The 71,404-nt window shown below is 37.5% G+C and overlaps 4 protein-coding genes across 6 annotated transcripts; 3 read left to right on the top strand and 1 right to left on the bottom strand.

Annotated features, from left to right (window-relative positions):
• Nucleotides 1-20,190: 20,190 nt before the first annotated feature.
• On the top strand, nt 20,191-28,217 carry smad3b (SMAD family member 3b). 2 transcript variants are annotated; one of them, XM_088006246.1, is made up of 9 exons: nt 20,191-20,772; nt 22,289-22,482; nt 22,573-22,707; nt 22,871-22,963; nt 23,054-23,104; nt 24,154-24,366; nt 24,488-24,625; nt 24,961-25,105; nt 25,899-28,217. In XM_088006246.1, exons 1-9 carry the CDS (start codon nt 20,570-20,572, stop codon nt 26,020-26,022), a joined length of 1,296 nt encoding a protein of 431 aa, XP_087862372.1. In that variant the 5' UTR covers nt 20,191-20,569; the 3' UTR covers nt 26,023-28,217. The 2 variants fall into 2 exon arrangements, with proteins under 2 accessions (XP_087862372.1, XP_014865669.2); XM_015010183.2 differs by having other exon boundaries at nt 20,201-20,772; nt 22,889-22,963.
• Nucleotides 28,218-29,180: 963 nt separating this feature from the next.
• Nucleotides 29,181-32,825, bottom strand: aagab (alpha and gamma adaptin binding protein). Its single transcript, XM_015010191.2, has 10 exons — nt 32,631-32,825; nt 31,321-31,511; nt 31,137-31,233; nt 30,950-31,039; nt 30,779-30,862; nt 30,598-30,677; nt 30,423-30,519; nt 30,225-30,329; nt 30,031-30,080; nt 29,181-29,819 (listed from the first exon to the last, which is right to left on the bottom strand). Exons 1-10 carry the CDS (start codon nt 32,722-32,724, stop codon nt 29,742-29,744), a joined length of 966 nt encoding a protein of 321 aa, XP_014865677.1. The 5' UTR covers nt 32,725-32,825; the 3' UTR covers nt 29,181-29,741.
• A 416-nt stretch (nt 32,826-33,241) lies between these two features.
• iqch (IQ motif containing H) lies at nt 33,242-58,975 on the top strand. Its single transcript, XM_088006245.1, has 20 exons — nt 33,242-33,331; nt 33,425-33,547; nt 33,643-33,740; nt 33,850-33,925; nt 38,158-38,245; nt 38,453-38,539; nt 39,318-39,484; nt 39,982-40,527; nt 41,829-41,895; nt 42,784-42,867; nt 42,943-43,112; nt 45,022-45,294; nt 45,379-45,567; nt 51,286-51,406; nt 51,663-51,949; nt 54,714-54,866; nt 56,196-56,318; nt 56,737-56,798; nt 57,734-57,842; nt 58,071-58,975. The coding sequence occupies exons 1-20, from the start codon at nt 33,281-33,283 to the stop codon at nt 58,137-58,139; spliced, it is 2,943 nt and encodes a 980-aa protein (XP_087862371.1). The 5' UTR covers nt 33,242-33,280; the 3' UTR covers nt 58,140-58,975.
• Nucleotides 58,976-59,681: 706 nt separating this feature from the next.
• cunh15orf61 (chromosome unknown C15orf61 homolog) lies at nt 59,682-61,716 on the top strand. 2 transcript variants are annotated; one of them, XM_015010190.2, is made up of 3 exons: nt 59,682-59,799; nt 60,693-61,040; nt 61,453-61,716. In XM_015010190.2, exons 2-3 carry the CDS (start codon nt 60,698-60,700, stop codon nt 61,578-61,580), a joined length of 471 nt encoding a protein of 156 aa, XP_014865676.2. In that variant the 5' UTR covers nt 59,682-59,799; nt 60,693-60,697; the 3' UTR covers nt 61,581-61,716. The 2 variants fall into 2 exon arrangements, with proteins under 2 accessions (XP_014865676.2, XP_014865674.2); XM_015010188.2 differs by having other exon boundaries at nt 59,682-59,938.
• The last annotated feature ends 9,688 nt before the right edge of the window (nt 61,717-71,404 follow it).

Raw genomic sequence — 71,404 nt, 5'->3', positions numbered from 1 at the left:
AAATGATATGTTATGACACAGTTTCAGGTTTTATTCTACCAAGGCATGATCGAACCAGGCAGCTGTTTTTGAAGAAAAAAGCTTCTATATTAACAATAAATGGTTACTTTTTAGAGTTATTTTCCTTGTCCTTTCCATCTACGTATATATGCACAACAATAAATTTACCTAAGTATCTGTGTGTGTACATAGTGCTGGTGGGTGAGAGCTGGAGCAGGATTCTTTTAATGGTGCAGGGATGAGGTGGTTCCTTAAAAGAGGCTGAGAACCACTGCCCTGAAAGGCTTGCGGCAAACTTTAATTAAGACTTTTCATATGTTTCTTTCAACAAATGGCTTTCTTTTTGCCCCTCTTCAATAAAAACTACATTTGCGATGTGAATAAAGTTGTCCGGGTGATAAATTCTCCAACCTGAGCTGTGGATCTCTGCGTCTTTTCCAGAGTTACCATGAATCCCCAGTCTGCTTTTTTTTTTATCAACACTCTCGTTTTCTAGGTGGATCATGTCTCGGTAGGTTTGCGTTTTTGTCGTAGTTTTTCAATATTTTTTTCATTCCACATCACAATCTTGTGTGACTTGCTATTAGTAACTTACATAAAATTCCAATGAAATACATTGAAGGTTATGGACGATGAGATCCTTTTGCATAGAAATGTAGGTGGGTTCAGTGGGTTCAAATTTCTGTCAGGCCGGATCAGTCCAGTCGCAGTAGACGAGGTAGAAATTGGTTAGTAAGTGTTGTTGCATTTTTGGAAAATTTCCTGAGCCACAGGATGGTACTTTGCGAGGTCTCTTGACAACATAATGCCTTAGGGGGGGCTTCCCAACCAACCGAGAGCAGCCAGTGCTAATACCATGTTTAATTCCTCGAGGGCTTGGCAACATGGTCTCCGTCTGAAATTCCTGGGCCTTTGTTTGTATCCCATTTCAGCCGCCCTCCAGCCCCGACTGCTTTGCTCGTCCTGTGCCATCCCATATGAGGCTGTTTAACATCTTAATCTGCTGCTGTCTTTCATCTGGCTCCTGTTAAAGCCTTAACAGAAAGATTGTGAACGCAAACCTCTGTCAGCACCTTGCTGTAAGAGAACAGGGGAGATGTGGAGAGACGGGGGAGAGCAGACCAGGAAGAGAAAGAAGGTGTGTGGAAAAAGCAGTGTCAGTTTTGGTTGAAATGTTTAGACATCTGGGAAGTTGCTTTATAGTACATTATTTATATTTCTTTCATAGAAAAAAAAACTATTCAATATCCATTGACAATGTTATGGGCTTGTAATGAGGTTCTAAGTTGATTCTAAGTTTCTAAATCAGACTTTATTTTGAAATTATAACAGCTGGGTCTCCGTCAATCAATATGTAGAAGCATTGGTGGTTTATTAATATTTGACATTCTTGGATATGACACTGAAGTCAGATCCATACTCTCAAGAACTCTCAACAACAAAGAAAATTGGTTCTTTTACTTGCAGACAAAACCAAAGTACTTTCTGACCAGCACATATTTTACTTTACAGGAACTCAAGTGCAGAAATCTTGGGAAGTCCCTTACAGGCCCTTTCATCTTTGGGATTTCCATATTATGCCTGTCACACAACACATAAGAAAAAAGTTCTGTGCAGGTGAAATCAAGAACAAGCTGCAAAAACTCCCAACCCAGGGCCACAAAAGCAGAATGTAATTTTCTTGTTGCAGCCCTATAGGTGAGATAACACATTTTTCTGTTTATTCAGAGAATATAGGGGCTTCTTATCCTCCCAATTATCTTAATATCTGGTTGTTCCTTTGTAAAGAAAGTTGTTAATTTTTTTTTTTTTTTTTATGTCAATGAAAAATTACTTCTAAATGTGGATAATTTGCCAAATCAAAAAACTCTGGAAAAGAAAAACGAAGCATGGCAATCTGTTTGAAACAGGCTCGGTTTGAAATTGTGTTACTCAATAACCACTTTGAGTTTGCTGCAGAAAAATATATTCCTTGACAAAAAAAGGGCTGAGTTATTTCACTTATCTGCAAAAACAGCATGACGCATAAATTAAGTGGGGAAAGACACAGTGACGGAGCTGAAGCATGTCTGCCTGCGGCGTTTGTACCCGGTAATGCACTGCCTGGTCTGTTACCAGTCAAATACCAGTTTGGTTCATTTCACTGTTCTGCAAGGTTAAGACTGATCTGCATCTATCTTTCTTCTAACAGGTCACATTTAGGACCAGCCACCAACAGAAAAAGCAGTTTATCCATGTAGGAATTTTAGATTTTTTATTTTTTTTTTCCATCTGGTTTTTGACTCAAGTTCAGAAGGATCTAGTTTCGTCCATGCATGAGAAGCAGCTTCTGTTCGGCAGATCGTCTCTCCCAGGATTCACGCTCCACGGTTGCTGGTACAGCTAAGACAGAAACGGCTGGGACGCAAGGAAGTTGGGAGTGGAAAAGAACGATCCACCCTTCTCTAACTCCACCCAAAGCTGTCAAAAGAATACTTTCAATGAAGATTAAATAAGTAAAATAAGCCAAATTTATATGTTGTACCAAGGATGTCACAGTATATATATATATATATATATATATATATATATATATATATATATATATATATAGAAATGCTAACAAACAAAAAACATTGAGAAAGTGACATCCCTGGTACTGTCGTTTAATTTTAACTAAAGTGTTTTTATGGGAGAGTGGGGAAATATTTGTGAATGTTTTCTGTTTGTAAGGTTTCCTAAAACTATAATTATTCCTGTTAAATAAAATAATAGCTACTTCTTATACATAAGTTTGTAATAATTGCATTTATTTATTGAGACATAAAATTTCGATGCCATTTAAAAGAGCGTTTTTTGAGTCTAAGCAGAGAATTCAAGTGACTAATGTATTAATGTATGTTCCCTTAGGGTTCCATTAATAAATGTTCTCCTTGGTAAATGACTCTGATATAAAATTTGTGCCCAATCTAACACATCTTCTACGTTTTCTAAACTGCCTTGCATCCAGCGGTAGTTTTATAAGTCTTCCCTCTTCGGCGTCAGCTCTCCAGCCAGGTGCAATTATGTTGTTATCTGGGCTGCTCTTGGCAGCTGGTTGCATGATGTTATGGTTCTCAGAGATTCCTCCGCAGATTTATGTGAACGCCCATCCCTTCGCCTGTGGCTGCAGGTTCGAGTGGCGGCAGCCAGTCAGAGCCTCCAGGCCTAATGATGTTCTTACAGCCATTAACATGGCGAGCAACTGCTAATAGGAATGAGCCCCTAGCAACAAGAGCTGGGTCAGCCTTGGTACAGAGGGACTTTATGCTTCCAACAAGCAGGGATTGTTGTGAGGCAGAGGAGGATGCTTAGCATGAAACAACAGTCAAATCAATTCACAGAGCCATCTTCTCTCTCCACGAGAAGCTCTGTAATTGCTGAAGTTTTTTTTTTTTTTCCCTTTTTCTTCTTTTGCATGCACGAACAAAATGAAGCAATCTATGGGAATTAATATAAACGCTGTAATAACTGCCCCGAGGGCAGCTAAGAATTGTGATAATCGCAGGCGCCGTGCAAGCAAAGGGGAAAAAAGAAAATCCTCATTACACTTGCTTATGCATTCTTTCTGAATGGCCGACATGCTGCAGCATGTCGCTTATGCCTTCAAAGTGTACACATTCATCTGCGTCGCTGCCTGTCATTTCTGAATGGGCTTTGAATCAAAGGAACAGGATTCTGTTTGGCCTATGTGTGAGAAAAGGATGCAGTGATTTTCTTTTTTTTTCTTTTAATATAGCTTGGTAGCATATGAGCTCAAAAAGAGTTAAACATGCATGGATTAATTGCTTTTTGTTAAGACTTAAAGATTTCAGCTTCCGAGCTTCAGAGCCAAGCCTCCGCCCTCTGCTGCAGGTTTAAACTGAGGGCAAGGTAAATTTGGTCTCCAGTGTTGGTTTATTTTTGCTGGCATGTGCACGTTTTGGGCACAAACAGGCATTTGCTAGTATTTGGCTGGCAGGGCCTCAGTGGCTGAGGTGCAGTATCAGGGGATTTCTCCTCTCTGGCAGTGGCTCAGGTCCAGTCGGAGCGCCTCGTTCGGATCTACAGAGAGGCTCTGTGTAAGTGTCGGTGCGATTGCTGTGCAGGAACACAAAAGCCAGGAGGTGGTTGCAGCAGGACACGCTGCTGGAGGCTGATCAGACTTACTGTACAACACAAGAAATCAAAGAGCTGTTTTATTTTGTTTCTGCCGGACAAATATTTGTGGGTCCGTTATGAGGTTACACCTACAGACAGGGGATTATGGAGACAGTGGGAGTTTGTTTTCATCCTTTTCATCTTTCCCTCCCTACTCTGACTTTCCCCCAACACCGACTCCCCGTCCCCCCAGCCCCAACTCCCTCCTTCAGCAGAGTTTTTAATATCAAAGTGCGCAGTCTGACAGGGGTAAGTCTCAAACAAGGGCCCTTTTGTTGGGGCTCCCTCCAACCAGCCAGGAACGACAAGAACTTGTCAACCCTTATTCAGTTAGAAAGGAAGATTAAGAGAGGTGAAAAGGGCTGGGGCTGAACCGGCTCTTCTGCAGCACACAAAAGGGATTATTTAGGTGTCTAGCAGTGCGTATGAAACTGAAGAACTTAATTGCAGCTTATTAAGGAGCAGTCATACTGTAGATATGAAATACACGTTTCATTTTTTTCAGATTCTCCTTATATTTATTATGATTACATATAATAGGGACTCTGTGTCTGTCTGTGGGAGAAATGGCAATGATTGTCATGACCTTTGCCAAAAAAAAAAAAAAAAAAAAAAAAAAAAACAGAAACGCAACAAAAATCAAGAAAACTCTGAGATGGTTCACAGGTTGCCTGCAGACAAAGTGTTGTGCGTTTTACACAGAATGCTGTACTTTAATGTCTTTTGTGTCTGTGTGTGTGAGCAAACATATTCATTTCCACAGGACTGAGTCATCTCCATGAATCTGATGTAATTTCTGTCTATGTTATCTCTTTATCATTTATTTAGAATGTAAGAGGAAATTTGGCAGGGCTTTAAATATTAGCCATTAAAATTGAATCTATCATGTTAATGTGCAATAATGGTTGTTTTCTAACACAAATATCTACTTTGCTGTACCTTTTCTTTATCTAAACAAATGTGTGAAAAATCCCATGATGTGAAGAATTTTACATCCTAATTCGAAAAGGAACATTTTGTGTGTGTAAAACCTGAACATTTTCTCCCCGAAGCACCGTAGAGTTATTTCCTTTTGGTTTTAAGAGCCATGAGATTTTTTTTTTTTTTTCAGTTTCTTCATCACAGCCAAATAGCATGTAGTTGTTGAGTTCAGGAAAGATCAAATTTGCTGACTCATTGCCTATTTCCACAGGGTGAAGTTGTGTGCAAAACATTCCAACATTACCTATTAGTAAAACCTGCCATGTAAGACACTCCTTTGAGAGTCTTTGCTAGGTTTCTGACTGGCATTTGGTACTCAGACATCTCACCAACATACAAAAATCACTAACTTCAGTTTTGTAGACATTATACACGCAAAAAAAAAACAAAAAAAGAAAAACAACAAAAAAAAACAACAACTTTTAAAACAGTTTTAAACCAACAAACAAACACCTATCAGTCATTCTTTCTCTCAATCCTTGTATAGGTTTTCTGTTTTAATGCTCCCCAGCACCCAGTAGATGTTATTTTGTCTGTTAGTCTGGAACAGCAAGAAGACGCATTTGTACAAGTCAATACGTTTTTCAATCTGCCGTTCTGGGCTGGTGAATTCCAGATCTTTTTCTCACGATGTGATCTGACCAGAACAGCATGCCTGCATACTGATAAAAGTGCACATGATTTCATCTTTATTTACTGGTAAAAAATTATCGCGCAGGACATCAGAAAGCCTCATGCAGATCTGTGTCAGCTGTCCAGAAGTGGGGCCGCATGTGTAGTGTGCTCTGAATGGCCTCTTTTCTCAGTCCCCACAGTCTCTCTGAAAGGGCACAGAGCTTATTAAGATGGTTTTGGTTAAGAAAAAAAAAAAAAGAGGGAAAAAATTGACTCAGGCTTAAACAAGACTAGAAGATTGACTGGATGCTGAAATGAACAGCTCATCTGATGTTTCCAGTGAAAACCTAAAAGACACTGGCAGACATGTGAGAACAATAGTAGGTTGTTAAAATGGATATGTCAGATTTAATATGCAGAATCCAGTCAGTTTGTACCACATAATGTGTTGCTGCAGATTAAAGCTCATATAGGCACTATTTAAAATGCAGCTGGTTGCAACATGAGACTGTTTTTTTATCTTTGGAGACAATAGAAATGTGTCTAAGAAAAATGTGCTTCATCTAAAATAAGAATGATTTTAGCTGTTCTGCAAAACAACAGCGTTCCAGACCTTTTTTCTAACCTTCCTGCCATAAATGGTCATTCATTATTAATAGTGGGAGCATTGGTGACATCACCCTATGTGCGCAAATGATCAGTTGCTAAAAACATTTCACAATTTTAAAACAAAAACAAAATGATTACTGCCTGTAGCATGTTACAAAAAATTAGCTTGATTAGCAATAATCAGTAATCACTGGGAGCACTTCTAGAAGAACATAGGCGCTTAACTTTGAGATTTTCAAAAGTTGCCAACATTTCAAAAATGTTAAATGACAAAGAGCCTGGAATCTCAGAATGATAAATTAGAGCATTCAGCCTTCCTATTTTCTGCTTTAAGTCTTGCTTCGTCTTGCTGTCCTGCATCCTATGCTACATTTTACTTTCAAAAAGTTTAACATAATTTTTTTGTCTCATCCAGCTTCAGTTTTCTCCTACTGATACAGTTACTCCCAGATATTTCTTTCACATTAAAATACATCTTATCTGTTTATTTTTTTTAACAGAAGGCTGTTCTCGACACAATGTTGCAGTCTAAGTAAATAGAAAAGGCAGATGTTTTTTTCTTGATTAACAGCTGCTACACCAAAAAGTGTTGCTGTTACCACATGCTGAGACGTGTGAGTCACAGTGATCGGAAAAAAAGTGTTTTTAGAATCTGCATTCGAGAATAGAGCTAATATAAGTGTTATTTTCTGACTTGTGCTACGAGCTTTTGCAGCATTCATTGTGAATTAAGGGTAATGAAGACATCTTTTAACCTTATGAACGTTTGGAACTAACATGATATCATCTACCAAAGAATGTGTTGCCACTTTGATGAAACAAACATGCCCTTAGCACTTGTGCTTTATACAGCGCTTCCATTCTTCTGGCTCTGATCACGACTTTGACATGGCAGTCCACAAAGATCTTCAAGTTGATTTGAGTTCTCATGGTGTTTTTTTTTTTTCCCATGGCTGTAGAAGCAACAACAAAGTCCAACCTTAGAGAGATCCCATGGTTTTTGACTACTCTCTATTGTATTTGTGCATTTTTAAAGCAACTTTCGTTGACCTGGGGAATGTGAGCGCTGGAAAAACCACTTCTAATAAATCAGGCACAAGTCAGAAAATGTGACAAACATGCTAAACGTAAACTCTTTTTCCCCCCATCCTACGAGATGAAGAATTAACACATGAGTCATTTTCAGGGTGCTGGTATGAAGATTTACGTTTACAGTGAGCTGTAATGTACACACGGGGGAGAGGAGAACGGAGGGCTCATGGCTGGTGGCCAGCTCAGGCCCCAGATGTGCAATGATGTTTGGGCCTTGTTCTGAGCAGCTACCGGACACACAGTCAGGGATCTGGACGACAGATGGATGGTCTCTATTCAGTTTTCGAATACTAATGAAAATTAAAAAAAAAAAAAAAAAAAAAACATGAAAATGCACACATAGAGATATGATAGAAAAATACATATCCAAAAGTGTACAATTTGAAACCTATCAAATCAAATTAAACTCAAAACATTAACCAGTTGATTCCAGTAATAAGAGTTTATTCTTCCTTGTTAATTTGAGTCTTCTTTTTTTAGTTAGAAGATTACAAATCATGATCTTGGAGTCCAGTAATATTATCACTGCAAATTTTGCTCCAAACTTATTGAATTTTAGTGGAGAAAGCATCAAAGAGTTGCATTTAGTCCAAACCTGCCAGCAGTTTATACCCATGTCATGTAAAAACTCATCATGCAAATTGAAAGCAAATATTTAATATGTTGTATTTGTTGAAAAGTAATCTTGCTATTTTCATGACTTGGTTTGAAGGTTGCATATATATAAGTCTGCCAAGTGGAATCAGAATGATATTCTTACTCAGAAAAAGGAATAAATTCTGACTTAAATAGAGAAGAAAACATCTATGAGTTGAGTTAAGTCCAATCTCAACTAAACCAATCTTTAGATCTTTTTTGTAAATTTTGTAAATAATTAATTAACAGAGTGCGTCTGTAAATCAATGTTACAGGCAGGCCTTGCAACTTTAAGCTGAACAAATTAAACACGGCGTTTGTGTGTTGAAAGTACAGCATAAAACAAGGTTTGTAAGATTTACTTTGAAGAATACTTGAACGTCGCCATTTTGGCGAACTTTTTTGACTATGCTGCCTAGAACGATGTTAATGGAGCACAGCATAAGAATACACCTCATTAGTGTATTTAGTCAAAACAGCAGACTAAAATCAGGAGTGAATTTGATTAAAGATTTTTGTGAGGACTCAGACCTGTTAGAAGTACCATCTTCCTCATGGTAACACTTCCTAGTTTGCCTCAACAATTTTTCAAGTGGACTTTTTAAATGTTCTCCTCTAACATGCTCACTGGTTCTGATTCTTAATTTATTGACCACATTTTTTAGTCCTATATTTTATTGTAAGTTGGTTTTGATATATACAGCATTTTCATAACAACTTAGGGTAACTTGTTTTCTTGATTGTGTCTGGAAAATACATAACACACTCTTTAAAATGCTGTTATGCTGTTGTCCAAAGTGTAAATTGGCTATAAAAAGGGTTCCATTACAATCTTCAATTCAAATTCCATAGCTTTCCAAACTAATATGCCCAGGCCAACCAAAATGTTCACTGTGTTCGCTATTTATGGAGGATAATTCTGCAGGCATTAAAATGTTTCAAGAAAATCAATCAAGCAACTTTTTCACAGCTTCTTTCTTCATCAGTCCGCGCTCATCTCGTGTTTATTATGAGAAATGGCCCCTGTCTAAAACCTGCTTGTGTCACCTTTACACGGCAACCAGGCCTCTCAGTTTCAATTATCTTCCTGCACAGAGTGTTCAGTTTTCTTTTTTCCACATTATACCTCACAAATCTGTGCTCTGGGAAGGCTGTGTCCTCTTCCTGCCTTGTTTTCCCCTTTTTCCATGCAGTCATCGATATCACTGCCTGTTCCCACACAGACTTGAAAACACAAAGTTGAAGCGGCAGAGGCAACGTTACTCGACCTTCCCACTCATTTCTGTGTTTCTCGCTTTTTTGGAAAACAAGGACAAGGAGAAACGCTGGTATCTGAGGGGGAAAATGTTACTTATTCCGTTCATTGGCTTTCAAGAAAAGCAATGTGGGGAGTTCTCTGAAAGGTTTTGCTCTACGGACGCTGAGGATACTCGGCTCAGGGAGGAGTGGAAGCGCTCTGTCATGGTTGAAGCTGGACGTCTGGAGATGATTAGAGACAATTTGTTTCTGTCAGGGCACGAAACCTCAGCCTTCCGTGTTGTGTGTGATAGATAGGATAGGAGGAAAGACGGCACACTTATCAATGAAATCCTTTCACATGGTGGTCCTCTGCGATTACTTGTTTTGGAAAGTATTTCCAAGACCAGATCTTGTGAACATTTTCCATGTATATCTTGAGTCCTGGTATCCAAACTTTACCCTCTGGTTGTTTTTGTCTCCTATCTCTCTCTCTCTCTCTCTCTCTCTCTCTCTCTCTCTCTCTCCCTCGCCATACAAAATAAACACTCCAGCCGATGACCTGGCTGATGCTTGTTCTTTGCCTAAAGAGTAGAGATAAAGACAGAGAGGAAAGCGGTGAGTGGTGCAGCAGATCGCCCTCCTACCCCTTCCACCTCCCCCTCCCTTCTGTCCTCCCCAAGGGGATCGGATGTTCTCAGCCGTTATAAGCAAGCAAAGCTGGCGGCCGGCAGACCGTCTGGCTCCAGTGCAGCCCAGGCACACAGACAATGCCAGACCTTCTGTCATGAGGTTTGCTTTCACTGAGGTCAGCTAAACAAGCCTGTAGGCCCTAAACAGAGCCATGTGCACACGCTCTGCTCCGTCCTCTGAACACACTGAGTTTAACTTGCTTCCCCCCCCCCTCTACCTTGGACGACGACAGTGTCAGACCGCTGTTTGTGTTGTCTGCGGCTGTGTTTGCAGTGTCAATCTGTCCTGTTGTGTGCGACCTCCTTCTTTGAACGGCTGAGAGAAAGAGCACTGGAACAGCTCAGCAAATTTTGCATTGGCCGCTTTTATTACAGGATGTTAACATGATAAATTGTCACAGACTTAAGACGGCCATACAAAGGTTTGTAGCCCTTGAAGAATATATTTTAGTGAAGAGATGTGAACTGCAAGGATAAAAATCATCAATCCATGTTCTTTTTTTTGTGCAATAAAAATACAACAAGTGTTTCATGTAGGCTAGTTGCCCCTTTTTACTCATGTACTCCAATAATAACAATGCATATAATGATAATCAAGTGTATCTTGTAGGTAGAGTCCAAAAGTGTGTAATTTAATCTCAGTATCGGCACAGCTGCTTTGAGAAGATCTCAGAGGTTTGTTAGAGGGTTCTTAGTGAAGAAACAGAAACAAGGAACACAATTCAAAGAGAAAATTGTGGATACGCTTAAAGTAGGATTATTGTAGCTCTAGAGGAGCTGCAGAAATTCACTGCTCCGTTTAAATGAGAACTACCACTTATGCACTCCTGAGAGCTGTCGTTTAGAGGAGAGTGGGAATATTGGTGAATTGCTTCAAGAAAGTGAAACGTTTACACCTCAGAGGTTTGGCACAAGGCACAGGACGCATGCGGAGGAAGGTGGTCTGTAAAGATGCCTTTATCCAAAACAATATCTGTGGGAGAAAAAAAAGAACACAGTGTTACCAATGTGATGAAAGGAGTTGGCAACATCATGCTGTGGGGATGTTTTTCTTCAGTGAAGAAATAATATGAAATAAGGCTGCAAGAGATTTAAGAGTTGTTCTGGAGATCTCCTTCCGGTAAAACAACAACCCGAACCGGAGCTGCGTTGGAGCGGTTCGTCTCAAAGGATGTTCATGTGTGAGGAAAATACAGACTTGTTGAGGCAAATTGAAAATTGATTGTCAGACACTCTCCATCCAAACTAACTAAACTTGAGCTCAAAGAGGAATGGGCAATAATTTTAATGTCCAGATGTGCAAAGATTGTAGACATATTTAAAAAGAAAAACATGTATTTTTACATTACAAAATACATTGGATATATTTAAATTCAATGTAAAATAACTTGCATCTGGCAAAGCTGACTATGTAGACTTGTATTTGCAAAACTAAGTTGTAAATCATCCCTAAGCACAATTGCATCTCCATATGTCTAAAACTCAATCACAAAGACAAACAACTTTCTTTTAGCTGCAAAATTGTTGAGTTCATATTTAGGGAAAGTTTTAATAGCTGATTAAAAGCTATGAAAGTTGTTCACTTTAATATAATATAATGGCATTCAATTAATTTAATGTTTCTTCCTAATCCTGCAAGGATTAAGTAAAAACCTAATCCTGATAGGATATCCTGACATTGGGATTAAATAAAAACAGGAAATCCTGATAGGTCTTCCCTACTGTTACTACTTCCCTACTGAATTAAACATTTTAAGAATGTACGTCCACAGTTTCTTCCCACTTCCATATCCTAGTGAACATAAAGAGGAATTGACGCATCTCATTAAAAATTAAAGATATTTCACCCTTACAGGCTCACTGTGAGTTTGATTTGCTAAGGAACTGAATATTTTATATCTCTCTCTAAAATAAACTACAGACAAATCCAAGAGACAGATTTTGTTTCTTTGCACAGCATGTAGTCTGAAGGGCTTTTGCATACTTGATGAACTGTCTTTTCAGAAAGCAGAGTTTGTACATCATGCTTTTTAAACAAAGCTGTGAACGTTTTATTTTTCGCAGAAAGAAAAGCACATTTGTTGCAACTGTGTTTTATGACAGGCACACACTCCTTTGCGAAAGAACAAATGGAGGTGAGAGGAGGTTCTGTCTGCAGAGTTGGAAGATGCACCAGTCCGCCTGCACTTAAGAGAGTAACATTTTGTGAGTGAGTTATTCCAGCTGGGGCTTCTTTGTAGCCTGCTGTTTTAGATTTCACAGTCCATCTCTGGTCCTCACTCCCAGCAAGCATCTCAGGACAGAACGATGGCCCCCACCACTGCTACCAGCTAGTACAATGCGGAGATATCCTATAGAGTTGTATCAAAGAGCGCCAACATTTATTCATATGATCCTGTTTTCCACAGGTTTAAAAGACACAAGCAGAAATCTAACGTTTTGGCAAGGTGCAAACATGACTCCACAACTGTACAGGTAAAACCAAAGGGATGAAATGTGGCACAATCCCAGCTCATCCGAAATAGTCTTTTTGTCCTCATCAGAAAGCAGGTAGCACCAAATCCCTGTTGACTGCACATGAATAAAAGCAATAGAAATCAGACTTTTAGGTACCTCTAACATATAAGTTACATTTTTGTGAAGTGCTGAGTCTTTTCTCTTTCTTATACCACCTTGGGCAGCTGTCCATGCAGATTAAATAAAAAAAATGCCACTGGCCACAAAGGAGATTCACAGATCTACTTTGTGGTGAAAAGGAGATCTATCTAAAACATCACATTAGGAAGTCCCCTTTCTAATTTAAGATTACTTTTACTAAGAGTCCTCTGTAAATTGTAAAGTGCACTGTTAGTTTTTAAGTTGTCATCCAGCACCGTGGAAGTACAAAGGAGAAAGCAAGAACAGATATTTTGCCTTTAGTAGGGAGTAAACAACCAGACCATTATTACAAGCTCAACTTATGTTTGTGAGCATAAAGTTTATCAGGGGATAAAAATGTTTTCTTTCACTGAGGTTTTTACTTTTTATTTCTTCTATTAGTGCAAAGTATCCACAGATGTCTGCCAATCGCATTAAGTTAATAACTTCTGTTTCAAAATAGCCTCCTGCATCTTTAGTCTTAATAAATAGCTGCAGTGGCATGATGTACAGTGTCTTCTGAATAATGTTGTGATGGCTACATTACTACAGTGCAGTTCAAAGCTTGCGACTAAAATTAAAAAAAATTCTGCGTACAAAAACGGAGATATACATAACCACTGCATTAATTAGTAAAATAATATTGCTGGCGGCACAGTTGTTTGGAGGAACGTGCTCAACCATTGCCTCTGCACTTCAGAGTGGTACTTCAGGTCAGAACCAGACCCAGAAATAATGGTGTCTATCTGAATGTCGCCAGAATTGCAGTTTTTGTCAAAAGCAATCATTTGGAAAAGTGGCGATTTCAGGCAGACAAGGATCACCACAGAGTGCCTTTAAATCCCACTGGGTGCTGCGTTGTCGGGTCTCCAAGCTGCTGCTCCCAAACAACATTTTCTCACCATATAAATCCTCACTTTATGAAGCTGGAGACTTGCTGGTTTTGCTTGGGGAGGACATTGTGTTATTCATTGATGCGCAAGTTTGGTGTTCCAGCAAAACATTTTCTCAAGTCACTGGTGTTCTCAGCTGCCTTGTGCTGGCTTTTTTTTCCACATATCTCTTGATTTTGGTCATGGAAAAAAAATTAACTACTTTTCTGAATGTGAACATCTAAATATGAAGGTTTATGCCCTTTGATTGTAGATGCTTAAAATACATTCCTAACAGAATTTAGTGATTGTTGCCAGTTCTATTGAAACTAAATAAATGACTGACTCAAATCAAATGTTTCCCTTCCTCCACTTTGGCCTGCTACAACTCTTTCAGTCCATCTTTCCCCTTTGCAGCTCCTTCTTCCCCTTTTCACCCACCCCCTGTTTTTTTTTTTTTTTTTTTTTTTTATCTCTAAATCAGCTGCCCTTAGATTAGTGGGGCTTGTGGAGGTCTATCAGAAACACGTGTGGAGGTTTGGAGGCGGCCGATGGGAAGGCCTTAGCGGGCAGCTCACCCTCGTTTCTCCCAAAGAGCTGGAGCCAGTGGGGGAGAAAAACTCTCAGTGAGTTCAAAGAGGGAAACTTATTGGCTTTTTACAGGATATTATTTTCCACTGAATGGATGTGAAAAAAAAAAAGAGAGAAAAATCTCACTCTTAAGCGGCTATGTCTGTAAAACGCAGCAGCCAAGTGGAAAACTGGATCACTGAACCACTTCTTGACTTTTAGCTTGTGAATACTCTGCCTTGAGTCCTGGTCTGACTCATCCTGTATTTGTTTTGCAGCAAATTATAAAATTAAGGGCATGATTTGGAGGGATTAACAACAGTAACTGATCCCTCTTAAACGCAGCAACTAGTATAAACGTTTTTAAATGCACCAAAAATGTGATATTTTGGGATGCCTGCTCATATTCCTACAGTTACTGTACAGAAAAGTAAATGTGCTTGAAAGTGAGCTATGTATGTTTGTAAACGAGCAAAAGCAGCTCTGAAAACCTTTTAAACATATGTTACACTGCCACCTTGTGGACTCTACTTGCAATGCCCCTGATTAAAACCAGCCTTGCGCTAGCCCTTTCTTTTCTTTTTTTCAAAATGTGCCAGTATGTAAAAAAAAATAAAAATGTGAGAAATGTCAAATAATACATTTTTCAGATTAAATTTGAGAGTTCCCATATAGTTTTCTGAAAGTACCTGCAAAGTTACAGAGAGTAGTTGGTAGGTTCTGGTAAAGTAGCCAGCAAAGAGATAATCAGTAAGTTTCAAGAAAGTTTCCTGAAAGTACCTTCTTGGTTAAAGAGAATACCTGGTAAGTGGGAGTGTAACCTCCAAGTTATATGAAAGTAACTAGTAGGTGCCGATAATATTTTCTTAAAGTATCTGATACTTCCTTAACTGTTTCTGGTTAGTTCAGGAAAGTGCTTTGCATATTCTGAGGAAGCACCGTGTGGGTTGCAATAAAGTTTCACGGAAAGTACCTGGTAAGGTCCAGAAAATAAAATAAATTACCCATCCTCTGTTTTATTTATTTATTTTTGTTCCTGGAGATGTTATTAGAAATTTAACACTGTAAAAATGTGTTTATAATGAGATATTTTCCAACAAGGATTGTGAGCTTTTTGTGTGCTTTAAACGGAGAACAGGAATCACCTTAAAATGGAATATGTTCCATTGAAAATGATAGAAAACTTACTTTCTAAAACATTTTATGTCAAGTCCTAGAACAACATTGTCTCTTTGAATTACGAACCTGTATGTGCACAGATTATCTGTACACTATTTTATTATTTTTGACATTTCTTTTAGTGACATTGTCTGCAGAAGGAAACAGTCATGAAGATCTATAACATCCTTCCTTAAACAACACACTCCAGTGTCTAATGCTATCATGTTTAGCAAAACTCCACCACTTCTTCTCAGCTAAACATCAACAGCGAACAAGCAAACTGGTTTCTTTTTTTTCCTGTAGTATAAAGCATCTTGCAGAGACATTGTGTCGAAGCAGGTAAAAATAATCTTTCACTCTTAACTACTGAGCTCAGAGCAAGCACAAGAAGAGGCCAAAAGGAGAATGGAAAAATCCACGGCATTTAGGTAAAGCCGTGTCATAAAGGCAGCACTAATGAGCCGGAGAGGGGGAGGGAGGAAATGGTTTACATATGGATTTGAAAGAACACAGACATCACAGCTATGTTTCGTTCTTAATGAATCAAAGTGATCCTGGTGTTTGTTTCTCCTTCCTGCCTCTGCCACACCACTCCTATTTTGACACCCACTTTGTTGTTTGTTCAAAATCAACCTCAGCACTGTTAAACGTTTAGCTTCTCATGAAAGTAGAGGTTTTTTTAATTTGGCTAAAATGGCAATAAACATTTTTAAGAGCATCCAGAAGGATTGTGTTACTGTATTTCTTCTTGTTCTTTATGTTTTCTGCATTATTCTATAATCCCAGCTTTCCATGTGTAGAACATTTGATTTTCTACACATGGAAATGGATGGACATTTCGGATGGAGACAACTTGATATGTCTCCATTAAGAATCTAGTCTTAAGATACAGTAAGGCAGAAAGTGCAAAATTGCTTGCATACAAATAATAAGGGCACTTTACTGGGAAACACCAAAAGCAGTGATGAGTCCAATAAGAGCTCCTTACTGCCTACAGCTCTCTGAAATAAGCAAGTTTTAATGTTCAAGAGTAATGCTTAATTATCCATACATGGCCATTTACAACTGAATTGCCAAAGGGCTCCAGCTACACAACACTCCCATGTCTATTAGAAGATATTATTGCATTCAGTCAGAATTATTCACTGCATTACCCACGATTCATAGCATGTATTAACACAAGCAATTTCATGCATATGACTACAGTGGGTCTTAGCAGGGGGGCCTCTAATTGCTTTGAAACTAATTTCACAATCATTAGTTTTGGCAGTGACGTGACTGACAGTGTTTTTACTAAATTTTGGAAACCGGACTTGTTTCACATGTTGTGCACTGAAATCTACAAAGATAAACGACTGATTTACTACATGGGTAGCTCTTTGCTCAGGACATCATGTCCACTGACAGTTTATATTTTCAAAGAAATTTCTTTTGCACCTTAACAAAATGCTCAAAGAACAAATGACAGCAATACTTTTATTTCTTGTGCAAATTTTTGGACCAAGCCCTAGGAACAAATGATGGGTCTTTTGTAAATACATTCTAACAGCTTAAGGTGCAGGCCAAACTGAAAGCCATTTAGCCTCAAGGTGAAGTTAATGATCCATGGCCAAGTGCTGCATGCTTTCCATATGTAAGACGAGGAGATATTTTGCAAAGCCACTGAATCAACCTAATGCTGTTATGGGCCATTGTTCACAATAAACATGTAAATTGTGTTTAGGGAATAGCACACAAGTCAGTGGGTTAATGGCACTGATTCAAGAATAAATTATAATCACAGAGTGATGGCTGTTTGCTAAATAAGAAAAACAACTGAAAGCATGCGGATAAAGCATAAGGAGATTAAAAAAAAATTAAAAGAGCAAAATGCTCTTTTAAAAATGTCATTAAATCAGTGCTGATCCTATTTGATTTGAGTGCCTAAACAATATGTGGCATAGAGACAAAAGTAAAAAAATATATATTTTCTTTATTTATTTTTAGCTCATTATTTTTATTTAATGCACACAAAAGAAGAATTAGTAATAGAAAACTGTTACTAATTTAACATTAGCAAAATTCTGAATACATGTTCAGAACCAATAAGTTTCCCTGAACCAACAAAACTCAGCTGAGGTGAAAGAGCCATAAGAACTGTTGTAGCGAAAGAATATAGCCGCTAGGTGGCGGTATGTCATCACCTCAACGTTCATTTTACTTTTAGTTTGGAGCTAAACTAAAAGTTTGAAGAGAAATGTCCAGAATATTTTATGGAGAATGGTAATGTTGATTTTAATTAAAAGGAAAACTCTCGACACACCCAGGAACATTTTCACATTTTGACATGTTACAACCAAATTGTGAAAAAAAATTCAAGGGGCATCAATACATTAAAATTAGACAAAAAATAATCTACAGATCTAAAATCTACAGAATGACAATAACTGTAGGGATGCAGGTGGGAAGGTTCAAAATTACATCTTCCCATAGTTCTGAATCCAAAGGAAGAGAAATGGCCAGAAGTGAGGGACCGGGGCTGTGGGTTGGGTCAGAATGGAGACAGGTCCTCGTACTGCCCCAGATTTGGAGCTGTCACTGAGGGACTGATGGCTGCAAGCAACAGATAACAGCTTGTAGCGAGAGGAGAGATTAAGGAAACACGGCAGAGATTGTAGGGGGAGCCGGACGCCACCCCCACATGCACATGGGTCTGTGCGGTAAAAAGCCACGCTTCTAACATGCTGCAATAAGCTGTTCTGTAATTATACATCTGTGAGCAGTAAATATGAACTTACTTAAATATTATGCTGTAAGGTATCATCCATCCAGCAGATTCTATTTTGAAGCAAAACTGTAATTGTAGTTGAATCATCTACGCTGCAAAAAGCTGAGACTTTTGATGTTTTTAATTTTATTTTTATTACTATTTAAAATTCACATTTCTCTAAATAGCTGCACAAAAATTCATTTTATACAAACTGCTATTGACATAACAGAGTCCCAGGAGATTTGGCTCCTCCAAAGTGTTGTCCTTGTTTCCCACGCTCCTCGGTGAGCCGTCCTTCCCTGTGCCATTGTTATCAATCAGATCATTTGCAGTTATTACTTATTCGGCCAGCCGCCGTGCCTTTTGTCCAAAATCATTCCACCCTCTGTCTCTAAGACCTTCTCCCGCCCCGCAGTGGCCCATCTGCCCCCTTGTCTGACACATGCAGCGCAGCTCCCCGTTCCTTTCACACACAAAAGCTCCCCGTACCAGCTGTCCCAGCTCTCGTCCCATGGCAGCAAAAGGTGCTGGCCTCAGTGTTTGCTGTTCTTCAGCATCACTAGGATCATTGTTTTTAACTTTGATTTTAGCTGAACAGAAAAAAAGAAGTATGGATGGACATTTCTATTTTTTAGATATGGATAATTTGGTGTTTAGTTCTTTGCAAACAACTGGCCCTTTTGGTTGGACACAAGATATGTAATATAAGTCTTTTCCAACAAACAAAGTAATAATTGGATTAAGAAAATGGGCACAATTCCATTTATTTTATCACCCTAACTGTGTTTATTAGCATAGACTCAATTTAATATGGTGTGCCTTTAAATACGAAAAGATACTTCCGGACTGCTCAACAGGGAGTTGTGAAGGTATCCTTTAACATTACTTTTCCTTCGACGTCGCCAAGACGGCTCTAATATTTATTTAAGAAGGAAGTAATCTGCCATGCCAAATATGCGCTTAAAATAGATAGCAGTCATTGACAGTGGTTATAAATAGAGAAAAAGGAAGAGAGGTTGATCCTCTGAGGCAGGTTTTTAATTGCAATGGCGCACTGCTGTTTACTAAAGTGTGTAGTCAAGAGCTCGCCTATCAATAACACCATAAAAATCTCAAATACCCCTGAATTTAGTCATCTTCCCCATCCAGTTTTGGAAAGAAGCCTCTGACGGGAAATTAAATCACTTTTATGAGAGGATCAAAGGGATCACTCTAAAGGATTTTCTATTTGCAGACACACTGGAAGCGAGGGCTGGATCACTTTACATCGATGACAGATCTTTTTTTCCATTTCCTTGAGCTTGGTGTTGAATTATCCAAACATGTTTAACTTAGATGCCTTCATGTGTTAAAAATAATTACCATAAATTAATTGGAGAATGTAGGAGAAGATGTTTTTTTAAACAGCGTTCTAATCTTAGCATTGCAAAAGGATTCACATCCCTATTTGTTGCTTTCCCCATTCACACCTCAACCTGTAGTGTATTTTATTGAGGTTTTAATTGTACACTCATGCAGAGGCCAGCACTTTTTCCTCTGCTGCAAGTCTTTTAGGGTATTTCTACCAATTTTGGCCACGTAGAGTGCAAGCTTTTTGTATATTGTTTTCCAAATAGCGTAAGATCATTCAGACTGAATGAAGAGCATCAATGAACATTCATTTTTAAATCTTGCCATATTTCCTCAACTAGATTTAGGTCTGGGCTTTGACTGGGCCAATCTAACACATTTGATCCGTTGTAGATCTGTCCAAATGTTTACTGCTGTAGACCTGCTATAAGAGGCTTTTGAAGCCACTAATGCGTTTTCTTCCTCCATTTTTTCAACTGTTGCATAGCTTTGCTATCTCTGCTATCCCCACAGAATGATGATGTTTCATAAGGAGGGTGGTGTTTGAGGGATGTTTCACCTGTAGATTTGTGCAGCTCCTTACAGGCTACAATTGGTCCTCTGATTAATGATCTTGTCTGGGTTGAGGGTTGAGGTAACGCAGCTCAGGGTGTTTGTTTTATAAACTTCACCTAACTTCATCCCTGACCTGTCTCTTGGTATCTGAGGCTTTCACAGAACAGCCGTATTTATACACAAATTAAATAACATCAAGTGAGATTCATATGCCTTCTGAAAACAACGGATTTTATTTACGGGCAGCATATTGATGTGGGGTGTGTGTTGGGGAGATCGGAGTTTAAAGTTTGCTCTTTGAGCTCTCTTTTTTTTATCAGATGTTTATTTTCATTGCATTGCACACTATGGCAATGTATGAGGATGCAGGTGGAGGGCAGACCAGCTGACTGGTGGGTAGGCGGAGGCAGGCAAACAATCGGGCTGGACTGGGGACTGCTGGTGTTTTACTCCGACAGACAGGCAACCTGAACGGACTGGACCTTGATGCGAGCCGCTGTTACCGAGCTCCAGGGAGCAACCAGCCTCTGGGAGTTTAGTCCAACCAGCTACACCCAACCTTGATTACAGCAACAGCGAACTGTTCTTTGTGCAGCCCTGGAGGTTATCAAATTAAATCAGAGCCCCGTAACCACTTTAATTAAGTGACATTTAATATGTCCATATTGCCGTTCACTCCTCCGATCGTGAAGAGGCTACTGGGCTGGAAGAAAGGAGAACAAAACGGACAGGAGGAGAAATGGTGCGAAAAGGCTGTCAAAAGTCTCGTAAAGAAGCTGAAGAGGACGGGACAGCTGGAGGAATTGGAAAAGGCCATCACAACACAGAACATCAACACAAAATGCTTAACTATACCCAGGTAAAATCACAGGGCGCAAACTGGTCCAAGTGGCTCAAACTAGCAACTATTACTGATGACAGCTAATGTTAGCCCACGGCTGTAGAGCTAGCCTGCTAGTTAGCGTGAGCTAGCACTAGCAGTTAATATTAAATCAGGTTTTATTTGATAGCGGTGCTTTAGCTGCTATTTTCTTTGTCCTATCAACTGCAAAGGGTATATAATGTTTAAAATGATTCCCCAGGTTGTTGTTACTATCTTTAGTTAACAAAATATCAATTATATTTACAGATAATTAGCCAACACAACAGCTCAGCTTCGTTCAACAAACATATAAAATTAAAACAATGAATAGTGGCATCAAATGTCTAATTTATTATTATAATTGTACTTTTTTAGTCAGAAGACTTTGCTAGTCCGTGTTACACAGACTCTTATAAGATATGACTTAATCCCACAATTTATAGCAATTTTAGTGCATTTTCAAATATACTCTTCTGGGACAGGAGTACCTCATGTTTCCCTAGTGTTTAAGCAATTAAAGCTGGTGAAGAGTGTGCAAATATGTTATGCGGTTAGCCCCAGTTCATCAACTGCTATATAAACATGTCCACAGTTCACATATGTGATAAAACACAGGGGTAGAAATCTGGCAGAGCAGAGCTCTGACTAACAGAGGATGTTTAGACTGGAGTGTTTGCACTCTGGGAAAGTTGTACTAGATAGAGGTTTGAGTTTGGGATTCCCCATAAGGCAAACTGATCTTTCTTGTATGATAGCTTGTCAGACAGTTGGTTGTTTCTTTAGTTGACTAAGTGATTAAAATGAGCCTTACAAATAAATAAATAAATAAATAAACAAACAAATAATTTGACTATGTTTTAAGAGTTTTTAGTTAGCTCTTAAGTGTTTCAAGGAATTACTTTTCAAGTTTATGTTTGGTAACTTTCAGTACTGAATTGGTCGTGTTTCTTTTTAAGTACATTTGTAGGTCCAACTGCAAGCAAACCTAGTAGCCCTCTTTGTTATTTTACTTATCAGGAATGACGTGGTGACCCACTTAACATAAAAATGTGTTGCCCCCCCCATCCCCCTTGCTGCCAGTACAGCATGGATGCTTTGTAGAAGTGGTTCTCAATCATAGTCCTTAGGACTCACTGACCTGCATGTGAGTTGTTCCCTGCTGACACACTTAAATGAATGTGTGGTTAACCGGCTTCTGCAGCATTTGATGATATGTTGAGGAGCTAATGCAGTCACTTTAATAATCTGTGCTGGAGCGCAGGTGCATCTAAAAATGAAGGACACTTGACCAGGATTGAGAACCCCTGCTATAGGATCTTATAAAAATATGAGCTATTTGGAGGCTAATTCCATTGTGTAGCAATTCCGAAATAAACTCTGAAACCTACAACAGAATAATGTTTTTTCACTGGCACCTTGTAGTAACACAGAGGGTTGGTAATTTGCTAATATTTTTGCCTCTCGTCAGAAACTTCCAGAACACGTAACGTGGCATTCCGGTTGTATGTTCCAGGTCTTTAGATGGACGTCTGCAGGTCTCGCACAGAAAAGGTCTTCCTCATGTGATCTACTGTCGCCTGTGGCGCTGGCCGGACCTGCAGTCTCATCATGAGCTGAGGGCTGTAGATCACTGTGAATTTGCCTTTCACACCAAGAAGGATGAAGTGTGCGTCAACCCCTACCACTACCAGAGGATAGAGACGCCAAGTGAGTGTAATGATTGCTATGCTGCACAGTTTTCTGAACTCGCGTAGCAAACTGTGAATGGAATTAAAGTGATCTTTTGCACTTTTCCAGTTTTGCCGCCTGTTCTAGTCCCACGCCACACAGATATACCTGCTGAGTTTCCACCACTGGATGACTACAGCCCGTCAATACCTGAAAATACCAATTTCCCTTCTGGCATTGAGCCTCAGAGCAACTATATTCCTGGTGAGAGACATTGTGCTTCAAAGTTTAAACTGTGAAGTTCCTTTCTATCAAAAAAAATTAACTTGTTTACTGGTGTATGACAAACTGTTATAGTTTCTGGTCCATAGGCATACAAAACATTTCGTCCTTTGAAAGTGTGATGCTTACAGGTTTTGGATGTTAGATGTGTTGTATTTTGCAGAAACTCCCCCTCCAGGGTATCTGAGTGAGGATGGTGAGACAAATGATCACCAACTCAACCGCAACATAGACACAAGTGAGCCCCATAACTACATGCACTACCAGAGCCTTCATTTTCCATAAACCTCTCATCATGGTCATGATCCAACCCTGCGCTCTGTTTCAGGTTCGCCCAGCCTTTCACCCAACCCTGTTTCACCCACAAACAATAATTCTGGTGAGAATAATCTTTTGGTTTTTCGTATTGAGAATTTTAACACCATTATGGATTTTAGAGTTTATGCTTTGCAAGTATTTTATGCCTAACTCTAACCTCTTTCTCATCATCAACACCTTCAAATCAAGAGTTACCTCTAATCTTATACTTCGTTTTTTTTTTTTTTTATCATTGCCTTTTGTTTTTATGTTGCATTAAAGCATTATTACTGACAAGTCCTCATATATAAAGACTGCATGATTGATTAATTACTAGTTTATACCACAATTATTGAACTTTACTGGCCAGAGCTTTTTGTAAAATGAATCAAACATGATTGCGGTTTACTTTGCAGTTTGGTTTTAGGATAATGTTCGTTATTTCTAATAAATAGGTAGATTTTTATTTATTTTAAATGTAAGAAAGACATTAAAAAGATTTCTTTCTACCTTTATTATAACATCACTTGTTGCTATAATAAATGTTGCTTTAAAGCTTTTTAAGTGGATTTAATATTCAGTAATCTTGAATATTTTCAAATATTTGATTTACATTTAGTCAATTGACTTGAGCGTATATTTGACAACTTGGTAGTATTCTCTTCATCTTAACTGGAATTGTGCCATTAATGTAATTATTATGACAATGTATCAGTTAAAGGAATGTATTTTCTCTACTTTGTGTTGGTCTCTCACTTAGAATTCCAATTAAATAAATGAAAGTTTGTCAGTGTAATGTGATAAAATGTATATAAAAAATAAAGATAAGGGGTATTAATGTTTTTGCAAGGCACTTGAAATACTTGTGCTCTGCAGATAGCGCATGACCACATCATGTTTTATTGCAACAGTGTTCCCTGCTTAGAATAGAAAGGTTTTAATTTGCCTTTTATAACTTTTTTTTTCTTTTTTTTGATTGTGGACATTGCAACTCACCAGCATGGTGAGCAGAATAATTTAATTTCTTAGTTCTGCTTTTATTCGTACTGGTCCATAAGTATAAGAGTATTATGTGTATTGAGTCAGTTGAGCTTGCGTCTGCTCATGTCTGTTATTTTTCCACTAATCCAGACCCACAGCCTGTGACGTACTGTGAATCAGCCTTCTGGTGCTCCATCTCTTACTATGAGCTGAACCAGCGTGTTGGGGAGACCTTCCATGCATCCCAGCCTTCCCTCACAGTAGATGGATTCACTGACCCCTCGAATTCTGAGCGCTTCTGTCTGGGCCTGCTGTCCAACGTCAACCGGAACTCAGCCGTAGAGCTCACTCGCAGACACATAGGTGCTTACTTTTTTTTTTTTTTTTTTTTTTTTTTCAGCCAGTCTTTTCATATTTATGCTTTGAGAAATCTGTAGGTTACAGGTTGTTTGCTTGGCTGCAATCATTTCTGTTCCTTTTCCAGGACGTGGCGTGAGGTTATATTACATTGGGGGAGAAGTGTTTGCAGAGTGTCTTAGTGACAGTGCCATCTTTGTTCAAAGTCCTAACTGCAACCAGCGATATGGGTGGCATCCTGCCACAGTGTGCAAAATACCTCCAGGTCAGTGTGAAACTAATGCTTATAACAGCGAAACTAATCCGAGGTGAAATCAAGCGTCCTCCACACTTAGGGAAACTGCTGACAAAGATCTGTTGTGCTGAAGTAGCATAATCTTTGATTGGAGTTTTTTGAAAAATCCTTCCTTTAATGAGAGTAAATGTCATCTGTTGAGAAAGTTTTCTAAAGTCAGTACTACTAAACTTGTTTTATACACTACGTTTTAAGATTATCAATGCAAACTTTTAATTAGCAAGTTATAACCTGAGCTGTAACGTTCTATCAAAACGACACTTATTTGATCTATGCACTGTTAAGTTTAAATATATTTTTGCCAGGATGCAACCTGAAGATTTTTAACAACCAAGAATTTGCTGCCCTCCTGGCTCAGTCGGTCAATCAGGGCTTCGAGGCTGTTTACCAGCTCACCAGGATGTGCACCATTCGCATGAGCTTTGTCAAGGGCTGGGGAGCTGAGTATAGGTAAGCATGGTTGTTTACCGTTGATATTGTAGTTCCAACTGCCTAATACTTAATTTAATGTTTTTTATAGATACACAGTGAGATATTTGGTAATGATTTTGATGGTCAGAAATACAAAGACATATTTAGGATGCAGTGAGTTTGACAGGGAAATATGGACAAGTTAGTTGCAGAAATGAAGTTGTCTTCCTCTTTTCAGAGCACATACCCCAACATTCTCTATACAAATACTTAGATGATTTGTAAATCAGTGATGCAGGAGACATTATAATCCAGTTGTTGGATTGTTCTTTTTTGGTACTCTAAGTATAATATAAAAAATGAACATTACATGACAAGGAAAAAAAATAATGCAAAAACATTACAGGGGGTAATTTCGACTACTGGCAGAGCCATTGGCTCTTCAGGGTGTGGAGTCACTGTTTTTTGTATTTGGGGAAGTATTAGGGGAAGTAATGTATGCGGTGGTGTGGTGGACATATTTCCAAATCCTTCTGCAGCGGGGATTTCCACTTGACCATTGATTTGTGTGTGTTGTTTCTGCCACCAAACACCACAGAGAAAAGCATCTCCGGTAAAGACTTGAGTGACTTCAGGAATAGCCTGCAAAGTTGCCTTTAATGTTTGTGTTAATTCATTTAAAGCTACTGAACAAAGGTATGTATTTAAATGCAACACATTTAAATGACCATGACCTGTTTCTCAAGAATTTTTCATATTTAGCACAGTGATACAGCATAGGCAAGCCCATTTCTAATAACAGTCTAACAGTCGGTGCATCTCTATTCCACAGACGTCAGACAGTGACCAGCACCCCCTGCTGGATAGAGCTGCACCTTAACGGTCCTTTACAATGGCTGGACAAGGTCCTCACCCAGATGGGCTCTCCAAGCATCCACTGCTCCAGTGTCTCTTAGGAAAACTAGTCCCAAATATGCAACTGAGTGCAAGTCGCATAGGAAAAGTCAAGGTTTTGTCTATGATGAAACAAGAAGCATCATTCATTTCATCCAGGGGGACTTCAAGTAATCAGAATATCAATGAAATTTTAATTTTCAATAAATAAATCTAAGAACTATACAAGTACACTACAGACAGAGTGATAGATATCCAGTATTTATGTCTGTCGTTTCTGGTGAATACGATTGACGGCAAATGAAAACACAAGATTCAGTTTCCTGGAATATTAGTCTTGCATAAAACCTCTAAAAATTATTTTTAAAGCAGAAATGTTGGCCTTCTGAAAATAATTTCCATATGTCGTACGTTATATGCACTCGGTACAAGCTGATTTTGGATTATTTACTGCATCGATATATGCTCATGGTTTTCCAGAGGGGTCAAGAACGCCCAGGTTGCTTCAGGGTGTTTCTGATCAGTACTTTGTAGCTTCTCTATGGAGTTTAGATCTGTTAAGTTTGCCATCCTGTCAGGCATTGGAAAACTATTGCCAATAAAGCAATTATTGGCAGTATGGGCAGGTGTGGAATCAGCATCTTCATAAAGCTTGTAAGCAGAGCAAAGCATTAGCTTTTCTGAAGCTTCCTGGTAGATGCCTTCACAGATGTTGGACTTGTTAAAACACAGAGAACCGACAGCAGTAAACGACATTGCACCTCTTTGTGGCTGACCCTCCTAGTGGAGGAAGTTGTACTGGTGTCTACAGCTAACAACTTTTTCCATGATTATGGAGGTCTAACATAATATTCTTGCTAAAAGAAAACATGTCTTATTCAAATATTCTTAGAAACTGAATTTCGGAGGTGTTTCAGTTGTAATACTCGACTATTTAAATGAACAGAAATAAATGCCTTGCAAAGATCACTCTTTAAAACACTGTATGAATGAAATTACTTACAGCAGGGCTTCAATGATATTCTGATTCTAGATGCACCTGTATCTGAAAGGCCTCTCTCCTGTGCAGAAGAGATTGAAATTGTATGAATGAAGCATACAATGCTTATTCTTTACAGACATTTAAAATTTGTGTTCCCCAAGTTTAGATCATGATGCAGGTTAAGCTTGGCCAATTTTATTTTTTTTTTCAGTGACTTAATCAAGATTAATTGTGTTCATTATTTCTGAGACTCAATCTCACACACTTAGCAGAGAGGGGAATTAAATAATACATGAAGTAACTTGAAAAGTATTCCGTTGCGCTTTCATATAATCTGTAATTTAAGTACACACTACTTCCCAAGTAGGGATTTATTTATATAAATTATCTAATTTATGATTCAATTGGTATTTTGTCTACACTAAGAAATAACAAAGCACTATTGTTTCTGTAAAAAAAAAAAAATGTATGAACTATTTTCTTCTCTGAAAGAGACAAAAGTTATTTTTGCATATTGTCTGGCATGGGAATCTATTTTTATCATTTCCTAAATATGACTGTAAATAAGCGACTAGAGCTCGTAATTTCATGTCGGCGAAAAGCTTGAATTAGTGAACCCGATGGACCTTTGCTGCAGGGCTGACTGATGAGACTTTAATAACCCCAAACCTGAGTTGCATAAAGTGTGCTTCTAACCTGCGTGAGCTGGTTGTGCACGTCTGGAACAGATTTCTGTATCAAACCTTATTTATTTCTCAATAGAGGCACGTTGCAGACCATATTTGTCTTTGTAGGAGTTTAACTGAGTTTAGACACCATGTGGCTGTGGGGTGAAAACAAGAAATGCCACTTTGATTTCTTTTACCACCAGGTAACGTTTTGTGATTCACTGTCCTTGTGAGTAAATGATGTACTTCCAGTTTACTGTTCCACCACTTTAACATTGTAATGATTGCTTGTCCCAAAAACACTGTATATCACATGTACAATGTTATAATATAAGGCATGTGTCTTTGATTACCGTCTCTGATGCAATGTTTGTCCTGCACTTACAGTACATAGAGCTATGTTACCATGTAATCTATAACGCCAACATGGTAGTTGCCTAAACTGTGTAGTGCATTATGTCGTTTGTAGACTTCTGTGTTCTCTTTATTTTTGGAGTGGCTTTTCTGGGCCGAGTCTTACATACATGTAGCCTTTTTGCCTTTGGTTAAATGACTGAAACAAATCGTTCTAAATGTGAAATTTTATTAAAACGCATCAGACATGTTTTCTCAGTGTTTTCTCAAATCTTTATGAATCCAAACCTATTTCCTGATAACATCTGCTACCATTGTGGAGGTTAAAGAGTAGACAAAGTCAACCCTCAATTGTGCTTAACTCTACAGGGTGGAGTAGTTTTCTAATTTTGTTTTATGGCACACTGGCTGAGAAGTGATTTCAGCAAGTCTGTGGTATGGTCCCTACTAGCTTAAATAATTCAACTCATGATTGGATGCAGGTGGTCATTTTGCAGCAATTTCCCATCTTTTGGAGCCTTTAACAGGTTTTAGTTCCATCCAGTTTTCTATCAGCACAGGCCGGTTCCATGTCCCTGCAGGATGTATGGCAACCCATGATGTTGCTGCCACTGTGAAACCTGACTGGGATGGTGTTATCAGAAGGATGTGCACTCTTAATTTTTCACCACAAATGGCATTTACAATGTACAACTAAAAGTAGAGATATGATCTCACCTAAGCAGTGTCCTTTCACCCACATTGGTTGTGGCACACAGGAACACTTATGTTTCTCTTGCCACTCTCTCATGAAAACCAGATTTGTGGACTGCATTAGTATCCCACACCTGAGCTGTGTCTCTGCAGTCCTATCCAGTGACCATGTTCATTTCTAATCCTGTCTCCTGTGTTTATTGGTCTACATTGTTCTCTTTTTTAAAATACTCTTAATTACTAATAAGATGGCTTATTAAGGCAACTGGGTGTGGTATATTTAGAGGCGTCAAAGCAACGTGGATTGACTTAAAAATATGCAGTATTTTTTTTCCCAGATTTTTATTTGCAAAAACGAAAAAAAAAAAAATAATTATAATTATGTGCTATTTTATGTTGGTCTGTCACATGAAAGCTCAGTAAATTAATTGGATTGTGGTTGTGACAATGTGGAAAGGTTCAGAGGATGTGATTACTTTTGGAAGACACCATATGCTGAACAGCAGAAATACCAATACTGCACTTCATTTCAACTACTCACTTTTATTTGCTGAAAAGTCTCTCAGTTTCTGCATATCTTATTTGGTTCAACCAAATTGCAGTACGCACCTTTGAAAACTAGTGTTCACAAATACATTAAAGTCACAATGAAACTGAAAAAAAAAAAAGTTTTTATGTTGATTTATGAGAACGTGCATTAAGTCTCTTACATGGATAAGGCACATATGTAACAAAAATACATGTTGATATTACCTACAAACAAATTATGGATCAGATGTCCCACGTTATTTATTTATTTTTTTACCTCCATACCAACCACATATTCAGGATCACACAGGGCTAAAGCACATTAAAAAACCCAGGGGGAGAAGGTTAAAGACCGGGGCCACTCATGGCTTACCCTCTAATTAGTATTTCTGCATACATCACTTGCATCCTAAAAATCTCATACTATTCTTACAGTGCCATCTGTAAGCAAATCCACCTTCCAAGTATGACCAGGACGTCCACATCGACACCCATGTGGGTTCCAGGAAAAATGGTGCAATCAGAGGAATGAAGACAGAGTCACTGATATCTGATTCTAGCTGTCTTCACCTGAAGACAATCCATCTATTTCATCTTCTTCCCCACCAATGGCCATCCAAAAGGCTTTTGCCACCTGGAAAACAGAAGAGAAATCAGTTTCCAGATGTGCGTTTCTGAACGGAGCCTTTATTCTTGTGAACTGATCCAACATAATTTTCCACTGGAGTACAACGTGCAGTGCCTCGCACAGTATTCATCCCACTTCTATGGGGGGTTATGAATACATTTTTGAGGTTCTGCAGCCTTAACTGTTGTTCAAGCAAAAAGGCAATATAATGACTAACCTTTTCAGCATGAACTTTTCTTTGCTCATGTGGTAATGATGAAGCTTTATCTACATGGTGAAATTGAACAAACGCACTTAAGTTTATGTATGAAAAAAGTTTACAAAGTATAAACATATTTAACTTCCACACCAAGCAACAACAGAATAAAAGAGTAACTTTTTATTTGAACTTGCTTTAAATACCCCAATTACCTTTCATCTCTTTTAATTTAGTGAAAAGCCGCTCAAAATTGTCTGCATCTGCATCCCCAGCAGTAAGATTGGCGAGTTCCTGTATGTCTAAATCAGTCATTGCGTCTGCAAGGATCAAAATCATGTTCAGTCTGTGTAATAACATGGAAAATAAATTCATAAATTAGCCAAGTAAATGTTTAAAATAATGTTACTTGCCTACAACTGATCCCTCTTGTGTATCTGAGTTTGCACTGTTGTCTGTGTGGTTGGCCTCCTCATTGGTGTGTGTGCCCTCTGCTGGCAAGCTGGAGGACTGTCCCAACAAAAGGCAATGTAATAAATACGGCTTTTTATAAATCTGCAATTTATGTCAACAGAAATGTCATCTAACCGGTGGATCTTGGCTGTGGCGTGGGTTGTTATGCCTGGAAGCAACCAAACTACTCATTAGGCCAAAACCCTGATTGTGCCCTGTTAGACAAAGATGCAAAGAGTCATATGCGCTACATACACAAACGATGACATCTACAGGTTATGTTCTATCAAACTTAACCAATTTGATATTAATTTACCATCCTTCATCTCCACACTGGACCACACATTAGCATTAAGTGCCTGAATAATCCTCTTTACTCCTGTGGACTCTGGAAAGTCATCTGAAATGTGCAAAAGTGATGAGGAAAAGTGAATCAGATGAAGACTTGGTCATGGAAATGTACTTTTCTCTTTCATGCAGAACTCACCATCCTCATCTGGTAGCTCCTGTGGATTGAGCTCCACAAGCTCAAATGCGTGAGATAAACACCACTGTTGTGCTTCATGCCGAGTCACACCTAAAGCATGAATTAAATGTAATTTGCTTGCTGAGGCAGTATCAAGTGTATGTGTGTAATTATTCATCCTGCATTCTAACCGACTACGTTAACTAACCGTCTTCACAGACTCTGTCGCACACAAGAATAAGCACCTCTGGGCTGAGATCTTCCACCACAGGAATCCATGGATTTAGCTTTTCCAGCCCATCCTTCTGCAAACATCCAACATGCATCATAGAAACAGCAAACTAAAACAGATTTGCAAATGAAAAGCACATATTGTTCTTAAGGTCACATACCACTTTGCTGTCAAAGTAAGCAATGAAAGCCTGCATGGACTGGGCAATCTCTGCAGACATTTTATACGTGCTTGGTACAACACACAACTGCACATCCGCCGTATAATATTTGTTATTGATAGTCCAAGGATACCAAACAACAGTTTCCTCTCGCTTAGTTGGTTGAGGCAAAGTCGTTGAATTGAGTATTTCTGAGAAGAGAAAAAATAAAATAAAATAAAAAAGACAACATTAAGCTAAGGTGATATATATATATGTTTATATTTTTAACTCAAGCTCAAATATTAAGTAAAATATAATTTTTTTTACAAAATCAGACAAGGGCAACCTGAATAAATAAAAAATGCTAGTTTTAAATAACAGCTTCACTTGTTAAGGGGAAAAAAAGATATCCAAAGCCAACTGGTCTTATGTGAAAAGTAACTGTCCTCTAAACCTACTAAATACCTGAGCCAACTCTGGTACTAACAACTGTTATCTAAAGTTAATTGGTGATACGTTTTTTAAGTGTTTGTGGAGAAATTTTAGCCCATTCTTCTTAGCATGTGTGTTACAATTGGGTCACATTGGAGGGCTTTGGAGCATGAACATAATCAGGGTCAGCTTTTTCAGCTCGAGAGCAAATTTCATGGATCCATCCAGGTACTGAAGAAGCAATGCAACCCCAGTCCAACATAATAATAACAAAATATTACTACTATGTTAGACTGTTGCAATGATGCTCTTTTTTCAAAAAAAAAAATGCCATGTTAATTTTATGCTAGGTGTAACGGGACACACCCCTTCCTTTCTGTCAACACAATACTATCCTCAAATTCTTGATCACAAACATGTGGGACAAAGGCAACAAAGTGCTTTCGTTGCTTTTCTGGATTCATTTGTGAACTCCTGGATGAGACTTTGATGCACTCTAAGTAATTTTGGGAGGACAGTCATTCCTGCAAGAAAGGAAGAGCTGTTCTATGTTTCCTACATGTATGGATAATGGCTCTCTTTGTGGTTTGCTGGAGCCCCTAAAAGCCTTAGTAATGGCTTTTCGATCCTTTCCAGTCTGACAGGTGTTCATGACTGTGTCTCGTGTTTTCTTTAGTTAATTGTAATAATTCATAACATAACAAGTGGCGTTTCTTTCTGCTATGGAGCCGTGTTGATCTGGATTTTTTTCCTTATGAATTTATAATTTGAAAAGTACATTTTGGTTTTAACCCAGAATCTGTTTATCAACGCTCAGGTCAGGTGCTCTGCTCAGTTAGCATTGTTTAACATTAGCTTTCCTGCTAAATCAGACTGGCTGTGCCCCGAAAACTTACGTTTTATCAGCTCTTCTTCTTTAAATTCACTGTCAGTGCTAGTGACAAGCACACATGGCAGAATCATCTCAGTGTTTTCTTCTGGCGATGACATTTCTCGAATATTTAAAGATCGCTTTTAAGGTGCTAGCTTGAGATGTAGCTAACTTCTATAACCTTTGAACTCCGTGTTCCGCCGTAAGTCACTTCCGGTTTCTTTAAAATAAGAATAACGTCAATAAAAGCCTATTTATTAATTTACTGTGCAGTTTCTTGGATTGATATTTAATAATAATAGTAATAATAATGCTGATATTTATATTAATGAGAAATAGTCTAAGATTAAATTCCTATGTTTAAAAATAATGGGAAATCTTAGCCCTGTAAATTTTCTTGTAAGGCAAGACCGTGTAATTAAGGTGTTCACTTATTTAATTATGTCTACGCACATTGTTAGCGTACCGTTGAGAAAACAACATAATTAGTTTGCAAGACCTACAGAATATTAGCAAATTTGGTGTAAGAGCAGGCACCTGAGAGGCTTGCTCCGGAAAATGTTAAACCCGCTCTAAAAAAAATATTGTTGCCATGGTTACGAGTAATGTTTCAAGAGTTTTGATTGCTAACTAGCATACTGTCTCCGGTTAAAGTTACTAGACCACGAATACATAATGGCTGACATACCCAAACACGAAGATAAATTTGAAGACGTTTTAGTTCAGGTAATGTTTCAGTTTTATTGGCTGTGTATTAGATTCCATTATATAATTTAGTCTACACTGACTTGTCAGACTGAGGTATGTTTGTATTTGCAGGTTCAACATGATTTAAGCCAACTTAAGTACAATATTGAAAAAATCAATGTGGACGAAAAGAGCGCAACTCTGGATATCAAAGTACTGGACAATGCCATTAGTAGGACCCAAAGTAGCATCAGGGTGAGAAAGTTTTATGCTAAGGACAATGTTTACATTTAATAGAAGTCAAATGAACTGATTACAAACAGATAATGGCTTTTATTTCTAACACACAGAGACACGCAGAGGATTATTTGAAAAGTGTAAATAAGCAGCAGCTGGTTCTTCCATCCATTGAAGACATAGAAAAACAGACCTTAAAGATTTATAAATGGTAAGTGAATTAAAGCTAAGCTTGTTATATAGGGGATATATTTTTAAGAATATTTTATGGATGTTAAGCGTTTGCATAACTGTTATCCTGAAATAATGACTTTGTACAGGAAACCCTCTCTTGAAAGTCTCCCCGATGTGTATTCACAAAGAAAGACATTTGGCGCAGTATTCCCTGATAGAAAGGTACATTCTCCCACTAGTTTTCACTCATACTTTCTAAAAGCTAAGAAACTGTTCCTGTTAGCGCTGTTACCTGGCACCAAGAAGATCTTGGGTTCAAACCAAGGCCAGTCCTTGGAGTAGAATTAGCAATTTCTCCCGGGGCTTATGCATACATATCCTAGCATACTTCCTTCCACAGTCTAAAAACATGAATGTAAGACAAATGGTCATTGTAAATACTCCTGTAAGTGTCTCGGTGTGGGACATGGGCTGAAAACCTGTCCAAGGTGCACCCTAAGTCATACCCATGAGTCTACAAGAATTTAACAAATAGTGAACATAGATGGATAGAAATAAACAGTTCAGACACTTAAACATTTTTTGTTAAGGTTTTATTTTCACCATCTTTTTTAATTTATATATATATATATATATATATATATATATATATATATATATATTTTTTTTTTTTTTTTTTTTTTTTTACAAAATTTAAATGTTAATATAGAAACAGAAACCATAAAAAAATAATTAAGAAATAGCACCTATCTAATGACTGGTATCATTAGTAAAATAATAACTGCCTTGGAGAGAACAGCATTTGTTATTCAGTTTTACCAACTAAAGTGACTGCAGACATAACGAAACAAAATATGAAATAACCCAAATTATAAATTAAATGGTTGTAAATCTTAAGTACTTCTGTAAATACAAAAGATAAATGTCATGCAGTCTTAAAACCAAATAGGAAGCAAGGAAAGAAGATGTACGTTTAGTGACTAAAGTAAATTCTTGAGTCTACCAAACCTTAAATGGAAACTGGTTTCTATGTTCTGGTTTTTATACCTTACTGCTCTCTGCCCCTGGGGAGGGAGGTGACAGTCCATATGCAGGGTGGGTGGGACTCTTGATGATTCTTGATGAAAGATTTTTTATCTCTCACAACTGCCCCTTCTTCCTGTCAGTGTCAGAGTTGTTCCTGTAATGTGTTCTGTAAGAGAAATTAAGGACCCCTTTCACTACACATGAAAAGAATGCTGTCAGAACTGGTATCATGAGCCTATAGCACAGCTGGTCCACTTTTGATTGGGTACTTGATTGGGTACTATATGAGCACCTTTAAAACGTGGGTGCTTCCAAATCTCGACAGTTTTTCCACATTTGTTTTGTCTGGACATCAGAAGCAGACCTTTTACTTTCCATTCAAAATCCCAAGAGCATCTACTAAGTTGTTTTACATTGATACAAATATTAATTATTGCAGTGGCCTTTAGGTTTTATCCACTTCTGGTTGTCCCAAGAATCACAGTTTTTATATTACGCACATGCATATATCACAGAGCAACTGCTTAAGACACCAACAGAGGAAAATTACATCTGTGTGCAGCAGGGCTCAGGATGAATCCCTGGGGTGGCTGCTTGAGTTATGGATAATGAAGGAGGCTGAGATGCCACAGATTAGAACATTTATTGTCTTTTTGAAGGAAAAAAAATCATTGGCAAAGTTATTATCCATAACCTAGCCCCTTTAGTCCAATAACAAAGCATTTTTAACAAAGACAAGAAAAGTGGCCTTTTATTGGATTCCCAGATGGGAGAAATTTGAGCAGATAACAATCCGCTCAAACGCTGGAGGTATGCTAAATATGACTTACTGTGTTTTATGAGAGCCATGATAAATTGTTTCATAAACATAACTATAACTATAACTATCATGTCTATTTGGGCCTTTCGTTCTTATTCTAGAGGATGTTTGATACCAATTTTGTTCTTCCAAAAATCATTAAACACACTTTGGTAGACAAAATGATATGCATTGATTTTGAAACTGCAAAAGAAATTTGAGAACTTTAGATGTGGCAAAAACAGATGATCTATTTCATAGGGCTGTAGTGATACAATAATCTCACGATACAATACGATACACAATATTCTGCTCACGATACAATATATATTGCGATATTCAGCAAATGATTCAATTCAATACACTTTTGCGATTTTCTGAAAGATTTTAGAGGGACAGAGTGATTTTGGTGATATTTTGTGACTGTTATAGAGTTGGATTGAATTAATTTAACTGAAAACTGATTGAAAGCACCATCTACACAATACCTGGCTCTGGTTGGACATGGACACAGACTTAAATTCGACAGCTGGACAAAATGAATCAAAGAAGTGGTGAGAAAACATGTTTCTTTTAATTGAAACAGTGCAAACTGTAGCTTACATGCATTTGTAAAGTAAATAAAGTGCACCAAGTACCCTGCTCTGAATAGTTTGATACCTTTTTAACCTTGACACTTAACATCTGAAGAAATCACTCTAAGCCTGATGACCTAATCACTCTCCCGGCAAAGCAAGCAGTGAGTGAGCAAGGTGACAGTTGGATGTTACGATACTTGCGGATGAATATCGAATTTTTTCTAGGAAAGAAAATATCGATATCGCAAAAATCAATATTATTACACAGCCCTACTATTTCACCAGTCAGTTGGATAGAGAACAAAATAGGCCAATCTTTCCGTGACAGGCTTTGTTTGGCAGTCTGACTAAAAAAAAAAATCAGTTTTTTTTTTTATATTTACAAATTTCCAACCTAAAAATGGACAAATGTACTTTGGTTATATTACTTAGTTAAAGACAAAATGTTGACATTGTTTTGTCGCATCAGTGAGACTCGTTTAAAACAATAACCTCTAGAGAGAAACCTGTAATATGTTTTTATATCTTTTATATGTTGTATTTTTTAGGAATCAGAACGTTATACTTCAGTGAAATCTGGATATTGGTACTGGCTGATTGTTGCATCACTAATATTTTAAGTTCTTATTTTATAGACTTTATCTGTAAGGTGTACCCTTTTTCTTGCCCAATGACTGCTGGAGATAATCTCTACTTCCACTTAGAGCCTTTAAAGATAAAGGCTCACTGTTTTAAATTTGGCAAATTTTGTTTCTGCATATTTTATTAGCACTAAATCTCTATATTTCTGACACATTTTATATAATTACTTGTTACTTTTGTCAGTTCTTACTCTTGACATCCTCAGACACTTTATAGTGGAGTAAAGAGTAATGGTAGAAGCCTGAATTTAGATTCTTCAAGTCGCTCGTTCAGGCAAACTGTGACATAAAGGTCACTTGACTTAGTGATGACATCTAGCCCCTATCATAGCAAACAAACGAATCTTTACAAAGGTCGACATTAGTTTTAGATTTTTTTTTTTATATATATACACTTTCTTTGCCAATATGATTTTGTTAATCTGTACCTGACATGACAAATAGAGGCCAAAACTGTCATACTGCTCCAAGAGAGATGGAGGTGCTGGCTAGCGAAAGCGGAAAACAGCAGATTGTAGCACATCAGCATTCTCCTAAAGAAACAGGCACCTGATTGCTGCGCTATGGGCTGCTGGTTTACAGCTGTCTCCAGACAGAATCGACTACCTGTTCCTGCATGCCAATAAGACAGCCGTAGCCTCCGCAACTGTTAACCACTGGCTCTCTGCCTGCTACCGCCTCCTGCGACTGAGCCCACTTCTTTTCTGTACCATGTCTGTGCCAGGGGATGGGCTTTTTGCATTTTTGCAATTTTACAAAAGGTGGCACCTTTTTCCCCAGCCCCGTCTGAAACAGATGTGTGCCTGTGAGGGGAGAGTGTTCCAGCACCTGGCTCCTACCCATGGTCTGTCATAGTGCTCAGTGGTCTGAGAAGAACAAAAAGATAACATGAGGACATTGGGAAAATAGTCTTGAGAAACAGCCACTTTGAGTTTTTAGAAGAAGTAAAGTCTTCCAATTATGTCTACAGATTTACCTGGTTACTTTAAATCAGGCAGATTCTTTACATTTATTGCCATAATGTTATCTTGCATGCTATTAGTTGTAGTATGTTAGCTAGTCCTTGCATATTAGCAAATGTTAGAATATTGAGAAGGATATTTTGTATGAAAATGGTTCTGCTGACCCTGCTCTTTGCTTTCATGCCCCAATACCCAACCCTAACTATGTTTAACCTAGTTATGGCCTGTAATCCCACTGTATAAAAGCGTCTTCAAAAGCTAGTGGTGTTGGGCCTTAAACTTGGACTTTCAAAATGAAGTTTACAAACACTTTCAAAATAAAAGCTTCTGTGTTTAATAGGTTACAATAATCAAAATAAAACTTTGGTGTTCTCTTTAAAAAAAAGCCCTCCACTGTTTATGCATTAACTTATTTGAACAATACTAATTAAAGAAACATTCTGTGTAGGTGAAACCTGAGGCTGCAGAGAGGCTTGCAGTTACCAAAGCGAAAGGAAAATGCGTTCAATATCTTCCTGAAGTTGAACTGGAACCAGGTTAAATGTCATCTCACCACCACCTCATATCTGTCACTCTCCTGGCATAAGGCTTCTGTTTCCTCAACCTTTCTAGTTTTCTTTCTCTTTGTAAATAACTACCTCCAAACTATCTGCTAAAATTTGTGTCCAACTATATTTTCAGTGCATGACTTCAAGCACAATGTTTTAAGTAGTTATTTTGTTGCTTTTCAATTATGTCTGCAGTGATTAAACCAAGCTTGCTTCGAATGTCGGCTCAGCACAACATTATGTCTCTTCAGCCCAGGCTGGAATTACACTTTTCAAAAAAAGGTTAGACAGTAGCTTATTATGACAATACTGAAGGTCTGTTTGTCTGTCTGTACAAAATATAAGCATAGCCAAAACACATATTTTTTCCATTTAATTTACAGTTTCTCTTTTGCTTTAGTTTCTCACATCACTATTAACAGACTATTGAAATAATTAGCACAAACTGCAAAACCTTGTACCCCCGCAAAAGCATATGACTGGTACAAATTGGATACTTCCTTCCTCAAAAGTGAGTATTCATGTCAATTTCAGTGTCAGTGTGCAAAAGCAAAGTGTAAAACAAGTTTAAGAAACACCCTTTGGGTAAAGCGGTGCACATCTGTAAGCAATGTAATCAGTGAAAGCTGAGATTCACCTGAAATCATTTTCAGGAATGAATGATAAAGAAATACATCAATTTTGCTCAATGACTCAAGCAATGGTATGAGAAATTTTAGTCAGAAAGGGAATAACTATTCACTATTCATACATATAGTTTAAATAAGCAGATTATAAATCTATAACAGAGCAGACAATGCTCTTGATACATGTCCAAAAAGATGTGCAGTTTGTTGGAAGGAATGAGAAACTGCTCTAGGATTAGCAGAAAGGAACAGCTATGAGAATTTTAATTCTGAGAAATGCACCAAAGCAGTTAAAAAGGACTGTAAATACCATGCCTACTCCATCAACTGACAGTATTGACTGGATACTAACATTCACTCAATCAACTTAAAAAAAAAAAAAAAAACTGTCCTTGTTTTTTGTGTGTGTGTGTGTGTGTGTTTGGACATGACAGAATTAGATTTCAAGCCACATAAGGAGTCAAAATGTCAGATGCATTCAGAATCCAGGGTTGGCACAAAGGTTGGTGAATCCGAACATCTCTTGGCTGGTTTACCAAGTTTACCGACTCAGATCACAGCTTCTGACAGCATGGGCCAAATGGAAACCAAAGTGACCAAGGTTTGAACTCTTTCAATTTTTTTACTATTTTAGATCAAAACATTGCAACGAGTTGTGTAATAATATGAAAATAAAACACATCAGGTATTTATTAATATTCTGGTGATGCACCTACAGTGCATTTGAAGAGGTGTTCATACCCAAATTAACTTTTTCACATTTTTTAAAAGTGCAACCACAAACAATGCACTTTATGAGTATTTTATGCGAGACCACCCCACAAAGTAGTGGAAGAAAAAGTTAGGATTTAACATTGTTTTTACAAATTAAGAGCACTTAGTCAATAAGATATACAACCATTATAAATCAGTTTTGCTCAAAGTGACTCAACTTTACCTATTCGTCTTATACAATAGCTCAAAACTACTTGATCTGTCATGTAAAAATCTAACAAAAAGCACTAAAATTTGTGATTCTAATGTGATAAAATCTGAGAAAGTGAACTGATTTTTGAATACATTCAAAGACACTGTACTTTGTATCTTTTTGCTCTGCAGGACCAGTCTGTAGATGCTTATACAAGCACCAACATGTTCCCTTTTACAATCGTAAAGGGACAAATCGATCCGATGGCGAAAGATTTCATTTGCTTCAAGGAGAAATTTAGTTGGTGCTGGAGCAACGTGGTGGAAGTTCTGGATGACCTGACTAAACTGCTCCGAGAGTTTGCAGTGCCTTTGGCTAAAGTTGATGGAGAATACTTGATAGAGTTACTCCGTGAATCTGATTATTGTTGGAGAAAGACTCTTCCAAAGGCCACTCTCTTCTCACTGCTTGAAAATAAGAGGGAGGTATTAGAACTGGTCTCACGCCCAGGTCAACGCTACAGAGGAGAAGGAGGCAGAGATGTCGCTGCTACCCGTATACAGACCTGGTGGAGGCGCTACTTGACTAGGACTTCTTACCTGTGCTACCACCGCCGCAAGATGGCAGCGGAACTTATCTCGTTGTCATATCTGTTTCACTATCAAAAGTGCCAAGTGAAGAAAACCCTTCAGGCCAAACGTTTCAGGCAGCTGATAAATTATCGCCGCAGAGCAGAGGTGATGTACCATCAATACTTACGTTTCTTTTTACTAACTTATATATTAACTTTTTATTTTAACTGTGTCTTGAATTTTTTGTATATATATATATATATATATGTATACATATATATATATATATATATATATATATATATATATATATATATATATATATATATATATATATATATATGTATATATTTATTTATTTATTTATTTATTAATTTTTTACCTCAACATCGGAAACTAGAAAAAAAAATGCAAATTTTTTTTTGGATGAAATCAAAAGAAATCAAAAATTAGAGAACAGAAAAAGCTAGTTTAGGGATACACTTGAGACATCAAGCTGACCATAAGCGTGACATCTAATATAGTCATATACTTATAATTGATAGTTAGGTAGTTCTTTATTTATTATTATTGTTTATTAATAACATCTATTGTTATTCATTTTAAATGTACTGCAGTTGTACTCTTAAAAGACAAAAGGACATTTCATTTATTAAATCTACTTTTAAATTTTTTTTTAAACTTTTAGTTTCAATTGTTGTTTTCGAAAACTCACTTTCACTTTGAGCCACATCAACATCATTGCTTTTCTCAAAGTGCCAGAGACTAGAGGCAGGCCGGATTCGGATTTGGTCCCCAGGTCTTCAGTTTGACACATGTGGATTAAAAGATTCTAAATAGAGACAATAAATTCATTGGTTTGACCGTTTCTACTTGAATAAAAAATAGCACTTACCAAAATTGACTTATATTTGAATTAGATCTTACTTTAAAAGTCACCAGATAAAACATTTTAGATCTTTATTTTAATACATTTATCGGAGTCCTGTTAAAATGACTTTGTTTGATTCCTTTTCTCTCTTTTTTTTGCATTTAAATGTACTCCTTTTGTGTGTAGATGTCACATCTGTGCTGTCATCTGGCCTGAACATCTTTTAAAGCTCTGACATAATATTAATTAGTGCCTACAAGTTCATTTAGTTTGAACATTGTTGTGTGTGTATACATGCACTTAAAACATGTTCTCACTCTTTAAACATTCATACCCTGTTAATTAAGCCTGCTAATCTTCCCCTGGCAGTAGCATCATGTACCTTGCTGATTGAATTAATTGTGAGAGGATGTTTCCGAAAGTAAACGCTTAATTTAATTATGATGGTATTTTATGCTTGGTTTGCTTCTGTGAGCCAAGAGAGATTGGTTTGGTGTGTTTTATCCATGCGGCGATGAGATGATTTGTGTCTGTGTGTGTTTGTGTATGTGCTCAGCCAGCCTCCTCCATGATCACTTCTTTTCTCCGTCCCCAGCGTCTGGCAGAAAACTGGAAACACATCCGGTCGTCCAAGAGGACCATTATCCACATCCCTTCATTAGGTGGCATTTGTCGCCCGCCACACACACTTCAACACGCACACATTTGATCTAGAGGCAGTCATCCCCGATCTCGCCGCTCTGCTGTCCCCAGCCCGTGGCCCCGGTTCAGACACTCTGTCTCGTTCAAATGACTCTCTGCAGGAAAGCGCTCACTAGATGATGACAGTCCCTGTGCCAAGGAACCGAACAATTTAGTCTCAATCGCCATTTAATTTGCAGATTAAGCAAATGAAAAACCATTATGCTGAACGTGTACAAGAGGCGCAAAGGTCTTATTTTACTGCTGTGCACAAAAACGCCGCACGCATGTGACAAAAAAAATGAAAAAGACTGCTGTGCATTCGCAATAAACAAAGAGTACAAGCCATGATCAGTTCATGATCTAATTTCTTCACAGCACAAATTTAGACTGTAATCAGGCATGTGCATTGTAAATCATTGAGCGATTGTCTAAAATTATTAAGCCTAATTACTAGCAGATGGAATGCTTTATTTGCACTTGGGGTGGCTACAGAGAGTGCTGTGCGAGCAAGGATAATTAGAAAGTTGAACCCCATTGTTGTTAATTAGCATGAATCCAATCATTTAATTACCTTGATTCAGTTGAGGATTCCCTCTCACACAGGCTAAGATCCTGGCGGTGTCATTGGATGTAGTTTAGTGGTGGCTGGACATGGTGTAGAAGGACTCCCAGCACACGACAGGCTCTGCACCTGCTAGTTATTACGCTGAATTAATCATCGGATTGCTGTGCAGCCTGATTAGACTTTAATTCCCTTATCCCCAAGTCTAGTGACATGCACATCCCATCCTAAGCTAGCTGTACAGATCTGGAAGTTCGTACAGTGTCAAAGTGAATTTAATAATTGCCTGACCTTATTCTAACAGGGTTCTCCCAGAGCTGGAGACTGAGCACCAGGAAATATGACATCCTCCAGAACATCCAAATCACTAGGCTGTGTGATATTAGAGGTAGAGATGTTTATTGAGAGCTCACTCACCTTGTTTAAATATTTAATTTGTAAAAACCCCCTTTTTTGATTCCAGATGAAAATGTGGAGGTGATCTACATATGCCCAATGCATCTGGGAGAAGACATCCTGCAGTATTACGACAATTTTCTGAGAAGGAATGGGGCTGACAGCAGCACCAACCAGGACTTGCCCTGCAACAAACGGTTTCTTATCCTAACACCCGAGGCTGTGGATCATTTCCCTGTAAGGTTGATCATTCTCACCTGTGTTTATATATGACTAATATGACAATGCATTTGCAATGGTCTAGCAAAAGTTGCTACAGCAGTATTAGACAGAAGTCCTTTGGAAAATTATTAAAAACTCTTGAACTTTTACATTTTTATCACTTTGCAACTCTAAACTTTAGTACTTTTGGTGTAATTTATGTGAATACCCAACATAAACTGGTGCATGAAAAGTAAAAAAAAAGAAGAAATATAAAATTGAAAAGTCTTGCATGCATTTTTATTCAACTCCTCCCAAAAAAATCCAGAGTAACGAACTGATTTCAAAACTGCATTTATCTGTATTACTTTGAATTTCAGTGTAAATTCAGCTGTTCTATGAAGTCCTCCAGACATTTGTAAGAGAACATTAGTGGAAAAACAATATCATGAAGATCAAGAAACGTAGCAGTGAGGTCAGGGAGAACATTGTGGAGAAATCTAAAGCAGAGTTAGCATTTAAAAAAAAAATATCCCAAACCTTTAACGTCTCACAGAACTCTGTTCAAACCGTCATCTGAAATTGGAAAGAGTATGGTACAACTGCAGATCTATCAAAAAATAGCCATCTATCTAAACTGACAAGTCAGATAAGGAGAGTGGTAATCAGAGAGGCAGCCAAGATACCCATTGTTGCTCTGGAGGAGCTGCATAGACATACATCATAGGTGAGATAATCCATTGAAAGGAAAGTCATTAGTTGTGGATTCCTCAATTGACCTTTTTTGGAAGAAGGGGATTACTGTTAAAAGATTTAAAAAAAGACCTGTTTATAGTTTGCCACAAGGCTACAAAAGCAGAGCTGTAGTTTCCAGAAGGACAATGACTCTGAAGAACGGAATAGTTTTAATCAAAGCACATTCATGCCTCAAATGTTAGACATAAATCTAGTTTAGAGTCAGAGGCAGACTTGAAAATGGATGCTTGCAGGCACTCTCCTTTCAACCTGCCAAATATCCAATTATGCCCTGTTTTGTGTCTGGTTTGTCGCACAAAATCCCATTAAATCCCAGTTATGCTAGAGCCGAAAACCTCAATGCAGGAAGCATTGAGGTTTTCGGCTCTAACATAACCAAATAGGAAAAAGTTCAAGGTGTGTATCCTGCATGCCACTGCACTCCGCCACAGAGTGCTACAGTCATTTGCAGTTTGTGTAGTGTCCTCTAGGGGGTACTAGAGGTGGCTGTTACCATGCAGCTGTCCTGAGAGAGCAGCTGTTTAATGTCTTTCAGTGCATTTAAAATTAAACTTGTGTTTTATCTTTTGTAAACACAGTAAAGTCGATTATGTTGAGCTTAATTAAAACATTTGTAATAGTCTATAGATGGTTTTCACGAAATAATTACACTTCTGCTGCCTTTCTTGGACTGTTTCTCACCTAAACACTCCCCAAAAAAATTATTTTGCAACTCTAAAGTGTTTCGGCATTCAACTGTTCTTTCCAAAATGTTTTAGACCGAACACGCAACATGACGTAGCCTTCCTCATTTCTTTTTATTGATTTTCCCACTGTTTTGTTGTTAAACTGTGCCAGACGTGTTGCTGAGATGAATCACTCCTACCCGTGGCTGGCAGCGCATTCTGCTAGTGACAGAAGGGATAATTCCACGTGGATCAAATAAATACAGATGTGAAGTAATTAGTTGTATTCCCAAGGAGCTCGTTGGTAGCACACATTAAAGAAGTGAAGGATAGGCAAGGTTTTCCGCAGGCTGGTTTTATCAATCCAACCTGCTGAAACACATGAGAGGTCAAAACCCTGCTGGCTGTTTCAATAATAGACCTATTGAATGTACACAATGATAAATCAGGCTGAGAAACAACCCTTGGAAGATACCCTGATAGCAATTGACTGTAGCCTGCATCTCTCATTTCCTTTGCTTTAGACCCGCAACATGTGTCTGTCTACACTGCTGAAGTACAGTCCGGGCACCCTGAAGCAAATCAAACGCCAAATACAGGGGAAGCAGGCCTATATAGTGGGTGGAGTTGGCCATGAGGATGACCTGGAAGTGGCTGATGAGCTGCGTGTGCCAATCTTGGGTCCAGAACCGGCTGTTTCACAACTCCACGGCACCAAGTCTGGAGGAAGAAGGATATTTTCTGAAGCAGGACTGGAAATACCCCCTGGAAAAGGAGATGTGTACGCACTTAACCAGGTATGGCACCAAAAGCACAGTTACAAGCCCCCATGTGCCTACTATCACAGACGAATAATAAAAAAATTCTTTCTTTTGGTTTAGCTTTATGAAACACTGGCCGAACTTATTGCTCAAAATATTCACATTCAGCGCTGGCTCTTTAAGATCAACGTGCAGCGAGGAGGCCGTGATGCAGCATACTGTGACGTTTGCCACCTTAGGTGCTACAGCTGGGCCTTGCAGCGCTACCAGTATTTTGGTTCTGATCTGTGGCACTCAACATGGGTTCAGGTAAAAATGGTGCTCGCTTGGTTATGTCTGTATCTCCTTGCCATAAAATAACAGACCACTTACTGCTAATAATGCCGGTTAATGTTTATCCCGTGTTTATGACCTTTGCATTTCTTCACACAAAAGAGAAATTGTTATATTTATAATTAAAATGGCCTCAAATCATAATTCAGTTCATTTTATTTATATTACTACAATTCACAACAAACATTCTCTCGAAGCACTCAGATACTCAGAACTACACAATCAGATCAAACCTTTACAATCTTGTTGTTTGATCATAGTTACATTATAGTGCAGTTAATATTAGTTTAAAATGGCAATTGGTGAAAAGTTGCCATTTTAACAAAAGTGTACTTTGTTAAAGTACTTTTTTTCATTGTCTCTTTATTGTGTACAAGATAAAGAAATTTCTTCTCAGAAATTTCTGAGAAGAAATTCCTTGGTCTTGGTGATGTAAAAAAATTACATATCATGATAAATAATTTCAAAGTCTTATCTATAAATTATGTGACATTTATCTTGTACAATTAAACCACAAATACCAAAATATCATATTGTTAACAGACATTAGTGAGGAAAAGGGTTAGCAAATAAAAATATAAAACTGGACATTTCTAAAATTTATGAAAAGACAAGACTGAAACTGGTCACTAAAACACTGAAGGCATGCAGTCTCCTTTATTATCTGTATCTTTGAACTTAGGAGTAGGAGTGAAACACATAATTATTTTCTCCCTAATAAAAGCATCATATTTAATAGTTAATTAAATTTTATCAGTGTTGATTTTCGTCCTCTCATAATTTTTTTGTTTTGCAAAAAAAAAAAAAAAGATCAAAATCAATTAAACTGCATGATCAAAAATATGTAATCACAGAATTTCCTAAAGATTTACAGTGAGTGTATCGACATATCCTAAAGGAATAAAATGCCTAGCCTGCTTAGAACTACTTTTAAATATGTATCTTTAAACCTTATAATGGTTGTGCGTAGCAGATGCTTGATTTATTTATTCTATAAACCTAAATTCTACAGCCATTGAATAGGTTTGAGCCATTTATATTACTAAAGCATTTGGTTTCAAAGTATGAATTCTGATATAATCATGGGCATATTTATATTTAAAACAAATAAAATGTACTTAATCGGTGCTAAACCATTTATTTACTTCAGATACAATCTATACAGTTTCTGAGCCCCTGGCTCTTATTTCTCATATGCTTACAAAGTAGCCTTTGATTTTCTGTCATGTGTTAATTACCGTATTTTGCCATTTAACCGGGAGCTTTGTGCAAACTAATTACAGGGTAATGATTGTGGGCTTGGAGCACAACGATTTTACTTTTTATTCCATTTGAAAGAACAGCAGTCATCTCGAGTTTCTTATGGCTCACTCTGTTTCATTCCCATCAGCTTGTTCTTTGATTCACGGGGTAGGCATGGTGCAGGGCTGTAATTGTTGTGGCTTTGGTGCTGTTAATTATGGCAGAGAGGAGCTGAGCCACAGCCAAGGTCCATAATGGCGACTGAGACTGCATGGGGAAAGTAAATGGGGTTTCTTTCACCAGCTGGGGTCCCATGGAGACAGAAGAGTGCCGAGGCCCCCAGTGTAGGCCAGCAGCCTCGGGGCTTCTGGACCATATGGACACAACACTTTAACTGGCCTTTATTCTACACCTTGCTCTTTTAATCAAAGCAAAGCCCACTTCCTGTGCCTCTTATTGCATGATTTTTATAGTAATTCTTTTTGGTTGTTTTCTCTTAAAATGAATTGAAATGGACTGGAATGGTTACGTTTTATATAAAGACTGCTGAGCACAACAGTTTGACTCTTAATGTTGAAAGATGAGTAAACAAAGTTGCTCATCAAATTGAAACAAATATTAAAAATACTGGAGAATTGTGTCTCAGAGAAGAAACAGGAGATCTATTTTTTTTAGTATATTTTGGAAAGATTCTGCAGAAAATACTACAGAAATCTAAATGAAAAAGGAAAATAGTCAATCTTTGTTAAATACTTACAAACATTTCAAGTATTTGGTTTAAAGAATCTCAAAGTTGTGGTAGTTTTATTATTTACCGAAATAGATCAGATCATGAATGAAGAATTGTAATTATCCATAATTTTTCTATCTTCCACTAAGCTGATTTAATAGTAAATTACAACTAATTAAATTGTAAGTCAATGATAATGCTTTTCTCTTTTAATAATTATAACAATATACATAAATAAAAAAATAAATAAATGGGGGAAGTAATTGGCCTCAGTATGTGTCCATATTTTTTTAATTAACAGCTGTGCTGAAAAGCTTTGTATGAAAAACCTTGATTCATATATATATATATATATATATATATATATATATATATATATATATACCATGTGTTCCTTAGGAATATTACCAACAATTAGATCCCTTCTGGCTGAGCGAAACAAAGCCTTGAAGGGTACAAAAAGGAGGAGGAGCCATTACATCCACATCAATGAGCGCTTACATGGAGGTCTGAGGAAAAGCACGTGTGTTTCTCTAAATATTGTGAGGCCCGCAGCAGCTTCCAGCACAATGTTTGAGCCCATAGAAAGCCCCCCAGGCCTCTTTTAGCATTTACACAGAGAGAGGTTAAAGACATGTAGATCTTCAACCATGCAATGCCTGAAGGGGGCCATACACACACACTTAAGCGCTCACACAGCTTGCATATGGATCATTAGGCACAAGAGGGTAAAAATTACACCTAATAGCTTCAACAGATGGAGTATTTTTTCCATCATGCTGTGTACAAACAGATCTTGAGAAAAACCTTATTTAGGTTAAGTTTGTCAACGAAATGGGTCATTTGACAATCACTACCACTGGAGAGGTAGAGGGACATTTCATACAGTTGTTGTCTACTGTGCAGCCTCTTGTACCACGGAGAAGCTCGGATGTGTACCGATTTGTCTGAGCAGAGTTAATCTGAATTTGGGATTTGAAGAAAATGCATATCACTTCTTTTTCTTTCATTTCATAAGTAATTCTTGTTCATAAAAATTCAACAACATGCGTAAAGCTGAAACTGCCTGAACATTGAATTCATTATGGTTTGTTGTGGCTTTATGTTAATGTTTTAATGGGACTAATGAGTTAGATATTCATTGACAATGTGTAACCTTTAAGAAGGTATTCTCATATAAGAATTATTGTCCACACCCTGCTTCCACTAAAAACATAGACATAAAATAGCAATCAAAGGGGAGAACATCTTTTATTTCTGACCAGATTGCTCTGCTTTATGAGGACGCCAAGCCATTGCTGAATCCTATCACAGGGCAGTGTGCGTACTTTAAGTCCAAATAATTTATTGTGAAATACCCTTCTCTCTTTTTCCTTTCTGTCCTGCTGTTTCTGTGAACTGCACAGGCAAAGTCCCAGGGTGAGCTTGCTCTTCCGTTGAGAATGACAACCGTTCCCTTACACTTTTTGCCGCGCCATTGTGTGCTTTATGGTTTGTATAGGGAGAATCACTGTGTAGCATTTGACCTCGCCTCTTACAGTACTTGAATATGATGATGGCTGTTACATGACTGGAATTTCAACGGCATAATCTCTGGTCCCGTCTCCGGTGGAGCCAGACGTCATATACTCAAAAAAAAGTAATGCTCTGGAGAGCAGGAGGGGAGAACAAATATGTTATCAGCATTCACAAATTATCTTTCACTCAATTTTCACATATTCTATTTTTTTTTTCTATTGGAAAATGTAATTCTCGTATAGTAGTACACATACAGTGCATTGAATTGTTTTGTGTTTTTTTCCACATTACAGCTACAAACTTCAATGTATTTTGTTGGTAATTTATGTTACTGACCAACACCACACAAGAAAATAATACAAGATTGTGAAAGGTTGTTATAAAGAAAAATCTGAAAAGTATAGCCCACTTTTGTATTTAAACCAGTTTATTCTGATACCACTAAATAAAATCCAATGCAGCTTGTAAAAGACTAAAAAAAATATGCAGGCAGATAAGTGAAAAACTGTAGATTAGAGTTGACTTATTTAAAACTTTGTCTCAAACTTGTTCAGTCTTGAGCTCAATCCATCGCCCAAAAGTGAAGATAAAATGACACAGCTGTAAATCTTCCAAGCTGTCCACCAGCTGGACTGACTGCATTGGTTAGGGGATCATTAACCAGAGATGCTTCTCTGATTAATGGTAAGTGGAGAAACTGCAGAGAGTCACATGTAAAGGTGGAAGAATTTATGGACATGATAACTTGTCGTCGTTTACTCCACCTCAGATCTGACCTTTTATGGAAGAGCCTCATCAAAGAAAACCATTGCTGAAAAAGTCCCATTTAAAGTTTGTGACAAATTGACCTAATTTAAGTCCAGCTGCAAATCCAACTGAGATTTGTCACAAAACTTCAAAACTGATCCTTCCTACCTGATCTGTCTCAACCTAAGCTGGTGTGTAAAAGAAGCATGGGCAAAAAGTCAGTTTTTAGATCTGGAAAGCTTTTAATGACGCACAGTTGTTACTGAAGAGAAAGGTGGTTCTACAATATATTTAAGCAGGTAGTTTAAATACAAGTAGATGCATCAACTTTTAGATTTTAATGTCTGGAATCTATCATAAAAATCTTGATTAAGATTTGTATTTGTAACACAATAAAATGTGAAAAAATTGTAAGGGTTTAGATATTTCCCAGGGAATTGTAGATTATTGTTCACAGAAGCACGTGTATAAAAGAGGCCCTCCAAACAGTCCATTAAACTGACTCATACTGCAATCTGCCAGTTGTTGTTTTACATTATGAACATCAAACAACAGCGAAAGCTTTAGACAACATATTCTCATCCATTTAGCTGCACAGCTTTTTTGGAGACAATAGCGTACTTGAGTTTCTAAACTGTGTGAAGGACACCTAAAGCAAAAGCTGAAAATTAACAGCATAATTAAGTGGTGAAACCATAATGGCATTTCGTATTTACCGAAACAAGAGTGATATCGATCCCAGTCAGGCCCTGATTGATCCCCAGATAGATGGGGTTAGCTTAAGTATTCATCAGCCGCCCAGTGGAGAGAGTTGTTATTGAGGGCAGGTGGTTCGAGGCTGCGAGTTAAAGCTATTAGACTCCTGAGGCCTTCTGATAATAGGCTGTCACTCACAGATAGACACTCCTGCAGTATCCATCAGACACTCACACAGAAATTGAAGCAGCCTCTGAAGTCTAAAGAATAACTCACAATCACCGGAGTCATCTGGATAACAGGATGTAGCAGTTTTGTAGCCAACAGCCATAAGGCCTGACTGTCACAGTCTGTTGGAGTTTGAGTTCAGTTTGTTTATTTTGATTACTTTGTTTGCTAATGTTACTTTTACCTCAGTGTCTTAATTTCCTGACCTTAAACACCTGTTTTCCATATGCTCATTTACTCACCTGTGTTGCATCTAGTAATCAAGTTCTCAGGATATGTACTTATTGGTTTCTGTCACACATATTTTACTATTACCTCTCAGTTTCATTAAACATGATCCTTTTCGCCATTGTCCTGGCTCCACATTTGGGTCTTCACATCATGACTCTGAGCTCGGAGCAAAATTATGCAACTTACATTTTTTTTTAGAACTCTGAGTTGAATCAATGGAAAACTACACACAAGTTCATTTCCAAGTATTTTCTTTTTTTTATTTGGTATGTGATGTTTATGTTTCAACATTCATTCTACAGGAAACTGTGATGATGAAATATTTAGAAGAGATCCCAGAATGGCTGATCTATTATACCATTCTGGCTAAATCTTCCCGTTTTCAAAGTTGGTCCGAGTTCCTGAAGATCTTCCTCAGGCAAGGTCAGACACCTATTGTCAAGCACTATATTATATTCACCTGCAACTTATGAAATCTATACATTTCAATGAGCTTTTCTGTTTCCTGGGTGCCTTTATAAATGTGAAAACTGAATCATTTACATATCTCTTTTAGTAGTTATCAGAGCTCAAATTTTTCAAGTGACCTTTTGTGAAGTTATCAGTAATAAAAATGTTGAATTCTTTTGGCATTATGTCTTTGTGCACGTAGCCATTTCTCAGCATTCATTCTGTTCAGGTGGAGTAGTGGAGGCGTACCCCCCTTCAGAGAACGTCACCTATGTGACTGTGGATATGCTCCTGGAGCCCAACGGTGAGGTGACCATTCTGTCCTGGGGAGACCAGCTGCACGGCTGCTGTCATCTAGACATCGTGGGATCCATTATTCCTAAGACCTCCGTTCACCTAGAGACCCTGCACTCTATCTGCATGCGTGTGGCTCACGCTTGCAAGCAGAACTATATCATAGGTTATGTGTCTGTTGGCCTGGCGACCTTTGTGGACCACAGCACCATGAAGCAGAAGGTGAGACTCACAAAGGTAAAGAGGAGGACTCAGGGTGTCATGATACATATGATCTGGTTTGTTACAACCCACATTGGGTGGAAAAGATCAATTTTTATCCACACAACCAGATAGGTGCCTCCAACATATACTGCTCCCTAGGGATCCAGTTAACAAGACGAGGTAAACTGTGGGCACAGGGACGAAATGTGTCACAAGGCCCTCTAATAAACTGTCAGGTCTTATTGTGTCAATACACTGATTCCACCGTTTAAAGCTTGCCCTTTAACCTTACGGTGCAGAGAAATTCAGAAGCTTTCCAACAGTAGGTCATTCTGAAGTGATTTAGTACGTTCACGGGGATAACCTGTCAAGTGTTTAACCCCTAGATGGTTACCTGCAGTGTTCTGCTGAAATAAATCACATTATTATACCAGCACACTGCTGAAGCCTCTTCTCATTTGTCAGGATTAAGTTTTGTCGAAATCTTCTTGATTCATGATATTTGAAATGGACTTCTTTATGATGGTTTAACCTCTGCTCCCAACATGTGGCAGCATTGACTATTATTGATCCGATCCTGCAAAATAAAATGCTTTGCTTTTCTTTGGCAGAAAAGCAAAGCATTTTCTGCACATTTCTGAAGCAGCAGAATGGAGAGGGGAAGCACAGAAACTATTTTAAACATGCTAAAAATGTGGAAAGAAAAAAAAAGATGAAATTCTCATGCCTTTATCAGCTCATCTGATAGAAATAAACCACTTGTCATCTGCTTGGCTAGTGTCAGTTGTTTTAAGTATACATACACATATATCTATCCATATATATAAACTGAATTGGATTAGCTTTGGGCATGGTTGCCACTAGAGGGTAGTGTGTTCTGGGTTAGAATATAACTGATAGAATAAAGTTATTTTTTTTACTGTTTAATACAATTTTATTATTATTTTTTTACATCTACTCAAGATTTGTTATTTGATTAAAAATATTTTGTATTATTGCAGTCATTTTTATTTATTATTCCTATTAGAAAAAAGAAATGTCTGAACTCGATTCAGATGTAACATAAGCTTCCCCCTTTCCTTTTTCAAGATGTGTGAAAATCACCTTTTTTTATCTCTAATTTTGATCCAATTGTAAAGGATTTGAAGACAGCATAAATAACAATAAAACACCACATGCTTCCGTAGATGCAGGAACTTTAATGGCAAATTCTTGCCTTCTCTTGACACTCACACAGACAAAGCTCAGACTAAGGGGAGCCACATGGGCAAACCTGTCTGGATTTAAACATCAATTTAGATTCAAACCTGTTGCTAAAAGCTGCCTACTTTATTTGATGGGAAGAAGTGGGTCACATATGTTTGCCCTTGCAGTCTCGGCGCACATTGTGGAGCAGCGGGGCCACAGCTGCAGCATTGGGCTTTTTAATGAAAATGCAAGGCAATAGAAAACAGGTACAATCCAGGCTTACATTTCCCGCGGCTTTGTTAAGAGCGACAATGGGACGCGGGAGTATGAGTTTTAGGGAGTTGAGTGAATGGCTTGCTGTTGTGTGTCCATCATGCAGGGCCAGGTAACAGTCTGATTCAAACATGCATCAAACCAAGTTGTAACTTCTATGCCTCCTGCACTAAGGGAACCGGATAAACATTGGCAGTTTTTTATCCTGCTGCGGGAGCAAGTGTAGTTTTTATGTAAAATTTGAGTAAAAATTGAAATTTCAGTGAAGATCTCACGTTTTTAGTTTATACAAAACTATAAAAGTTAATTTAAAAAACCTTTGTGCTTAAATTTACATTTACATTTACAAAAGATTCTGTCATTTTGTTTAGTATATTTAAAAAAAGATGAATACATTTATAATTATTTTTGCATTCATTTTTGCATTAGTTTTTATTTATCTTTTGTATCTGCAACTTATCATTCTTTTGAGAAAATCAACCAAATTATTATTTTCATCACAAAAATTACCAGCAGTAATTTTGTTTGCAGGGAAACTTTTTGAATAGTTTATAAATAAAAATACCACACTAAACCTAACTACATTTCTCAAATGAAAAAAAGTTTTTATTATTGGTCATTGAGAGCAATATATATTTTACTTTTTAGTTCATCTTTATAAAAATGCAATCATACCACATTGGTAAATTGTTAACTTTTGTTAAATCATTCATGAAATACAATTTGACTGTTCTATTTTTTTTTCTACAAAAATTCAAAAATAAGAAAATGGAAACTTTCACATATGTTTGCATTCTGGCAGAGAGAAACTCGGTCTACTGTAGGCTCAAACTTGCTGCAATTTGCATCCGGTGGCAGGAGCGCTTGCTTTGACAAATAGGAACAGCTAAAGGAGGCAGCCGGCTGCCACTTAGTTATTAACAACTCCTTCACTGGTGATTTATTTGCCACTTTTGAAGAAAGGGCATAGCTATTAGGTTATTATCTGCAAAATTAACCCAGTTTAAGTAGAAGGCTACGTCCATACCTGACCCCTTAATATACTTATAATGATGCCATTTACCATACATATCTGAACTTTGGTTCTCATCAGACCTGAGCCAGGCAAAGCGCCCAGGGCAGACTCAATCCACATATGAAGAAAAATCTCTGTGTTTGCTTGTGTCATCATATCACTGCATTACCTAAACATGTTAGACACACAGAGCTACATAACTGGTCTTTTTTTTTTCTTTCTCTCAGTGTGATTAACAATCATTTATTGAAATACTCTCTGCTTTCTCCTTCCTTCACTTGTAGTTCATAATGTTTTTTTTGACAGATATGGGGAATTGATCTGGACATTGGATTTAGTGACCATCTTGCCATGACCCAGATGCTACTAATGGCGACTGGAGGAACGCTCAACTGGCGCACAGGCTGTTTCGAAGTGCCAGTCAAAGAGAAATGTTCTGAACACGAGGGTGCAGCAAAGGTATGACAATTTTAATTACTAAAATGTATATTTTGTGTATTTTTAAAAAATATTTTTTCTAAGTAATAAAAAAGCCCTTATTTTTAATTAGTCTGAGCAAGCATTTGCAAGAAATCAGTGTTTGTGTGTGTGTGTGTGTGCGTGTGTTTGCGTGTGTGTGTGTGTGTGTGTGTGTGTGTTTTGTAAAATCTTTGCTTTTAGAAAGCACACCTAAAAACTGTAACTACACACTGAAGTGAATGAGTGTTTAGGTGCCGAATTCATTATCATTTTGATAGATGAGCCTAAATAATCAACACATTAATAATTCATACCATTTTCATTATGCATGCTTGAACACTTCATCAACCTGGTGCCAGGACTTAAACAATGGAGTTCTTTTATTAGCAGTATGCCTCAGTTTACGCTTGTTAATCTGCGACTTGTATTATTTTATCAAACATTCATTTAGCTGGTGGCCTGGTGCTTCACTGCAGCAGTTGAGCCACTGCTGTTGTTAATGGCTTCAATAGTGGCCATCATTAGGGACCTGCATATTACAAACACAATTAAGTCCCTGTTGGACACTTTTATTGTTGGGTAAGGGCCCTGCCTTTGACAAGTGCAAACACACAGCCTTCACAGCGAGTTATGGGCTCTATCTCCTGAGCTCCTCAAGGCTCAGGCCTGCTCTCTTTGTCTCCCAAAGGTGGCTGAGAACGGGCAACATTTTTTCCTCCTAAGACCTGACATTTTTAAGTAATCAGCCTCTATAGTGTTACTTATGATTAGGATTCTTCTATTATAGTAATATGTTTTGTGTTTATGGAGCCCAGTTGTGCTCCTCTTTTCCTGAAACTGCATGGTCTTTGCTTGGAGTGTTACACTGTGTAACAGCTAGGCTAATGCATTCGATCTAACTGTCGCATCCATTAGTTAATTAAGAAAGGACCAAAAGTTTACTTCATCTGCTGTTTAGTCATCAGGTTTATCGATCATAAACAGAAACTTAGCGGTGACCCAAGGGATTAAAAACCTTTAACTTTGTGATAATACACAAACGAAAACCTTTTTAAACATAATCCCTTAATATAGAATAATAGAATTGTTTGTAAGTCGAGGCTTAGCGCTAACCTTCATTAAAACTCACTGCATTTTCCTGCTAATGTTTGTCCCTTTATTAACAAATCCTTAGTAAGAAACATAGCTATTTAGCTGTGTGTAAAATTAGTATATCTGTTATCACCAAATTTGCACATTCAATTTTAATATGACATACAGCACCATATATGATATGACAAACAAAGTAGACCAAAACATTTCACTTGTGTTGTTGTTTTTCTTTCACAGCGTCTGGTGGACAGTCGCTATGCAGTTGTTGGAATCCGTTTGTTTCATTCCAACCTTTCCATGTTGTACCACAGTATATTCTTAAATATATGCAAATGGAATTGCATTGAGTTTAACAAGAAGGTAAGAATCACATTTTTTTTTTTTTTTTTTTACTTTTTTTGTAAAGGAAAGGTTTCTCACTGAGCCTGAAGTCAAAATAAATTTTTGGCTGCTCTGCATGTAAAGCGTAATGAATGCTGAAGTAAAAAAAAAAAAAAAACATAAAACTGTTCTACTTCCAAAGTTTCGATCTGATTCTAAAAGCGAAACCAAAATAACATTTCAACCTTTGTAAGTGAACCTTTAGCTACAATATTTGTATGCTACAAATTATAAGAAATATTAAATATTTTAACTATATGTTCCTAATGGTACTTAACTTGCTCATTGATCACTCTACTTAATCCTGTAATACTGTGAGAATAAACTGAAGGAAAAACTAATCATCGTTGTGTCTTGGATCTACTTTTAATATTAAATTTGTGAAATTCCACTTCAGGAAAATCAAGGCACTGTTTTTGCTCTCTATGACAGCTATGATCGATGCACCATTGGGATGATGTGAGTATTTGTTCTTGCATCGGTTTTGTATATTATGTCAAGAATAAAACCAATGTGAGCTCTTTAAAACTGAGTGGTGGGAAACCTTGAGAAACCATAGAGAAACATGTTGGCAAATCCTTGAAATTTGTCAAGGAAAGTTGCCACATTCCTTCATTGGCAATAATAAATTCCTCCTAATATCTCATTTTAAAGAGGATAATTCAGTTTTTTGCAGTAGATTACCATCTCGGCATCTTCAATTTGAATGAAACGATGGTTGGATTTTCAGCCAAATGCTCATCAGATTGGTTGTAACACAGAATTGCCCAAAACTGGCATATCCAGCCAGAGTAATTATCTATTCAAAACACAAAGCTGTTTAAAATATATTTCAGTCAAAACCTCTTGACTGAAGACCACTTTAAAAAGATTCAAGTATTCCTTGAGCACCAAACATTTTCAGATTAAGACAAATAGAAGTGTTCATTAAAAGGCACCGGTTGTTTCTCTGACCTTTCTCGACCGCCCAGTGAATCTTGGTATTGAATTTGCCGCTGTTCTCTTTATAGAAGCAAGCATAGGTTCAGAACTTATAATTTCACTTCATTAGAACAGCAAAGCACTGAAGAATATTAAAAGGGCGATTAGTTTGCCAAGACCCAACGTAAAAACAATTCTTCACAGGATTAAGATGCCACCTCTGGTTTTGTAAATATCAGAAACTCCACAGGTTGTTAAGCAGAGGGTTATTCAACATATTTATCACAGAAATCCGTTAGCTTGCACAGCGCTGGAACAGTTAAATCAAGCTGTGCTCATCCCCCTATAGACCGAAGATGCTATCTGCTGAAAGTTTCATTTACCCACAACCATCAAATGAACAAGGTGATTGTTTCTTAGCAGGCAACAAGGGGATCATTAGTAAACTCGTTTGTTTGGAATGTTGTTATTAGAGCGGTCTCGGAGGATCTCCAGGGAGCTCTGGTGACCTTTGCTCAGAATTTGTCAGTCATTCATCAGGAAATATTGTCCTCTAAAAAGGAAGAAGAAACCAATTTCGAGGTACTGTGTTAACGACTTAACGATTTCCCCTCATCCATGTCATAAAACCTTCATAATCTTTTATAGCTTGTCAGTTGGAATGTGTCTGTTTAATAAAGTGCAAATAATTAATATTCATAAAGTTTGTAATTAGAACAACACTACAGATGCATTTTTGTCGGTAGGATCATGCTTATCAAAGAAATATGTCTTGCTCTTTACATTTTCTTTTACTTTGTTTCTATGTAGGCGGTGATCACAAACATAGAGGACATGCTGGAGGTGATCATTCAGAACAAAAACCAACTGAAGGATTAACTTGCTGCTTAGACACGAGCTTCACCATTGAACCCCAGAGATATGTACAGGCTGATTAAATGTAAATTTCTAAATAAACATCTTAATATCCTGTCGTGAATCTGCTGAATGTTAGTTTTCTGTCAGCTACCTTGACATACTTTAAAAAAGAAATGCATAAAAATGTTTTATTAGAAACTGAATATATTTTCCTATATGCAGTGGCATCCCAAAGTGTATGCACCTCTGTTAAAATGAGATAAGAATGAAACAAACGTGAGCTCCTGTCATCTGAGTTGTGGTGAATAAATGTCCAATTTTCAGTGGAAAATCTAAATTGATTTATTGTGATGTTGTTTTTCTACACATAAAAAATAAAAAAACATTTTAACAGAGGCAGGTAGACTTTTGAAAGCTGCTGTACAATACTTTCTTTGAACCTTCAGATTACAACGTGAATGTGTTCTTAGAGTAGATACACCTGATAATAGATGATAATGAACAGCGAGGGTAGCTTGATAGACAGATAATGATATTTAGTAATCTTTTCTCTGCACCGTTTAAGAAAGAACAGATTACTTTGGTTATTGAGCGAAAAAGTGATTGGTGCGGTCTGCAATGCTATCCTCAAAGGACATTTTCCGTAAGTAGACAATTAAAAATAAGTTACAAAACTGTTGTGAACCATGAAGATATGTTATTTTTATTTTATTTCTTTTCCTTTTTATTACCGAGTATGAACAAGATATTCTAACTTACTGCTATTTTACTGACTTCCTTAATGTTTCTCATTTTAAATGGTAATTGTTTTTGGAGCATTTCCTTGTATAAAATGCAAATAAATATGTCAGACAGTTTGTGACATAATTATGTTTTTATTCAAGTTTCTTTTTATTGAAAAGCTGGAGCTGAAAGTTAAAAAGAGCTTATACCTAAATTGCACAGCTTCCTTTCTCTACCTGTATTACCAGGGTCAGAGAGTTTGCTGACCTATAAACAAACCTATGTTGCAAAACTGATAACTATCAGCTCAACTGAAATTTGTTGCTGTCCACATGGACAAGTGGGCAACTGGTCAAGAAAAGCACATATGACGAGACGTACATTAGGACAGTTTATGGTGAGACTTTTAATCCAAAGAACATATGACCAGCTTTTAAGCATGTGATCATCAAGCTCACCTCAAATGGTTGGATGTTGAACACAATTTTGTGTTCCAAAAGGATGATAAGCCCAAATACAAGTCCAAACTGCTTTTTAAAATGAAAATAGCAGGTAAATTTTATAGAAGGTCAATATTAAAATAGTGGAGTGGTCGCAAACTCAATTGTGTTGAAAGCCTATGGATCACATTATGGGTTGTATGTAAACTCATACAGAAAACTCCAGAAATATTTCAATTCCTGAAACATAATTAACTTTTATTTGTAACTACCTTTTTATCCTTACTCTTTCACTGATTGTAGCCGTATAGGTAATGCCATAAAACACCTTAAAATCTGGCAGGACATAAATAACTTCCGTGCACGTTCATGATGCTCCGAACGAGAACTATATTTACCGCGCCGTGTTTCCGACCGGATAGATTTGAACGAAGTACCAGGTTAGATTTAAAGTCGCTATTTAAGCTCGGATGAAGAGGCGGAATATGACCTAAATATCTCCTAATCACTGATCTTAGGTGATACAAATAATGCTGGTTCACCATACGGCTCTTTGTAGCAGGATGTTTTTAAACCTTAATGTTTTGGAACTTTGACCACCGGAGTTTAGCTTGTTAGCAAAGTTCAGCTAAGCTCCAGGAGTCAGGATCTGCTATGGTGAGCGAGCAGTCTCAAACGTTCCGTTTGCTCTGAGTAACGTTACACCTGTCACTAGTATTTCAGACTATATGCTACTGAGAATCAGGACATCTTCAGTCCGTTCTTATTTTAAATCTAAAATACTTTAAGACAATTTAGCTTGTGTTTTATATTCATTATGTATTCTTTAAGTTATGGTTTGTGATTTGAGAAAGCGTTAATTTATAACGAGGTCAGTTTTAAAGCTTTTTTAACTTAACACCTTAGAATGAGCTCATTAAAATGGGGAAAATAAACTAACCGGATAAAAACGGTTTATGATTTGGGACATCTGTAAAGTCTGTGTTTTGGGGGTCTTTTCAAAGCTTTAAACTCACCTTTTCGAATTTTAACTAATTAAATGTTCAACAAATCATAAAGTATGTTTTGTAAGCTTTGCAATTTATCAAAGTAATACTGTACGAGTTTGAATTGTCTAGGTGTTGTAGTTTAACACTTATATATGCTGAAGTGAACCTATGCAGGTGGTTGACCTATTTTAAATTTGCCTAAATTAAATAAAGTTTTATCAAAACGCAGTGTATTTTCTATTATAAATAATTAGTTCAGAGTACTCCAGTTGCAGTTTTGACTTTCCAGATATTTTAAATATCACAGAGTCCATAAATGTAGTGAACTATCCCTTTAGAGATAAATGTTGAGTACAAATCTGCAGATTTGATGTTAACCGTAGCTTTCTAAAAGCTAAGATGACTCCTTGTTCTTATTACAGAAGTCATGAAGGAGTTTTTGCGGAAGATACACAGCATCTTTTTGCACATCGCTCTGTTTCCGAGCAGATTTGGTAAAACGGCTCCACAGCCAGCAGCTTCGGAGGTTTTGACCTGCCACCTGCAGCAGCGCAGACTCCCACCCTGGACTTCGTTCTGCGTGCGCTACAGCTCCATCCACAACGACCAGTTTGGCTTGTCCAACTTCAACTGGAGAGTTCAGGGATCCAATTACCACATATTGCGAACTGGCTGCTTCCCTTTTGTGAAATATCATTGCACCAAAGCACCTCCACAGAACCTGGACTTTGAAGACAAGTTTTTTACTATGCTGAAAGTTATTAATCTAGGTCAGTATTTTCAGAGTCGGTTACAAATAAAGCAGTTCCTTTATGTAAAAGTCTAAAGGTATATTTGATTTCATTATTTTAGTCTAAAAAAGGAAAAGTGCCTGAAGATTCCTTATTTCAGTATCTAAAATAGTAAAAATCTAACATGTTACAAATACCTAAGACTAATTTCTTCTTACATCAATTACATAGCTTGTCTTCTTTGTTATTGCCACAACTTCAGTTGTTTTTTCCCAAACCCATTGCTAGTTTTCATTTATAAAATACTAGGCAATCACAGATCAATTCCAAACAAAAGAAAATCTGGGTATAGAATTTTGAAATGGAAAACTTGCAGGACCTCTGTTGTAATGATTTGTATGCAAGATGAAAACTTCAGACTGAAAATAATAGACATGTTTCAATGTTGCAGGTATCCCTTGTTTGGCCTATGGCATTGGCTGCTGGATGGTGATAGGAGCTGCAGAAACAGTGCAGACGAGTGTTGGACCCGTCACCGTCTATTTTGCCTACAAAGAAGAAGATGGTGCACAGTACTAAAAGTGGACACTGCTTTACTGTTTTAAACACTAATGTCTACCAAACTGCTGGATTTACTCCTCCTGGTAATGTTCCGCTGTTCCTGGAAGTGACATCACTCTGTCTGGCTCAAAGTACATAAAGTAACTGAAATGATTATTAATTGTTTATCTGTGCGCCTTCTTATTTTTTTTTTTTCTTACTAAGCTGAAGGTTTTTGACAAGAGCATGTGAAAAAAAATTGCTCGATCTGGTAAATCTGTACACCAAAAGCTGTAGTTGCAGTGAAAGATGGTTCCACAAAGTAGAACTGAACACATGCGCACACTACACTTCACAGATTTTTATTTGTAAAAGAAAAAAAAAAAGTTACATTTCTCCCACTTCACAATTCTTCACTAGTTTGTGGTGTTTTATTACATAAAATGCTCCCCAAACTGTGAAAAAATGAAGGAGTTACTTCAGTACTTCCCTGTAAAACTGACTAGAAGTCAGTTGAAGTAATGTTTATTTATTGCCAAAGCATACTAACTTTATAAGTAACAAAGTATACACAGGAACATAGATGTGGTTTGAAATCATGGGTTTCCTGTGATTTGTATAGAAAGAAATTATTTTTTATGTCGCCTCTCTAAAATATGTAAATAAAACAGAAAATGTTTCAGTTATAGACAAATAGCCATTGTCTATATGATGATGTGTTGTATTTTGCTTAAAAAAACCAAACAAGAATCCCTAAAAGCCCAGAACATTTATTTAATGTTGAATTAGTGGTCATCCTGCACACAACAGATAGTCAATAGTGTTAGAGAAAAATCAGTGACGGGACAGCTCTGATAAAATAGGTTTTAATTACCAAAATGTGTCCTTTGTCGGGGGGCCGTGTACATCCCTTCCTTCGGGCCTTCACTGGCCTTTGATTTCTGGTAATGTGCTTTGCTGACAGCGCAGGCTTAGCTGCTCTTCAGACTCCTGCGCCCTCTGAGAGGCAGGCTGACAAACTGCCGTATTGATTTCTCCCCTCAGCGTCTCCTGTTCCTAGCGTTTATCAGCGACCTCAATTTTCAGGCCTTGGCCTCTTCATTTTTAACGCAATGAAAATGAACGAATAATTTCTTGTTGTACATGGAAATCAATGCACCTTTTGACCTCTTTGTGCACACAAAGGCTGCGACATGTCAAGCCATTCGTCCTGTTCTCGACCTGTTTTATGAAAGTTGCTCATCATGCGTTTTTTTTTTTTTTTTAAACAAACTGGAACCAGTACCGCCTCCATAACAAGCAGGTAGTGATATTAGAAAATATCTTGTTTAACAAGGAGACAAAATGTGTGCAATAATTTTAATGGAAGCTCACATACACTGAAAAAAAACTAAAAATGTTAAATGTTTTAAGGTGGTAATGTAACCTTGGTTGTATGCAAATTTTTTGAATCTCATGGGGTATGCATGCACAAAATCCTCTTCAACAGCAGGATGACACCAGACTATCACTTTAATCAAACTAATTGCCCTGAACAAGGAACATTTAGACTCACTTACAGAAATCTGATCCTTGGTATCAGGCTGCACTTAAATCCTCCTCCTTTCATTGGCAGCCTTTCATCAGGACTGAAAGTGTGCATGGGGAATGCTCAGGCAACCATGTCTTAATTACTCATTGACCCTTTGACCCAAAGTGCTGCATTGATACCACGTTGCAGACCGGCACGACTGCGCGGGGTTGCAGCCGTCTTGCAGCTTTTGTGTGCGGCCTTTACAGGATGACGTGAAATCCAAACTGCGTAGCATGCGAGTGCCTTGTATTTGTTTTCAGGGCTTCACCTTTGAGTCACTCTAAACTGCGGGGGAGGTCTCCCCTTCAGGTGGGACAGAAGCTTAGCATTACATATTAAACCTTAGTCACCACCACCATGGGTATTGGTTATCTGAACTTCAAATGGTCTGCTGTAACTTAACAAAACGTGGCTTGCACTTAAGGCGAGATTGATGCTTTTTAATAGTCTGGTCCCATATTGAAGTGTCTAAATTACCCAACAGGCATCTAAAGTGGTAATGAGCAAACAATTAATGCCAGTTTGGCACGTTTAATTGCGAGCTGGTGCTGGTAATAAGTTTTGTCAAGGTGAAATCTTTAAATACTTGTACTATTAGAGTTTAGGTAAGTAAAGCAGAACAAGTGCTCAGACCGAGGAGTGTTAATGTAAATTGTTAATGTCGAGCAGTGAAATTGCTAATCAACTTTCAGAGAGTTGTAATTATTTTCTAATTAGCTGCAGCGTTCTTCAGTTTCTTTGGCCTTAGAAAAAAAAAATTAACTTTAATCTCCTTGAAATAGTTGATGGAGCCACTCTGCAAATGAATTATTTAGCACGCCAGCGTTTTCCCTGTCATACAGATGTATGGCTTGGCAGAAACGGTTATTGCGCGAGCAACCCCTGCAGCTAATGCTGGAGAGGTTATTATTATATGAGCTTGTGGAATCGGCCACCAGCGTCGTCTCCGTGCTTACTCTGCGAGCAGCGGGGACACCTGAGCCATCACTTAGATCACTTTAAGGACGGCACTGGAATTACACGTTGATGTTGATGTCTCAGCCAACGGTGTCACAATATTTACTGTGAAAAGATGTCATTTTTTTTCATACTCTGACAGCTTAAACACAATAGACTCATTATTTTTCATCAGGAGAGGCCTGTGGATATATTAATCTCATCCTATAGGAGTTCATATTTTCTGGCTTGTTGCCATTCATATTTTAAACACTTTTTTTCTTCTTCTGCCGATGATGGTGTGTGTTGTATTCTTTAACCCCAGTGATGACAAAGGTCACAGTAATTTTTTATTTCTTTTTTTATCTGTAACCTGCTTTATATAATGAGTTCCGGTTGAGAAAAGAGAAATATTATTACGTTGACTTTAGGGAGTCGAAATATTTGTGAGTTGAGGTTGTTTTGGTCCAAAAGCGCGTCCAGCTGCAACCTCGAACAAATTAGCAAACTAAGCAATAACTTTTAAACTAATTACGCTATCAAAGTTCCAGTTGTAGTTTAATGTTTCACTGTTTTTACATATACTGTTGAGTCAATGGCCCTGAGCATGTGCACTTATCTCCATACCCGTCTTGCATTTTTTCAGTTCACGTTGATTATTCATTTTCTTTTTTTTGGTTCCTTTCTTGTTGATGTTGCCGTATCACATTAAACTTCATTCATACTTAATGTTTACTGTGTTGACATTAAGGGAGAAATGGATTTTAATAGTTTTTTTTTCCTCCACTTTCTTTCAGGAGAGTGAAATGTGCTATCCATTTTTGTTATATATTATGCAGTATTTAAAGTTTCAGCTCATTAAAAAACAGACGCCCTCGACACCCCCGAAGGCTGTCTTTTACCCCCCACCAGCATGCAGTCAGGCTCCCCTAGCCTCAGGCTGTGCTTGATCTGTTTTTTTTCTTCTTTTGAGTGAAAATTGAAATATTCTGAAATATTTATTTATTTGTTTATGTATTTTTATCTCAACCAAAGAATGGCATAATGTCTTTGTGGCTTATACACAAGTGACGTAGCAGATAAGAAAAACAGAAAGCCAGTTTTCTTTTTATACTGCAATTTGGGAGACTGCCACTATTTTTTTTTTTTTTTTATTGTTTATCTGAACATAGGCTTTTATTTTATACTACTCGTTTCCAATAAAGCTGGACAGAATACAAATAAATGCAAAATGGTGTGACTTGCACAATATTTAATCTCTACATTTAGATGAAAACAGTAAAAAAAAATGCAAATTAAATACTGAAATCACTGTGCACTTTTTTTTTTTTTTTTTTTTTGCTTTATTGTTACATTCAAAATGCATCTGATATTTTAAGCAAGTAGTTGGTCTTGACTGCAAGCTTACCAGTTTAGTCACTGCTGTTAAATAGTTGTTATGACATTACCTTGTCGAAACAAGTTTCCAAAGCGGGATGGCTCGTTGACCAAACTTTTTCTTGTAACGATTGCATTAAATGGATCCTGATAAAGAAAAGCAAAACCTTCCCAATGAAGATTGCTCTTAGTGAAACTCTCGACAAATGATAGCAAGGTTTTTCCTGTAAAGATTGGCTGAGTGAGAACTTTTGATGAAGAAAAGGAAAATCTTTCCTGTGAAGTTGGATACCCAAAACCTTAAAGAGTTTAGATGTTTAAGGAAAACCATTAGATTTAGAGATGTGGATGTGAGGGGGGAAGGCAGTCACACATAATGCTCTTTTTTTCTTCATTTGCTTAATTCCCTTAATTTACTGAACAGTATTTTGTAAGTGATGTTTTAGATAACTTTTGTATTTCTCAATCACTTTATTTTTCGTTTTGTACAGCATTTTTACTTTAAGCAACGTTGACTTCCATGCGTAAAGAAATGCGGCACGTACCCTCATTTTGCATTTAACAGCCCACCTTTTGTGCCGTTCGATCGGCGTGTTTCTCACTTGCACGGTAAGCAGCAGCCCACGCAGCAAATCAGCTCCAGATTGGGGATTTACATTAAATACACTGATACTGATGCTGCATGCAAACCTAGAAATGGAATAAATCAATTTTGCCCTGAGAAATGTCTCACATGCCTTTTTTTTTTTTTTTTTTTTCTTTTTTTTTGATGCGGCGTGATCTCCAATCTTTCTGCAAATGAGCTGCGCTGCCTTGTAATGGTTTCTGCTCCTCGTGGGAGGCCGGCGTCTCAGAAAAGCTGCTGATTGAGGAAGAAATGTAATACAGGTGTAAAGCAGACTTGATAGGGGTCTTACACGAGGGTTATGCATTTTCACAGTGATATACATACTGTTACATATTTATCAAAGAATGTGGAATTTGCCAGCTTGACTCTTTCTGGCCCTCGGAGATTTGCAGGCTTCCTGCTAGAGTGGTGCTAATTCTGTTTGAGATGGTGGCTATTATGTTGAATTAATAGGAATTAAGGGTTTAAATTGGTTAAGTAAGCACTTCATTAATCGTGAGTGGATTGCTGCATGTGAGAGGTTTATGGGATCTGTAGACCACTAGTGCGAGTAGAGCTCTGTGTTAAGAAAGTAGGCTGATGCATGGTGTTATGGCAAAAAAAAAAAAAAGGGCACTCTATAAATGAATTGAGCAAATGTTTTTTTGCTGCTTAAGGAAAAAGGGGATTATGTTTTCTGTCACTTTTATTTTGTTGAATTTACCATATATATCGAAGAGGTAAAAAATATTATTGTTTAACACTGCTGTTTGACATTTGCAATTTTGTTGCATTATCAGTACAAGGCGGATCCTTAATCGTACCTTACCTTACACTTCCTACAGTTCTTGTTAATGATAATTGCCAGATTATGTTCTATTTCCCTTCAGAGTCAAGTCGTTTCTTTCGCATTTTGGGTAATTTTTTGGTGCCATATGTCGTTACTGTAACTTTACACTTGACATACTATAAAATCAAGTGCCTGCCAAAATCCAGGCAGGTTGAATGTTGTGTTTTGATTATCTTTTGATTTCCCACTGAACTGGGTCGTTTTAGTGCTGTGATGCAGTTTAAGATCTTTATATTTCACTTTGGATGTGCAATAATGGTGTTCTTTGCTATTTGGAAGACTTTATTTTGCCTTCCTCCTTCACCCTGGATGAGCTAATTGAGGTGTGTGTGTGTTTTATTATCAGGTCTTGCTAATGAGGATGAGGGTGCTGGAGAAATAGTATGTCCCCTTAGGCTGAAGAATAGGTTGACTTAGCCAACCTTCTGTACTTATTGTCCAACAAAGAGGGAATTCACTTAATGCAGTGCTTCAGAAAAGTGGATAATTGTGGCTAAGATCAATAAACAAACGGAGCAGAAAATGAACGGCGTGTGCAGCATAGTTGTGCTGTAGATGTTTTTCAGAAATCGAATGAATTACGTTGCCTGCTCTTGTGAATTTTTACTATTATTATTCTTTCCAGGCAAGCCATCAGATCAGAAAGCAAACAGTGTTCTGGTGCTCTATCCATATAGAAGTGGTTAAAGTTGCACGTGTTTACAGAGCATTTTTGGTTGTGATGTAGGGGGGGGTACATTTGGTGGGATGAGCCACTTTGTTCCCGGGAAGCCCAGTGACATCGCTGGAGGGCAGAGAAGGATGGGAACCAGAGAGGGGTGACAGTGATAAATAGCCCTTTTAATAACAGCTGCCCCACTTGGCCAGCTAGCCCCAGTCAGTGTCCTCTGTGTATTTATGCCTATGTTTATTTATGCATCCATAGCATGCAGGAAATCACCACCGCAGGGGTACAATCATTCTTATTTTTTTGTTGTGGTGGGGGATTGAATTGGTTTAACTTTGGGTAGAGGTAAGCTTAAACTGAGCTGGTGTTCATTTAACCCCAGGGCTGATGTGTTGGTATGTCTGCGGTGACGCAGAAATACAGTTCTGTGAACAGATTTTCTCAGCGTTTGCCTTTGTCATTTTAGAAGGATTTTGATCATAAATGCACGGTTCAAGTTCAGGTTCAACATAGTTATATAGAACAAACAACTGCAACATTTACCAGTGTGCTGTACAGAAGATACAAAGACAACAAACACAAAAGGACCAAAAAATAATAAATAAAAAATCAAGTGCTGCAGCAAAGCAACCCCAGACCATCAAACTATCATGGATATGTTTGATTGTTGATATGATGATATTTTTCTGAAATATCTGAGATTTATACCAGAACTAACAGGAAATACACTTTTAAGAAAGTTTGCTTTGTCAGTCTAGAGAACATATCCCAAAAACTGGGATGATTAAGATACTTTCTGGCGATTATGAGGTGGCTCTTTAGTTCCTTTTGCTCAGCTGTAGTTTTAGCTTTTAGACTCATGAACTCTAAATTTAGTCAAGGCGGGTGATACCTGCAAGGTTTAGGATGTTGTTCTGGATTATTCTGTGACCTCCTAGAATAGTTGTTGATGTGCTCTTGGGGTAGTTTGGATTCACCACTGTTCTATGCTTTCTGTTTTTGTAGTCAATGTCTTTTCCCAAAAACCATTTTAAACTCTTTCCACACTGATGGATATTTAAGACTTTGTTTTTCTTCTACTTTTGAATTTCTTTAGATTGAGGTACGATGTGTTGCTTTTTGAGATATAGTATCCTATTCCTAATGTTTTCTTCTTTTTAAAGGTCAAAAACTAATCAGGCCTAGATGTGACTAATGGACTTGTATTCAGCAGTATAAAAAAGTGGTTGATTGTTCAACACACAGTGTAATTACTTTTTCACTCTGGGACAGGTTGATTTGGATAGATTTTTTTGCCTTATATAGCAAATTAAGTCATAATTTGATTATATTTGCCATACATATGTTATCTTTTTTTGATAATAAAATTCAATGATCTGAAACAATGTGTGACCAAAAAAAAATCAACAACTGAAGATATTTGTGAGGGGACATATAGTTGTTTACAACACTGTACATTCATTTTGCAGAGAGAGGAGTTGTTGATCCACAAATCCGAACAAAAACCATTAAAATAAAACATGTGCACTTTAAACATGAAACCTACGGAGCTCACAGTGATGTAGCAAAACATAAAATTGCAATCTATTGACTTTCCAAAACACATTTACACTCTGAACATTTTCAAGTTGCTTGAAAAACCTGGATTTTTTTTTTTTTCCCTTTTTTTCCTTTTTAGACTCCGCTAATGCTTTCCGTAACCTTCAATCTGAATGGCTTTTAATTTCTTGGCTCATTGTTGCTGTATGACTGGAGTCAAGAACCTTTTGTCTGTTGAAATATGACCTCAGGCCCGTGTCTGTGCGTAGGGAGAGGGGAGGCTGTACATCAGAGGTGTCAAAGCTTCTTCCCCGAGGGCTCTGTTCTCACTGTTCTTACTCAAACCAGCTTCCTCCGTTTAATTGGTTCAATTAGTTAAGTATCCATATACATTATCGAGTATGCATTTTTCATGACTCCTCTTAACGCTCTGTTTAAACAGAACAACTTCCGGCTATGATTTGCCATTTGGATGAATGTCAAGGAGACTAAATGATGGTGCTAATTGAGTAATTAAAAGCAGATGTTGTAGCAAAAGCCAACAGCGTACACTTCAAACACTTTGCCCTCCAGAAACCCTACACTGTTTTTGACACCCCAGTTATATATGGTTATCCCAGAGGTACCTCTGTAATAGTTACAGTTTCACCCTCGTGATTATTCAGTTGAAGTCTTTGCTATTGAACCAAAATGGTGTTTTTATGCTATTTTGACCACATGAAATGATCTGGAAAAGAAAAGCACATCATGCTGCCTAATGGCCAGACTCAGTGATGCACATATTCACCACAAGCTCTAGAAAGGCAAAGCACAATATCTCCACACTCACCCCATCACTCTTACCCCCCACTGTCCTCTGGTGGGACACTACTGGCCTGTGCAAGACTATTCAGAGACAGAGAGAGAGAAGATGTGATGTTGAAGGTAATTAACATTGGAACTGTGCCAATAACGGGAACCTGTGTCCCATCAAATCGCAAAGGATCGGAGTGTATTTTATGCTTTTGACAGCTGTGGTGACTGGAGCATCGCTGGAAGGCTTTACAAGTGCAGATCAATAAGTAACAATATTCCTATTAAAGAAAAATTACTTGGACATTGTAGTGAGATAGCTAGTGGCTCTTTACGAAACAGAAGAAATGTCTCGTTGGGGAAAGGTTTTAATCATGGATGAAATTAAAATGTACATCTTTTCCCTCTTAAATGAACAAACTTCACATATTTTAAAAAAAATTGGTTAGGGTTGAATGATTAGGTTTTGTTGATTTTATTTATTTATTTTTTTTTATTTTGTTCAAAACCCAGGTCTACAACTTTTTTTTTTACCATTCCATGTTACTATCAAAGTCTCAAATATATATATATATATATATATATATATATATATATATATATATATATATATATATATATATATTGATTCCAACAAATACACATTTGTTGAAATCATTTTAAATGTATTTTTAGTTCCATTTTAGTTCTAATTTGGGGTCCTGCTGGGATTTTTGAATTTGTAAATATTGTCTCTTCAGCATTAGCAGATTTATGTTTCCTTAGTCCTTCAAATCAGCGTCCTTTCTGTTAACAACCTATTTTATATTTGTACACCACCCACCCCCCATATTTAGCCTTGTTTAGCTCATTTTCCCTTCGTTTTCTGTTTTAATTACCTTCTGTTTTCATATTAAAACACTTTACTTGAAGCACTTTGCGTTGCCCTTGTGTCGTATGAAAAGTGTTTTCTAAATGACTAATACAGAAGCTTTTAGAATTGATCAAATTGGCTTACCATGCCAGACTTTAAGTATGTTTGTTAAAACTAAATTTAGACCAGACTACGGCCTAAAAAGTCCAGTTTTCAACATATTTTTCTGGACTAGAGAAGGACAAAGACGAACTGATCTGAAATTGTCATGAAAAGATGGATGTTTGGAGGCATGTTTGAACATTTTTAAAACGTTGCCCTAAATGCAAACAGATCTTGGATTGACCTCGACAATACCTGGATCTAAATTAAATGAAGATGCCGTGGTTAACATAATGTGGTGGATTTAGAACAATTTTACAGAGGTTAGAGGGCTGAACTTCCTTCACAGCAACATTAAACACTCCCACTTACCTAAAACATTTGTTAGCAGCTGTTACCACAAAGCAGTGCAATCCAATACGATGCAGTGCATCATCACAGAAATTATGTAATATGGTACAGTGCGATACGATACAAAACAATACAGTACAATTACTTTATTACCTCTTTAGGGAAATTTGTCTTGGAGTTAGTTTTGTAAGACTTTTATTTCATTCATTTTGCTTG

Source organism: Poecilia mexicana, unplaced genomic scaffold (assembly GCF_051168715.1).
Source record: "Poecilia mexicana isolate PSO_F unplaced genomic scaffold, ASM5116871v1 scaffold_6, whole genome shotgun sequence".
In the NCBI taxonomy this organism is placed as follows: Eukaryota; Metazoa; Chordata; class Actinopteri; order Cyprinodontiformes; family Poeciliidae; genus Poecilia; species Poecilia mexicana.
Note: the sequence above shows the minus strand (reverse complement) of the source record. Positions and strands in the feature narration are given on the sequence as shown.

Excerpts from the sequence above, each read along its gene's own strand:
- smad3b (XM_088006246.1), top strand. The coding sequence starts at position 20,570 with ATGTCCATATTGCCGTTCACTCCTCCGATCGTGAAGAGGCTACTGGGC. Across the intron at positions 20,773-22,288 it reads AAATGCTTAACTATACCCAG|GTCTTTAGATGGACGTCTGC; the intron begins GTAAAATCACAG and ends TGTATGTTCCAG. Across the intron at positions 24,626-24,960 it reads AGTGTGCAAAATACCTCCAG|GATGCAACCTGAAGATTTTT; the intron begins GTCAGTGTGAAA and ends TATTTTTGCCAG.
- aagab (XM_015010191.2), bottom strand. The coding sequence starts at position 32,724 with ATGTCATCGCCAGAAGAAAACACTGAGATGATTCTGCCATGTGTGCTT. Across the intron at positions 31,040-31,136 it reads CGACAGAGTCTGTGAAGACG|GTGTGACTCGGCATGAAGCA; the intron begins GTTAGTTAACGT and ends TTCATGCTTTAG. Across the intron at positions 30,081-30,224 it reads TAAATTAAAAGAGATGAAAG|ATAAAGCTTCATCATTACCA; the intron begins GTAATTGGGGTA and ends TTCACCATGTAG.
- iqch (XM_088006245.1), top strand. The coding sequence starts at position 33,281 with ATGGCTGACATACCCAAACACGAAGATAAATTTGAAGACGTTTTAGTT. Across the intron at positions 33,926-38,157 it reads CAGTATTCCCTGATAGAAAG|GTGAAACCTGAGGCTGCAGA; the intron begins GTACATTCTCCC and ends CATTCTGTGTAG. Across the intron at positions 57,843-58,070 it reads AAGAAGAAACCAATTTCGAG|GCGGTGATCACAAACATAGA; the intron begins GTACTGTGTTAA and ends GTTTCTATGTAG.
- cunh15orf61 (XM_015010190.2), top strand. The coding sequence starts at position 60,698 with ATGAAGGAGTTTTTGCGGAAGATACACAGCATCTTTTTGCACATCGCT. Across the intron at positions 61,041-61,452 it reads GCTGAAAGTTATTAATCTAG|GTATCCCTTGTTTGGCCTAT; the intron begins GTCAGTATTTTC and ends TCAATGTTGCAG.